The following is a 72,089-nucleotide window of genomic DNA, read 5'->3' on the forward strand; positions in this document are numbered from 1 at the left end:
AGAATTGTACTTCCCTTTTCCTTTCCATCTGCTGTCTTTGTTAAAAGACTGTCCTTTGCTCTTGAAAAATCTTGGCTTCTTTACTCTAATGTTAGAGAATTTTCTAGCCAAATAAGCCATTGACTGATCTAGCTCATCCAGTTCATCAAGAGTATAGAACTCATCTTCTTCCAATTCCAGAATGACTTGTTCCTGTGAATCATTTATTCTTTGCTCACTAGTTAAGGCCATTGGAGTTTGAGATCTTGGCTCATCATTAGATGTTTGGCTTTTATTGACAGTTAAAGCACTTGAGCCATCTACAACATGTCCTTGGCCAGATCTCAATGATTTTCTTTGAATCATCTCAAGTTCATATGTTTTAAGAATTCCATATAGAACTTCCAGTGTTATTCGGCTCAAATCTCTCCCTTCCCTGATTGCTAAGATTTTCTGTTCCAAATGATCAGGGAGAGTAAGCAAGAACTTCAAGTTTACTTCTTCAGCTTCATAATATTTATCATGAAGTTGCAAGTCATTTATCAGCTTGTTAAACCTTTCAAACACTTCAGTAATACTTTCCTTTGGCTTGGCCATGAAACCCTCATACTGTGAAATCAGTATCCTTCTTTGATTAGATCTAACTTCCTCGGTCCCTTCATAGAGTATCTCAATCTTTTCCCATATTTTCTTGGCAGTGTCACAGTTGATAATGTTGTTATACATCACATGGTCAAGTGACTCAATCAATATTAATTACAAGCCACTATCCAGGGAAACTTTCTCCTTTTCAGTCTCAGTATACTTGGAAGGATCTTTTGGAGCATAATGAGCTGGAATGACCATATCTCCATCTGTAGATTCCTCAACTCTAACCATAGGAGTGAAGGGTCCATTCTTGAGGATCTGAATGTAGAGTGGATTGGTCATCCTGATGCTCTGTAATTTTTTACGTTGAGATTTTACCTCGAGATCTCCAGTTTAGGTCTATAGAGTACTTGATATCTCGATAAGTATATTGGCTTATCGAGATCTCTAGCACTCTATATTTAATTTATCTTGTAGAGGTCTTCAGTTCTCTATAAGAGAATTTTGGCTTGTCGAGATCTCTAGTCTTCATATCTTTACTTTGACTTATCGATATCTCTTAGTTCTCTAGTGGCTTCTTGACTTGTCGATATCTCAGAGTTCTCTAGTCAAATTTAACTTGTAGATATCTCAGAGTATTGTGCATATGTTGTGTACTTGATGATTACATAAACAAAACACCTAAGTATATTTTACTTAGTGAAATAATGTAGCACTCGACGGATAAGAATTATAATCCCGACGGATAACTCGTTATAGTCCCGACGGATGATGACTTATTATCCATCGAGTGAGTAGCTTATGTAATAATGAGTCTGTAGCACATTTCTGCATACACCTTTGTATAAATTCTGTAGTAGCATATAAGTCCTGTTGACTTTAACTAGATATGCATAATAGGTTGATTAATTGTATATAGATGATGTCTTGTAATTCTGCATAAATGAATCGAAGTCAAGTGCCAAAATAGCTACCGACGGATGATTAACAAAGCCATCGACGGATGATCAAATAGCTATCAACGGATGTTCGATATAACAGTCGACGGATGATCAATGACGCCATCAATGGATGATCATTAAGTCGACGAATGATCATACACTCAACGGATAAAGAATTCAAATATCAGTTGACAGTGACAACTGGTCACATGCGTCGAAGTGTATGCAAATGGAATGAGGAAGCCTATTAACTGGTTAATAGAGAACAAAGTAGCAAAGCATTAGACCCGATAGTTTTAATGATGATCCTGTCTTTTGACTTTGTAATCTTGGTAATATATATAAACCAAAAAGTAGCAAATAAAAACATAGATCTGAGATACAAAAAGTGAGAAACATTTGTAAGCAGAATTATTAGCATTTCTTTGTATTCTCAGTAGTTCATATTTGTAAGCAGCTGTGAGCATTCTTGCACACAGAGTTCTCTCGATATAGTATATATCTCTGGTGGAATTGTTTAAATCCACCAGAAAGTTTTTAAAGACTCTTGTTTTTAATTACTTGTGTTTTGGTTCACTTAAGTTTTTATTCCGCATTGTGCTAATCAATACACTTATATTTATATTCGAGTTTGAACATTTTTATTTTTAGAAAAAGGTTCAAGAATTCCATTCAACCCCCCTTCTGTAATTCTTGCTATATTGTTAAGGGACTAACAATTGGTATCAGAGCAAGCTCTTAACTTATAAAGAGTTTAAAGATCAAAACAATTCAGCAAGATGAACAAGAAGGATGTTGGAGTCAAGATTCCTTTTCTGGATAAAGATAATTACCATCATTGGAAGGTAAAGATGCATCTTCATATGCTTTCTCAAGATGAGGCCTATGTGGACTGCATAGAAAAAGGTCCGCATGTTCCAATGAGAGCTGCAACAGGAAATGAGCCATCAGTCCCAAAGCCAAGGCATGAATGGTCTGATCCTGACATTAAACAAGTCAGGAAGGATAAAAAGGCCATAAATATCCTATTTAATGGAGTTGATGCAGACATGTTTGACAACATTATCAACTGCAAAACTGCCAAGGAAGTTTGGGATACAATACAGATCATCTGTGATGGCACTGAGCAAGTTGGAGAAAACAAGATGCAGCTCCTGATTCAGCAATATGAGCATTTTCATAATGAAGAAAGTGAGTCTTTCACTGACATTTTCAGTAGGTTCCAAAAACTACTAAATGCTCTTAAGTTGCATGGCAGGGTCTATCAGACTAAAGACTCTAATATGAAATTCCTTAGATCTCTTCCAAAGGAATGGAAACTAATGACAGTCTCATTAAGAAACTCACAAGATTATAAGGAGTTTACTTTGGAGAGACTGTATGGCATCCTGAAAACCTATGAGCTTGAAATAGAGCAGGATGAAGGGATGGAGAGAGGAAAGAAGAAAGGAGGATCCATTGCACTAGTTGCTGAGTTGGAAAAGGAGAAGGAAGTGAAGATAGAAGCTGTTGAATCAACTTCAAAGGTCTGTGAGAACAAGGGCAAGGGGCTTGCAGTAGAAAGTGAAGATTCATTGAGCCAAGATGACATGGAGGACATTGATGAGCACCTAGCATTTCTTTCCAAGAGATTTGCCAAGCTCAAGTTCAAGAAGAACTTTGGTGCAGCCAAGCCAAATAGAAACATGGTGGATAAGTCAAAATTCAAATGTTTCAAATGTGGCTTGGCAGGGCATTTTGCCAGTGAGTGTAGGAAGTCAGATTCCAGTAAGAAAAAGTTTGAGTCTGTGGATTATAAGCAAAAATATTTTGATCTACTCAAGCAAAAGGAAAGGGCTTTTATTACACAAGAAAATGACTGGGCAGCAGATGGTCTGGATGAAGATGAAGATGTCAGCTATGTCAATCTAGCCCTAATGGCCAAGTCTGATGAGACAGAGACAAGTTCCTCAAGCAATCAGGTAATTACTACAAGCCTTGCACATTTATCTAAAGCTGAGTGTAATGATGCCATAAATGACATGTCTACAGAATTATATCATTTGCGTGTTACACTTAAGTCTCTTACTAAAGAAAATGCTAAAATCAAAGAAAACAATTTGTTTTTAAGTGAGAGGAATAATGTGCTTGAGTCTCAGTTTATTGATTTTGAGAAATTAAGAATTGAGTGTAAGATTTCCAAGGAGGAATTAACTGAGTCCTTGAAAAAGGAAGAAATTTTAAAGAAGCAGCTCGAGCATGAACAAGAGGTGATTAAAGCATGGAAAACATCCAGCGATGTCCATGCTCAAATCACCAAAGTTCAAGGAATTGAGTCTTTCTGTGATGAAGCCTGGAAAAAGAACAAAGAGAAACTAGAACCTAATTTGGTAGATGGACTGCTAACAGATGTAGACTCGACGGATGATGAGGATTATCCGTCGGATAACAAAAAGTGTTATCCGTCGAATGATGAAAATCCTCATCCGCCGGATGTGAGCAAGCCCATTAGTAAAGCCAAACTAGTTAAGCTGAATGAGAAGTATGGGTCTATTTCCAAGAACTTTGTTTTAGGAGAGTCAAGTCAAGTTAAGAAAGGGAAAAAGGCTAATATTGGTCACATGACTGTCAAACAGTTAAGTGACAGACTTGAGAAAATTGAGGTAAAAACATAGACTAAAAGGAAAAACAATAGGAATGGTAAAGTAGGAATTAACAAACACAATAACTACACACCTGATAAATATGCTCCTAGAAAAATCTGTGTCAAGTGTGGTAGTGTAAATCATTTATCTGTTAATTGTAAATCTGCCATGCCTACTCCCATGTCTGTTCAGCCTCAATTTCCTAACATGAATGCCATGTCTCCCATGCTTGTTAATGCAATGCCTACACAGAACATGAATGCACAGTTTTCTAATATGCCATTTGCACCTAATCCTTATTATGCTGCATATAGTATGCCACAAATGCCATTTAGCATACCTTACTGGAATAACATGTTTACACCAAGCATGCCATTTGCTGTTAGTCATAATATACATGATAATTATGTTGCAATGAATGGTCTCAAAGGTCCAACTCAAATGACTAAGGATGAATCTGAAATTCCTAAGTCAAATGAAACAAGACCTAAGAAACAGAAAAAGAAAGCTAACAAGGCAGGACCCAAGGAAACTTGGGTACCAAAATCAACTTGATTTGATTTTGATGTGTGCAGGGAAACAGAAAGAATCTTTGGTACTTGGATAGTGGTTGTTCAAGACACATGACTGGTGATTCTACCCTGCTCACAGAGTTTAAGGAGAGAGCTGGCCCAAGTATTACTTTTGGAGATGACAACAAGGGTTATACTGTGGGATATGGCTTTATTTCAAAGGACAATGTCATCATTGAGGAGGTTGCCTTGGTGGATGGTCTCAAACACAATCTGTTGAGTATCAGCCAGCTTTGTGACAAAGGCAATTCAGTAACCTTCAATTCAGAAGCCTGTGTTGTGACTAATAAAAGAATCAACAAAGTGGTTCTCACTGGTGTGAGAAAAGGAAATATGTACCTAGCTGATTTTAACTCATCCAATGCAGAGTCTGTAACTTGTCTTCTCAGTAAAGCAAGTCAGGATGAAAGTTGGCTATGGCACAAGAAGCTATCCCATTTAAACTTCAAGACCATGAATGAGCTGGTAAAGAAAGAACTGGTCAGAGGCATTCCTCTAGTGGAGTTTTCAAAGGATGGACTGTGTGATGCCTGCCAAAAGGGGAAGCAGATTAAAGCATCATTCAGGAAGAAACTTGATTCAACAATTGAAGAGCCTTTACAACTGCTTCACATGGATTTGTTTGGACCAGTCAATGTATTGTCCATCTCAAGGAAAATATTTTGCCTAGTAATTGTAGATGATTTCTCAAAGTTCTCTTGGACATATTTCCTAAAGTCTAAAGATGAGGCTAGTGAAATCATCATCAATCACATAAAGCAAGTCAATAATCATCCTGATTAAGGTTAGAAGAATCATGAGTGACAATGGAACTGAGTTCAAGAATTCTGTCATGAGAGCATTTTGTGAGGAAAATGGGATTCTGCATGAGTTTTCAGCAGCAAGGACTCCACAACAGAATGGAGTAGTGGAAAGGAAGAACATATCACTCATTGAAGCTGCAAGGATAATGCTTGAAGAATCAAAATTGCCAACATATTTCTGGGCTGAAGCCGTAAATACTGCATGTTACACTCAGAATATTTCTCTGGTTAATCAAGCAAGATGCATGACTCCCTATCAATTGTTCAAGAACAAGAAGCCAACTCTAAACTTTCTTCATGTCTTTGGCTGTAAATGCTATATTCTGAGAAATCAAACTGATCAAAATGGGAAGTTTGATGCTAAAGCAGATGAAGGAATTTTTGTTGGATATGCTGTTGGTAAAGCATATAGAGTCTACAATCTAAGAACCAACATTGTTGTGGAATCAATATATGTTGTGTTTGATGATAAAAAGATTGAAGGACTGAAAGATGGAGATTACCATGAGAGCCTCAAATTCGACAATGTGGAGATGGTTAGTGATGACAGTGATGATGAAAGTGATCAAGAAACAGTGTCTAAGGATAATGCAGATAAATCTACTACCAATGAAGCACAAAACTCAACATCTGTCGAGTTGCATAATGCTTCATCCGTCGGAAGGCTATCTGCGTTATCCGTCGGGAGACAACCAGCTTCATCCGTCGGTACTCAAAATTCACTATCCGTCGGGTTATCAAAAGGAGCAGGAAGTCACGATAGATCACCTAGAGAAAGTTCCCCTTTCTCAAATCAAAGATCCACAAACTCAGGGGGAGTTTCTAACAATCAAAACTAAATTACACATCAAGACAACAATGAGGTTTCTTCATCTAGAGCTAATCTACCTCAACAAAGGAAATGGACAAAAGATCACCCCTTTGAGCTTATCATTGGTGATGTTACTTCTAGAGTTCAAACAAGAAGAGCAACTCAGGAAGAATGTCTATACATCAGCTTTCTTTCCAAGGAAGAACCAAAGAAGGTAGAAGAAGCTTTGTTGGATCCTGATTGGATTTTAGCTATGCAGGAGGAGCTAAACCAATTTGAAAGGAACAATGTATGGAAGCTGGTACCCAAGCCTAAAGGAAAGAACCCAATAGACACTAAGTGGGTATTCAGAAACAAGATGAATGAAAATGGCATAGTGGTCAGGAACAAAGCTAGATTAGTTGCTAAGGGCTATTGTCAGCAAGAAGGAATAGATTTTGATGAAACATTTGCTCCTGTTGCAAGATTTGAAGCCATCAGAATCTTCATAGCCCATGCCAATTTCAAGGTCTATCAAATGGATGTCAAAAGTGCATTTTTGAATGGAGATTTGGAGGAAGAAGTTTATGTCAGTCAACCTCCTGGTTTTGAAGATCCAAATTTTCCAGAACATGTCTATTATCTTTTGAAAGTACTTTACAGACTGAAGTAAGCACCTAGAGCCTGGTATGACACTTTATCAAAGTTCCTTTTGGAAAATCACTTCACAAGAGGTACTGTAGATAAAACTTTATTTTTCAGAAATGTTAATGGCTCTAGTATACTTGTTCAAATTTATGTAGATGATATTATTTTTGGCTCTACAGATGAGAAACTTTGTAAAAAGTTTGCCAAATTGATGCAAAGTAAGTATGAAATGAGTATGATGGGAGAACTAACTTACTTTCTTGGTTTACAAGTTAAGCAAGTTAGTGATGGAATATTCATTAGTCAAACTAAATATATTTTTGAACTTTTAAAGAAGTTTGATCTAATGGATTGCACATCTGCAAAAACTCCCATGGCCACAACAACTAAGCTTGAATTACACACTACTGAAAAGTCTGTGGATATTTCAAGTTATAGAGGCATGGTTGGCTCACTTCTGTACTTAACAGCTAGTAGGCTAGATTTAATGTTTGCTACATGTTTATGTGCTAGATTTCAAGCTGATCCTAGAGAATCTCACTTAATAGCTATTAAGAGAATTTTCAGATATCTTAAGGGAACACCAAACCTTGGCATTTGGTACCCTAGAGATTATAGTTTTGATCTAACTGGTTATTCAGATGCAGATTATGCGGGTTGTAGAATTGATAGAAAGAGTACAACAAGAACCTGTCAATTTCTAGGAAACAAGCTTGTGTCCTGGTTCAGTAAAAAGCAAAATTCAGTTTCTACTTCTACAGCTGAAGCTGAATATAATACTGCTGGTAGTTGCTGTGCACATATTTTATGGATGAGAATCAATTGCTGGACTATGGTTTGCAAGTTGAGAGGATTCCTATTTTCTGTGATAACACAAGTGCAATTGCCATCACTGAAAATCCAGTGCAACATTCAAGGACAAAGCACATAGATATCAAGTACCATTTCATAAGGGAACATGTAATGAATGGTACTTTGGAGCTACATTTTGTTCCAAGTGAGAAGCAACTTATAGATATCTTTACCAAGCCACTGGATGAATCCACCTTTTCAAGGTTGGTAAGTGAGTTAGTTATGCTTAATTACTTTTAAATCTATTTGAGTTATTTTGCAAGTTGATATGCAGCCAGAAATTTAATTGATTTTTCAGTCTTGGATGAAATTTTGGCTAAGTCAAAATTTACAACTTGACGGATGACCCTTATCCATCGAGTTTGGTCATCCATCGATATACAATTTGCTAATAAAAATCAATTACTTTTCTGGAATATTTTATGTTTCAACGGATAACAGTTTATCCTCATCCGTCGAATTGTCTTAATCTAAGCCGTTAATTCCCTGAACATTATCCATCGAGTATACTTACAGTCTGCAAGCATTACACGACGGATAATGGGTGGAATTTTTTTACAGTTTATTTTTTAAACGGCTATTTTAGGCAATTTCTATTGGTTACTTTATTTTACTTTATTATTTTTATCAGTTATTTTCGAGATAGTATAAAAGCTTATTTCATTGCAATTGCTTTTCTTTTATCATTCTCAAATTCAACTGCTCTAATTTCATTCTCTCTCAAGCACCTACTCTCCTTTTCTTCAAGTTCTTATTTTCTAATAATGGCACCTGTAGTAAAGATCATGTCTCAAACTGGGTTCATTTATGAGAAGAACAATTTCACTGCATTAGTTAACAAGGGTATTCAGCAATCGGATGACTATCACAAGATGATGGACTTTGTGAAGAATTGCAAGCTCAATTATGCCATGCTGGAATCACCCACAATCTTCTGTGAAGTTGTTGAAGAGATGTGGACCACTGCTACCTACAATTCTACAGATAAGACCATCACTCTAACCATCAAAGGAAAGAATTATGTATCAATAGTGATGTGATAAAAGCATGTTTTAAAATTCCTGATAACAATGTGACTTCACCACACAATGACACTGATATTATCAATATGCTTAATTCCATGTACTATGCACTTCCTACTTCTAAACTGAGTGATATTAGGAGAATGGGTCTTAGGAAGGAGTGGAGTTTCTTCTGTGATGTAATTATAAAGGTTTTCTCAGGAAAAATCAGTAATTTTGATTCAGTGAATATTTCCATGCTTAACATGCTATACATGTTAGTTACAGATAAATTTTATAATTTCAGTGACCTTGTCTTGTTTGAGTTAGGTTTTAAATTAGGTGAGTTAGCTAAAAGAGGTAAGAATGTGTATTGTGCTAGATTTCTTATGTTATTGGCTAACCACCTCTGTGAAGAGATTGTGCTTGAGAACCCTAACAACAAACTGGATTGTTGGGTTCAAGAGAGAAGGCTCATTGAAGATCTGAACAGGGCCAATCATCACAAGGATGTGCCAATGTTCTACTTTCATGTAATGCAAGCACCTCAGGTAAGTGAGGTAAGTTCATCCATCCCTACAACTATTCCAACCTCCATAATTTCTTTGAGTTCAGGAGTAGCTATGGAAAATATGCCAATGACCAAACTGTTGCCTACCAAAGCTGCCAGACCTACTACTATTTCCAAATCCAAATCAAAGAAAATCCCCTCTGGTATCTCTCAAAAGATGCCAGTTGAAAAATCCACAAAAGCCAAAGAGGGGAGTGTGAAGGAGGGTAAGTCAGGTGAGGGAAGGGGTGAACATAAAAGAAACCCCAAGAATAAGGTTGGAGAGTTGAGTGAATCCCAGCCTAACCACACTGCAGTTTCCCAACAAACTACAGTGCTTAAAAAGGACAAAAGCTCATTTCTAGCTGCATCCTCCCAAAAGGATGTAGCTATTAAACAAAGCTCTCAACCAAGAGTGCAGGCCAAGAAGGTTAGGGACACAAGCTCACCCCAAACTTATGTCAGAAAGAAGAAATCAAAAACATTTGGGGATGCATAGGGTTCACACACAGTGCAAACTGGTGCAACAGACACAATCACTGCACCTTCTCAAATTCAGTTTGATGTGGCTCCAATAAATGTGGAGTCACAGCCAAAATCTCTAGTTATAGAAGCACCTCAAACATCATACTCACCAACAAACTCTCTGGATGTGGATATGATAAACACATCAATCCCTGATTCCCTTTCTTTAACTTTGTTGGGGAAGCCAAAATCTAGTGCAAGTGAGCATCATCTTTTAGATGATTTGTTGGCTCACTTGCCAATTCTTTCAGGAATTGTTGTGTCATCTGTGCCTAAAATATCTTCAATCAGCACAGAGTCAACAATAGTTTCTATTCCCACCTCATTCATTTCTACTCTCTCGACGGATATTGCTCATCCGTCGAGTAGTGATTGTATCCCGACGGATAAGCCTAACAGCAGTTATCTGTCGGATAGCAAAACCACTCACTCGATGGATATCACTCATCCGTCGAGTATCTCTGCACAATTTCAAACTTCAATTATTTCAACTGCAGAAGATTTAGTGGTTGTACAGTCACTCTTCGGATTGAGAGAGCAGAGTGTTTTGAGTGAGAGGCTGGGTTGCTCCCAGAAAAAAGGAGAGGAAATGAGTGAAAATATGCAATCCATTTCTTCAGGATTGGCAAAAGGGAGTGAGAGGAGTCCCAACTTAGTAGGTGAAGGTGAGGGTGTGAGGGTGGGGAGCCAGGGTAAGTCCCTGATGCAACAAAAGAGAGAACATGAGAGAAAAGCAAGTACATAGGGTATAAGGGTGGATCCAGCCATTGCTCATGAGTCAATGATTGTGGATGATGCTGAAAAGGAAAGACAATTTCAGCAACATTACAAAGCTATAATTGATAAAATTTCCTTGGACGCTGACACTTTTACTCATCCTGTGTCAGCCTATCAACTGTTGGCTACTCAGGGCAATGAGGAGGCAGAGAAGACTTTAAATCTAGTACATACTTCAGAATCTCTACAAAGGGATAAAGCTGCTATCAATTTGATGCCTCCTATAGCTGGTGAGCCATCTGAAGAATTTGGAGTAAATTCTAATGATGATGACTCTGTTTCATTTGATGGAAGCATGAACTTAGGGGGAGATGAAGGCCCAAGTTCTATTCTAGATCTACCTGAATGGGCATTAACAAAGGAGTCTACACCAGGACAATTCAATGTATTCTTAGTCAAACAAATCATGTCTATCCAAAAGGCCATTCAGAACACCTCAAATACTGGTACCAAGGCTATTCTTCAAGCCCACCTAGATTCTCTACATCTCATGAAGCTACAACAATTAAGACAGAATCTGAGTGTGGATGAACTCAAAAAGGATATAGCTGACTTGAAGACCTACAATTCTGAGAAGCTGGATTCAATCATGCCCTATGGTACCATGCAGGATCTGCTACTGAGACTGAGAAGAGAATCAGATGCCTAAAAGAAGCTGGCCAAATTGGAGGACGGATTTCAAGTTATTGAAAACTCTGTGGTCACCATTCTTCAAAATCAACAGTCTCAGACCAGTCTTCTAATGCAACTGGCTAGAGCACAAGGCTTGACTCCTTAACTTGATGATAACAAAAAGGGGGAAAAAGGACCAAGTGAGGGGGAGAAGCTTCAGATAAAAATCAGGAAAGTAATTGTGCCTTCAATTACTGTCTTAAAGCACCAGTTGCAGATGGTATAGATCTGATTCAAGCAGCAACAACTAACTTGAAAGTTGCTGAGAAGGAAAAGTTGAGTTTGGTCAACTGGGAGAATATTGATGAGGAGATACAGAAGAAGTTCAAACTTGTCAAGGAGCCGGCTAAGTCCGCCATCCATCACTCTTAAGTCAAGAAAATCAGCGTGAATGAGATGAGCATGAACTATCTGGAAAGAGGACAATCTTCCTGCATCAAGTCTCCAAAGGTTGAAATGATTCTCAAACCAAGGGAAAACTACTCAAAATCATCCTTGAAAAACCCCTTGGACACTGTGTATGAGACACCCAAGCCTGATGAGAAGAAGCTTCTGTCAAGATCAATTATTTTCTATAAAGATCCAACTGATTTAGCTTCTAAAAGGAGGATTTCTAAGATATTCAGAAATGGCAAGGAAATTTGTGTGGTAGCTGGACATCCTCAATTTGCTCAAGCAAAAAGAGAAGAAAAAGCCAGATTGAAGCAGGAAAAGAAGCAAGCTGCTCTAGATGCAAAGAAGACTAGCAAAAGAAAGAGCAGATTGCTATCTTGGCCAAGCTACAGGCTGTGAATTCATCTCAACAAATTCCCTCTCAACCATCTGAAGCTACTGAATCAAGGAAACAAGTTGAAGAACAGAAGAAATCTCCAAGAAAGAAAGAATTGGCTAAAAGAACTAAAAGGAAACTGGATATTGTTGACAAGGAATTGGAAGATCAATTTCCTAAGGAATCCACACCAGCTACAACTCAAGCATCAAAGCCCTCTGTGGTATTTGAAGATATAAGGGTGGTGGATCCCTACAGGAATATTCATGGTGAACCTATTGTGCCCTAGGATGAGCCAATAGAATGGGATAACATGCCAATTCCTGAATTCAGTCTACCAATCCTTAGCAAGCCAAAAAGGACAAAGTCAAGAGTAGTCAAGAAAGTGAAGTTGTCTCCTCTCAAATCCAAATCTATAGTCAAAGCTCAGCCCAAAGTCAATAGGGGAGACTATCTGTACTTGTGTGACATCAAAGAATTTTCTGATCTAAACCTCTATCTGGATGAACTAGATGAAGTGAGGGGAATTGACGCATACAGAAACCTACCTGAAAGGTTAGTGTTCAAGTACAAAGGAGGAAGGGAGATTCAGTGGCCACTTCACAGGATTCTTCAAGAGAGCCAAGCTGTACTGATTAAAGTTTATTCATCCTTCAAGAAGAACTTTGGGTTCAATGTCACTGCAAGAAGACTAGTATTGAAGAAGATTGAAGAACTAAGGAGTGTTAGAGCTAAAGATGCACTCCCAAAGACTCTAATCATCTCATACACAGGGAGAAGAATGCATCTAAGGCCCTACTGGCTAATGGAGTTCATGGATGACAAAGGTATGAGAAGATTCTTCAGATTAGAAGACCAATTGAGCATCTCTAGCAATGAGACTCTCTTGGAAATGCAAGGAAAGCTAAATCTTTCAGAATCTGATGAACTGGAATTCCACAGGCAGCTCCAAAATCAGATTGATGAAAATAACAGAAAGCTTGGAAGAAGATCCAGACCTTCAAGGAACTAGATAAATCTGCTCAGGCCAGAGGAGCATCTTGGAAAATGACTGTGAGCCAAATTTTGTACATTTTGATTAATTAAAGCACTTTTCGGTATTATCTACTTTTCTTTAAAGCTGTATGTTTAGGGTATTTTGTTATCATCAAGTATCTCTTAATTTATGGCTATAATTCCAGTAGACATAAATTGGGGGAGATTGTTGTGCATATGTTGTGTACTTGATGATTACATAAACAAAATACCTAAGTAGATTTTACGTAGTAAAATAATGTAGCACTCGATGGATAAGAATTATAGTCCCGATGGATAACTCATTATAGTCCCGACGGATGATGACTTATTATCCGTCGAGTGAGTAGCTTATGTAATAATGAGTCTGTAGCACATTTCTGCATACACCTTTGTATAAATTCTGTAGTAGCATATAAGTCATGTTGACTTTAATTAGATATGCAGAATAGGTTGATTAATTGTACATAGATGATGTCTTGTAATTCTGCATAAATGAATCGAAGTCAAGTGCCAAAATAGCTACCGACGGATGATTAACAAAGCCATCGACGGATGATCAAATAGATATCAACGGATGTTCAATATAGCAGTCGACGGGTGATCAATGAAGTCATCAACGGATGATCATAAAGTTGACGGATGATCATGTACTCAACGGATAAAGAATTCAAATATCAGTTGACAGTGACAACTGGTCACATGCGTCGGAGTGTATGCAAATGGAATGAGGAAGCCTATTAACTGGGTAATAGAGAACAAAGTAGCAAAGCATTAGACCCGATAGTTTTAATGATGATCCTGTCTTTTGACTTTGTAATCTTGGTAATCTATACTATATTATAATAGCCGGAATAGAGATAATTTGGTTCAATGGTTTGGTTCAACGATAATTCCCTAATTTTTATTATTACAAAAATAGATAAATAGTGTTATATATCTAATAAACTACTAAATTATTAAACTACTACTAAATATAGTATACTTATCCTACTAAACTATGAATACAACTTATCCTATTATTAAAAGATATAAATAATAGTGTTACATATATGCTAAACTACTAGAAATAGTCTATTTATTCTACTAAATTACGACCACATGTTATTCTATTATTTTTATTATAAATTTATAATCATTATATATTTATATAAATATTTTAAAAATATAATATAACTTGATAAATAAAAATTTAAAATATTAATGGAAACCCGTGCATCGCACGGGATTTATGCTAGTATATATAAACCAAGAAGTAGCAAATAAAAACATAGATATGAGATACAAAAAGTGAGAAACATTTGTAAGCAGGATTATTAGCATTTCTCTGTATTCTCGGTAGTTCATAATTTTAAGCAGCTGTGAGCATTCTTGCACACAGAGTTCTCTCGATATAATATATATCTCTGGTGGAATTGTTTAAATCCACCAGAAAATTTTTAAAGACTCTTGTTTTTAATTACTTGTGTTTTGGTTCACTTAAGTTTTTATTCCGCATTGTGCTAATCAATACACTTAAATTTATATTCGAGTTTGAACATTTTTATTTTAAGAAAAAGGTTCAAGAATTCCATTTAACTCCCCTTCTGTAATTATTGCTATATTGTTAAGGGACTAACACAGAGTTCTCTAGGGAATTTTAGCTTTTCGATATCTCTGAGTTTTCTAGTGAATTTTGACATATCGATAACTCAGAGTTCTCTAATGAATGTTGACTTGTCGATAACTCTGAGTTCTCCAGTGAAGAAATGACTTGTCGATATCTCCAACCTTCATGACTTCTTGACTTGTCGATATCTCTCTGAGTTCTCTATAAGTTTTCTGAGTTCTCTACAAGCCATTCTGGAGATCTCGAATGACTTCTCTATAACATTAAATATGTGACTTGTAGAGATCTTGACTTAGAGTATTTTTAACCAAACAAATTTATTCAACTCCAAACTTCTTCAAAATTCTTCTGAGGCATGATCACCTTGATCTTCTTCCAGATAGAATTCTTAGGCTTGATACTGTTTCAGGAAAAAGACTCCACTCTGCTCCTTTGCATTTTTACAGACTTTAAGTGTTACAAGTACAAAATACAAATTTAGATAACAATACAACTTACTTAGGGTTGACAAATTGTCTTAGTCTTGTTAAGGTACATACATGTCTTATACAACAGAATCCATATCCAAACCCGAAAATTTATCCATACCCGACCCGCAAAATACCCGAAAATAAATACACAAACCCGATCCATCGGATTTCGGATCGGATTCGGGTATACCCGAAACCCGAAATTTTTTTGAATTGGGTATTCATATTCGAACTCGAACCCGAAATCTGAAAATTTGTATAATTATTGATATTACAAGTGCTTGGGATCGAACATGCGACTTGTAGAGAAAGAGTTTTAACGTGTCATCTTCAACCACTCCACCACATCATTAATTGTGTTATTATATGTATAACTAATATTTAAAAAATCAACTCAATTTTTAGATTTATTTCTAAAAGCTATTTTGTTAACCATATAAAACTTATCACTCGTTTAAATGATTGAATAATTATATTTCATTAAATTTTATAATTAGTTAATTTTTAACATAAATATAAAAATATATGTTCTAAAAATTATATAATAATATGTATAATGTATATTATAATATATATATATATATATTTATAATATTGTAATGTCTAATATATATAAAATTCTAATATTATATATATAATTAAAATATATATAATAATTCAGGTTTTTTTTTCGGATTTCGGGTTTGGATCGGGTTCAGATAGAGTTTCGGATTTCGGATCGGGTTTCGGATCGATATACCTAATATCCAAATCCAAAAATTTTCGAATTTAAAAATTAAACCCAAATCCAAATCCAAAAAATCGGGTTCGGTAAATCCAAAATTTCGGGTTTATTATTTTGCCATCCCTACTTTGTGCAGTCATTTTTAGTCATATTTTAACGGTCATTTATAACCTTTGTTTCTTACGGTGTTTTATAGAATAGGATATTGGTGACTCGAAAATATTCGTTATTGATGTATTTGCAATCAACATTTTGTTACCACATTAAATAAAATAATAAAAAAACAGAGTTGAAGATTTTAAGCCAAAAGAATATTAATGAATTTCAGCAGAAGATTACCAAATAAATATTCTTTGATGGAGATAATTTTGGAAAATTTCATCTAGCACTGATTTTGCTGAGATGTTTTCTTCACAACGAACCACGTTGCTGTAGACTTGTGATGAGCAAACTGTTCTTGGATGGAGAGGGCATCGAAATGTGCTTTATGACAGTTTACATTACAGATCTGCAAGCCAATTTTTCCAAGAAATATATATATAGGCCCCCCAAATCCTGCATGTTGTTTTAGCAGAAATCAAAGTCAAACATATTGTTTTAATTTTTTTGAGCAATACCAGTACTCCTTTGATTATAGCCCCCAGAAAAAGTAATCCGGTACCGGACCAAAATTGGGCAGACCAAAGTTATTTTGCTACAATCACACACACATACTATATGGGATAGTACACATATTGATAACCAGATAATTAAAGTTTACCATTATTGATAATGGGTAGTTGGCACATCCAATCAAAAACTCGTGCTTGGATATCAAAATGAATAATTCCATAAAGACAGGTCATCAGTAGCATCTTCCATGTCATCAACCGCATCACATTGCGGGGGTGGAAGCATCATGCCCTCCGCCATACTGTGAATCAATTCCGGCATCCCAAATATCGCGTCTTCATCTATATAAGACCCCTCATCATCGTCTTCCGATACATGTGTTGTTTGCTGACTTGTCCCCGCTGCATTATCAATTTTTGGTGGCCTAAAGGCCTCAGCAGCCTTGGCTGCAGCTATTTGAATGTCCTTGACACTTGATGAAGCAGGAACAGATAACCTCCATAAAGAGTCCTCGAAATTAAGGCAGGCATTACGACCTCTAAGTGCAATTGCTGCAACATCACTAGCCCGAGCAGCCATTTCGGCTGTAGGATGAGTTCCCAGCCAGATTCGAGAGTTATTGATAGGTTCTCTAACCTCACAAACCCACTTGCCTGAATTTCTACGCCTCACTCCTCTATAAACCGGGTGGCGCGTTTCCTGAAACTTTTTCCTTCCGGAGGGTTTCTTAGGAGTAGTTGAAGCTAACACCACTTCATATGAATTATCATCATTTTCATTGTCGGTGTTGTTGCCCCTGGCTTTGCTATCTATGCTGGATGAGGATTCGTCAAATTGAAGCAAGCTGGGATACGGATTCTGAGAGAAACCTTGGTCCATATTATATTATGTATACAAGTTAGTAATTACTTAGTGAGGGAGCAGCTGCTTGCTGGGAGTGTGTATGAAATTATTTATTAGATTCTTTTCTTATCTGTGTATGTGAGTGTGTGTGAATCACTACTATATATGTAGCGGCAAAATTTATTCAGAATGTGCATTAATATGTTCCTTACGCGTGTCTAGGGCGTGTGTGACGTACGAAAACGAAACCTACCACAAGATCCCCCCTGTTTATTGTCCACATAGTATAAACCCGCGTGGGCTTTCATTTTGCCTAACTTGGCTATTTCCGTATGAATGTGGTTTTGTCCCGTATATGGTAATCAAACTAATCATATCATATATTCATATCTGACAAAGAGAAATTAACTGATCATAACATAAGGCAGGTTTTGAAACGGTCTTCAATTCAATATATTATCCTCGTCCGTCCAGGTGTTAATTTTTCTATTTCATCATACGGAAATTGTAGTTTACATATTTCAAAAATCGAGATTTCATTCAATATCATATTTATTTTTTATACGTTTCAAATATTATTAAAAATCACTTCTTAAAATTTTAGTAACTATTCAGACAATCATATTCAAATCTTTAGGTACAAATTTTTTTCACTATCTTTTTAGCAGTGTCTATTATAACTCTAATATGATTGCCTGTCCCAAAAAATAAAACTGCATTGTGATTATATATGCATGTGAATATTCATATATTAAAATATATCTTCCGACAATAATATTAAATTCACTTTTTCACCTTCTTAGAAAAATAAAGAATAATGTCTTATATATGAAAAAGTAGCTTCAAATATTTTTCTTTTCAAATGGTCACGTTGTGATAAAAATCAAATTTGAAAAGTTATAAATTGAACTATCATGTTAATCGCACATTAAAATGCCTTTGAAATTATAGTATTATTAGAACATGATATTTAATAGGATTAGAAATTAATAGTACGTCAAAAAAAATTATTAGGCTCTAAAAGTATGTAACAAGCATAAATTAAGTACGTAGAAACTTACCCTCGGTGAGTAAAAATATTTTTTAAGATAAATATAAAAAAATATACCTATAATTACACGATTTAATTAAAAGTTATTAAATTTATCGTTAAAATAAACCACTTGCCCATGTAACTCTTCTAAATATGCATTTTTCACAAATTAAAATAAAGATTATGAACATGTTTAAATCTGTGTAGTGCAATTTGAGTCATTTGACAACGAGAAGATATTCAATAGATCTTTTGTTAGATTTCACTAATTAACGCTGTACTTGGACAAATTTGGACCCCGCGTTCTGGGGGCACGGTCCTACTCGAGCCTAGTGTTGTCCCGACAGTAACCCACATACCTTTCTTGAGGGGACCATTTTAACTCGGCCATTATTCACATATAGCTTTCTTTTCTTTTTTATCCACGACTCTTGCCTAGTATGTTGCCTAGTATGATGACAGTATGGCATACGTTTTATCGAATTATCCACTGTTCTAAATATCCAGTATTTGGTTTCTCCGTACCGTAGCTCGAAACTTCGTAGTATTCATGACATTTTTGGGAGAAATGGTATAAAATGTTTTAATTTTGTTTCAAATCGAATATTGTTCAATTACTGACAAATTTTAACGCATAAATTTATTATCTGAAGGCATCTCTCTGATCCTCTAAAAAGAAATCAAGACGATAAATTGTTTAACAAAGTTTTACGTGCGCGACATCTTATCTATTTCACTTTCTTGTTTTAAATATGACTGCCTACTAGTTCTTACATGTTAATTCATGTTTATAGATATTTATCTTATAAATACAACTGCCTGCTTTCTGATTACATGTGTACATATATTTGTGTTCAACAGCAAATCAATCAATTGGCGTCCTCAATGTGCTAACCCTAATTTGACTTGTTAGATCTAAATAAATAATTACGATCATATTATACGATATCATTAAGGTTACATAATAATTTGTAATACAAAAACGTACCTGATTCCATGACGGTGAATATGAATACGGATTGTGGTACTTAATCTTCCACATACTTGATTCAGCCTCTAGCTAGTTGTATCTCACTCAAACTGATGGGAATAAAGCAGTAGATGTTGCGAATAGTATCGGGGACCAAGATCCTCTTATGTTCTTTATATAATAGCCCAATTAGACCCCGTTAATCTTAATCAGACTCCTATTCGATACTACACATTACAAATCTCATAAGATGTTATTGGTCCTTTTATTTTAGACTAGTTAATTAGTCCAAATATATAATAAATATTAAATATAATTGTATTTAATCTGTATGCCCATATATTATGAATATTATACAATATTCTAACAATCTCCCACTTGGGCTACAAATTATTCCAAAATAACAATTTCATTCAACAACCTTATTTGTACACAAAATTGTTTATTCTTTAAAAACATCTTCCTTGGTCAATCTGGTACATCTCATGTATAAACATGAAACCAAAGCGGCCTTCGTCACATTGTCGTAACTTGATACTCAATGATCACCACATAAATATATTCAATGACATAAATCAAGTATGGATGTGTAACTGAAACACTACACCATATAATGATATAGCAACAACAAAAATTTATTGCCTAAAGCGCTTTTTATGTTGCAGTAGAAAATATGGCAACAAATATGGAAAATTTTGGTGTTGCATCCGGTGGTGATGCAATAGAGGTCCTATAGCAACGTTTTAAGGCATGTATAACAACAACACAATCTCATTACAGTAGACAATATTTAGCAACAAAATTTATTTTACAACAATACAGTTAAATCATTGTAATAGCTGTTTTCGTCAGCAAAATAACCATCTTAAGGTAACATTATTTGGTCCAATTGCAATGAAGTTTAAGGTAAAATTTGACAAATGTTGCGACATTTTTGAACAAATTGCAATATTTTATAGCTAATGTAATTGTTAATAGCAACATATTTGGATACAATTGCAACAATATTTTTTTTTAAAAACGGTTGGATTTTATTGTAAATAAGCAAGCCAGGCATTTTTTATGCCACAAAACCAAGCAATTTCATTCAAAGGTACTATGACCAATTCAAAAGCAGCTCCCACTCTGTCCCAACATCATCAACAAACATCATAATTTAAGTCTAATAGAAAATGAATTCAATAAAGGAACGCTAATACAAAAGTGCAAATAGCTACACCAAATTAAGTAATAAACAAAACTAATAGTAATCTTCATTTAGCTTCTTCGCTTCCAAATATCTTTTATCTACTAAGTTATTCTATTTTCTTGCCAAATTCATCCGGAGATATCATATATAGGAGGGTAGGCAAGCTCCTCTGTCTCCTCGTTCAAGTTAGTAGCAGCAATCTTATGGCGGGGAACATGTCCTACAAACACGAACTCAAATATGTAAGCTTAATGTCTGATAAGGAATGTGTCCCGTGCACAGGTTTGTAAACCATTTACAAATTGTTGAACCTTGTACTAACTAACAACATATGTTGATACATACCTTTGTTTTGTGCTATCACTTAATTTATTAATACCATTTCCAAGAACCATTAAGCTCTTTTATGTATTTTCCTTCCTTCAACCAGACTCCTCCAGCTCCAGTCTTAGCAATCCTCTCAAACCCGTCCAAGTCTACCAAATACTAATTCAGATTGGAAAAAATGAGATCATGGATTAAATTTGTTCTATGATACACTATGCACCTATCATATCACTATTCCCAAAGAATAGGTCAATTATCAATGTTTGTAAAAGAAATACTCTTTCATGCACTTTGCAATTCTACAGCCATTGGAGCATACAGAGTTCATGTCCTATAACAATGTCAATCTGAACATCAGTATAAAGAGGGGGGGACAAAATGAGCATATATTATGTGATAAACACAAGCAACAAGACTTGACTCATGGATAATTCATGGACCAAAGGGTCACCAGTCAAGCAGTCATTTACTAAAACAATTTTTTTCTCTTCTTTTCATTGCGTCTTAGCTGGATCCCTATATTTTCAAAAAATCAAGAAGTCAGTCAACAATTTATGTACAAAGTTCACAACATGATTCATGATCATACATGCAATTTCCCTTGCTTTCAATAACCTGGTATATAATTTAAATAAAAATAAAGGCATTTAAATTTGTTAGCTAGGAAGTATTGGCACATAGGCATAAGTAAATTAAAAAAAACATATACATAAAACCCAAACGCAGCTTATTGCAGATACGTAAAACAAAACTAACATCAACTTATGTATAAAGTAATACATAACTGTAAAGGTTGTTCAACTCAAAACAAATAAACATCGTACATCAATCTTATAAGTCTAATAAACTGACATGAATACAAAATTCATAACCAATCCATGAAGATAAACTATAGAACTCTAGACAATAGCATTAGCACCACTGACAATCCTAGGCTACAAGTCAACACACTCATTCCCACTCGGACCAGTAATAGCAGACTCTGAAACAAGTAATAACCAAATTAGATACAACCTATTAGATAAACTTCATTTTTATAGAACATAACAAAATTCACATATAACATATTAATAGCAAGATCAGACTTCTAAACAACATAGTATTAGGATAAATGACCAAATCTAGACACGATAATAGCAGGATAAATGCCCTCCCCTTCACCTTCATAAAAATTAAATTCATTGTCTACATCATCATCATCCTCTTCTTCTTCCCCTTCAACTTTTGCACACCCTGCAGAAATTGATTTTTATTAATAACCCCCCTTTAATTGTTCTTAAATAGAGATAAGCAAACTGCATATTTAGAAACTGAATTATCTACATGCCAAGTTTAAAGTTTCCATATTTAGTTTTTATAAGATGATGTAGAAAATGGTGTAAACTGTAATATCATCAAGGGTCATTGTCTACACCTCAAAGCCTGGAATTATTCCATAAATTTCATTAAATATTATAATCTCACAACATGAACACCATTTAAACCTCAGAATTGTACTAGAAAAACACGACCCTGTCACCCTTGCTATTTTAATTTTTATACATAATATAGTTTTACCCTTGAGACGTTTGAATCCAGTTTTGCACTGAGGACAAAGTTGGTTGCCTTCACGACGCTCATACTCATAGCAAGTCCGGCAAATTGGAAAGGCATATTCATTACAAGCCACAAACAACCCTCTAGCAGCCATCAAGCCCACACCATCACCACAAATTTGACAGATCTTTAGCCTGCCAACTTTTTTCTGGGAAGTCTTTCTCTGCAATTCAAAGAAAGTGAGACACAATCAATAATGAAACAATAATAACTAGAACTGTGTCTAATAGTAATTACAGTTAAAAACTTGCAGTAGCTTCAGTGTCATCATGGCAGATGATAACAAGCTTATTGCGGTTGTGAGAGCCAGCTACTAAACCTGCACTTGCTTCCATTTCCGACAATAACTATTCTGAACACATAAACATTAATTTCAAAAAAATAATCTTCTAAGATCATGAAAGAAAAATAAAGAGAGAAAATAACAAACACAACCCAACAGGCAATAATTGTAACTTGGCAGCTGTTATGTTACAAGAGAGTGTGTGTTTGTATGTGTTCAACACTTCAATAAGAGTGAAGAGATGTTGTATGTCTTTACCAGCATATCTACATACGAAAAAGAAAATAAAGTTGGATGAAGTCAATCAAATCAAATCACCAAAACCAATAATAATACTAGTAATATGTATTATAATTATAAAATCTCATTTATAAAATGAGATTTTATCAATACAAGCTTATGTGCACCAAGCCTAAACATTCAGATCTCATAGTTATAAACTATATTTAATAAAATCCCAAATTAATTGGAAACCCATAACAACAAAGTCAGTACTCATACACTAATCACAAACAAAATCCCTAATTAAAATTATACACAATCGATTAAATAAAATAACTAAAATAAAAAAAACATGCACAATCGATTAAATTGTATTTGAGAACAAGAAACAAGATTGAACATATAAAACATACTCGATTAAGATTTAAAAAGAAGAACAATCACAGAATATTTTGTAATCAAACTTATAATTGATTTGGGAAAAAATATTTGAAGCAAGGATCCGTGTTTTACCTTTTTGGAGCTTCAAACTTCTTCGAGCTTTGTTATCAACTTCAGATTTCTCATATTTTTCAGTGTTGTAGCTGTTGTGTATCTCTTCCCTTGCTTCTCTCGCGACGTGGGTATATTTTGTCTGAATATGTTATGTCAGATTGTAGTGTTTGTGTATCTTTTTTTTCCTTTTTTCTTTTTTTTTTTTGTTTTTGGAAGCCCAGTAAATTGTTTAGTAAAATCCCGCCTAGCATTAATTTAGAAGCCCGCCACTTATTTGGCCAAATATTTTAGATGTACCGCAACGCATAAAAATTCTTGTTACAATAGAGAACAAATTTTTAACTTTTTTCAATTTTTGCACTTCAATTGCAATGATTTTAAAAATCCTTGAAATATATATACAATGGTCTACCAATTGCAACATCATTTCTCAAATTTTTAAAAATGTGGTTGCTATAACAATTCTATGGTGTAGTGAAAATTACATGCAATGTGATCTCAATCATGCCTTTTTTCAATTGGTCCTTAATACTTTAGTGAGATCAATCTGTGTACTTTTAATTTTATGTCAAAACCACAATTGAGAGATAAAACTCATTTAGAGTATTAGAGAGAAAAAAAACTTAACTTCATTTTGTAGAAACTCAAAACATATAATGCATTACAATAGTGACAACATAGAATTGAGTACCGTATATAAGAATGAAACAAAAAACTCCCACTAAAACTGAAGATCCTCCAACGAGACAATACCCACATGAGTAGTATGCCCATGAAAGACCTTAGGTGTCAAAACTTTAATTAATGGGTCTGCTAGCATAAAATTTGTTCTTATATACTCAATAAACACTACCTTATTTTACAATCTCTCTATAATAACTGGATATTTAATGTCAACATATTTTGACATTAAAAGACATAACCATAAGTAGATTTGTTGTATCTACACAACAGAATCAAAAAACGGAATACATAATGATCTTCAAAATTTCCAATTTTTGATAAACGAGCAAGCAAAATTTTTATTTCTTGCAAGTACCTCATAAATCTGTAAATTACGATCCAATGATTAATTCTGGGTTTACTCGAATATCTACTTAACATACCCATAATAAATGCCAAATCTGGAAGGGTACTAATTTGAGCATACGTAAGACTCTTAATAGCTGAAATGTAGAAACGTTGTGCATCTTCTTTCCTTTAACATCATTCTTAGGGCACTGTTTAAGACTAAACTTGTCTTTCTTAGCAACTTGAGTATTTATTTGTGCAATCTTTCATGCCGAACTTAGCAAGCACCTTATAGATATAGCTCTTTTGTGATAATCCAAAGATACCTCGAGAACGATCTCGATGTATCTTAATTCCTAATACAAAAGAGGCTTTACCAAGATCCTTCATCTTAAATGATTTAATGAGAAATCTCTTGGTTTCATACAATAAGCCTATATCGTTACAAGCAAATAGTATATCATCGACATTAAGCACCAAGAATATAAATTTACTTCCACTGAACTTGTGATATATACAGTTTTCAACATCATTGGACTCAAAACCGTATAAGACAATAGTTAGATGAAATTTACGATTCCACATATGAAAAACTTGTAAATCCTCTCTTTATAGTTAATGCCTTCTTTACGAGTAAAACTCTTTGCGACTAGATGTGCTTTATATCTTTTAATATTACCCTTAAAATCTTTTTTGGTTTCAAATATCCATTTACAAACAGTAGGTTTCGCACTTTCACGCAACTTGATAAGATCCCAAACATCACTGTTCTTTATAGATTTTATCTCATCATTCATGAAATCAATCCACTTTTGATAATTAGCACTTCGTTTGACTTGTTGAAAGTTGACTAAGTCATCTTCCATTACCCTTATGTCAACCTCTTACCCTTGAAGAAATACAATAGAATCACCTAAAATTGTACTCCTTCTATCACTAGTGGATCGCCTAAGTGGCACTTTATCTTGAGGTTGTTGAGTTTGGTCTACTTGAAAATCATCCTGATTTTGAGTAGGAAAGTGTATAAGTATATTCACATTGTTGTCTCTAACGATATGAGGTAAAGAAACTGATTCTTCCTCAAAGAAAAATGCATAACTTTATCTTCCCCCTCAAACTCAACATCCTAAAGAAATCTATTATTTCTCATTTAGAAAAAAGGACTTTATCAAAGGATCATAAAACATGAAACCCTTTGTTTTCTCAGGATACCCAACAAAATATCAACTAATAGTTGTTGTGCTACTTAGTATGCAGGCCGCAGTCTTAAGTGCATCTCCCTAGAGTGATTTACAACCGAGAAATCGAAAAACCAAACCGTTACTAATAGTCCAGTTCCGGTTTTAGAGTTAAACCAAACCGAAAAAATTGAAACCAAATCGATTATTATAATATATTAATAAATAAAAAATATATTATGTAATATATATATATTATATTTACATATATCATTAACAAATAAATATAATTTAAAAATATAAACTGTTATAGGTAAAAAAACTAGGGTGAATTTAATGTTGTATTTAAGACTAGGGTTCGTGAGCTCAAGGCTCTATTCGACTGTTCTCGTGTTTCGTGACTCAATCTGCCGTCATAAGATGCCTATGTACCTTGCTGTATGCCAAGGATCAAGCCAAAAACGTAGTTCTGATTTGTGGGGTGAGGCCCCTTATATAGGCATATGATGCCCTGAATCGGATTAGGGTTAGGAGACTTAGTGGGCAAATCTCAGATTTAGAATAGACTTTGGAGTCCTAGAATTTAAGAATTTGCTTCCTTATAGGACTTTGTGGCTTGATGACTACTCTTTTGAGAGTTTGATTTTGATTTGAACATGTTTTCTCAATCACAACTTGGGTTGATATAAGGCCTACGAATTTAATAATAAATCACTGGTTTGCGGGTCCTTTGAGCCCAAATAATGACATATTAATTGTTGGGCCTTAATAACTGGGCTTTGTCTTTGGACCAAATCATGCATAATTAATGCGCTTATTTATTACGCAATTAGGATTATTTTTATTTCCCCCAACTTTTAGGAAAACATATAAGATTTGGTAGAAGTTAAGTTTTTGTTTTGCCCTTGCAGGGTATCAATTTTATCGTAATGTGTAGAGCGACCTACACATTTACAACGATTTGCCATTCTCGAGGCTTCAAACTATTTTCTGAAATTTTTTTATACGCATTTTCCTTACATACTTCATTTGTTAGAATATGCCTTGAATCGATTTATGCCTTGAATAGTAATTTTCAAGAATAACTTTTTTAACTCCATAATTTTCAAGATTTTTTTCAAATTTTCAGCTATTTTCGACCAGGATCCTGGTTGAAATTTTTTTGACTAGGATCCTAGTCGAAATTTCTGCCAAATCCTGTAGCCTAGTTGAAGAATTTCGTCAGCTGTTATATCCTAGTCAAAACATTTTGACCAGGAACGTTAACTTGGATTTCAACCTTAACCCTGGTCAAGCTTATGGTTCAATTCTTGTAGTCTAGGCGAAGTTTATCGACCAGGATCCACGACCTGGAATTCAACTAGGATGCAGGTCAAAGTTCCATTAACAACTTTTCATGGATTTTGACCTCAGTTTTGGTCGAATTAATGGTCTATTTTAGGGCCTCTAGTCGAAGTTTTTCTACTAGAACCCATGACCTGAAACACGACCTCAATCCTGGCCGAATACATGGTCCATTCAGGGGCCTCTAGTCGAAGTTTTTTTTACTAGAATCCATGACCTGAAACACGACCTCAATTCTGGTCGAGTACATGGTCCATTCTGGGCCTTTAGTCGAAGTTTTTCGACTAGAATTCATAACCTCAATCCTGGTCGAATACATGGTCCATTCTAGGGCCTTTAGTCGAAGTTTTTTGACTAGAATCTATGACCTGAAAAATGACCTCAATCCTGGTCATGTTTTCTTCCTTTCAAGCATAATTTGTTTAGACTTCTAATTTGTAAATTTTATTTGGGCCTGCGGGCTTATTTTTCCAAATTCAACTTGGATTGGGCCAATGGGCTTATTTTCCAAAGTCAACGTGGATTAGGCCCATAGTCCATTAGTTGTTTCCTTTGGAAACTTCGAGAACTTTCCAGAAGTTGGGCTTTAACTTTTGGGCCTTTAGCTTTATGGGCTTTTTAACTCATCATCTCCCTGAAACCTCCTATATATTAGAGTAAGTGGATCATTTCTTTCTCACTTCTCATTCCACAAAAGTGTCTCCAAAAACTCTCTGTATTTTCCAGCTTTCTTTAGTTTTCCCTCCGTAATTTCCAGCGCTCAGTCTGTTCTGTTTTCCGGAGAAATATTCAAGCCTTCATATCTTCTTCAGGTATGTTTATTGCATCCTTCATACTTTTCCAGTTTTTTTGCCTTTTTCTCGGTTTTTCGATGAATATCTTCATAGATACTTCATTTTTTCGATGAATATCTTCATCAATTCTGGGTTTTTTTTGCACTTTTCATGCATATATTCACCATTTTCTTTCTTGTATTTCTCAGATGGCAGACAAGAAATCACTTCGCATGGCCAAAATGAACGTGGCTAAAAAATCAAGTGAATTCCCCATTCGATCAAGGTACTCTTCTTTAATCGATATAATCAATACCCGGGGGGACGAGTATCTGAAAGGCATATGTCATAGCCTATTTGTTTATTCGAGGATTTAACTCAACTCAAATAAGGATGTAACAAGTAAATAGTGGTTCTATCGTCAGAGAGATCTCTCAAAGTAACATATGTCAAAGGATTAAGTAACATTGTTCGTCTACAGACTTGAGGACTTAATTCACTGGAAGAAGCTCAAGAAATTGATCAAGCCTCAGTGATATAAATCAAGATTGTGGATTAAATTAAGTGATAGAGATCTCGTCAGGGTATCAATTGATTACAGGGATTTAATCTGAAGAAAAACAAGACATGAAGAAACATCACAGAAGTTAGTCATTCATGAACCAGACAGTACATCGAGTGTCAACATTGAAGTGGTGAAATGGATTCAGTGATTTTCAGAAGATTGTCAGAAGAGTGGTTGTTGTTCAAGATTAATATTAATTCTCTAATTAATTAATTAAGTCATATAATTTAATTAAGAAAATAAATTATATCTGCAAAGATTAATTTATTGATTAATTGAATTAATTGGTTAATTAATTCTGAATTAATATTATGCATTTTTCAGAAGTGATTTTGAATTAATATTCAAAATTAATTCAGCAAGACAAATATTTGAATTGGTATGACAATTGGATTGTCATACCGAAAGTCTTACAAGTTCATTTAGATTGTCCTACCGAAAGTCTTACAAGTTCAGTTAGATTGTTCTACCGAAAGTTCTACCAGCTAAAAGGATTGTCTTGCTGAGCTAAAAGGATTGTCTTGCCAATTAAAAACACAGGATTGAATATAAAGAGCAGCAGCTGTTTGTTTTTCAACAGAGCATTGAATATCAAATTAACAGAAGAACACAGAACCAAGAAAACAGCAGATAACTTATTGCAATTTCTCAGATCATTTATTTCTAGTATTCATTGTTAAATCTAATCCACTAGAAATCCTTTTCTTGTTCTTGTGTAACTATCTAGCGTATCAAAATCCCTAGAAATTAATCTCAAATTGCTTTAGCATTTGATCTTTTTTATTTCAAAAATAGAAAAAGTTCATGTCGAATTTATTCTAGATTTGGAATAATTTATTATTAATCCCTTGTAAAAGATACCGTTGTTGTAAAACCTTTCAAGTTTAATAATAGTTTTATTTAACTTGAATTTTGTTTCACTTTTTTATTCCGCATTTTAATTCGATTAAACGGTATTGTTTGTATTCAACCCCCCTTCTACAAATATATTGAGACCTAACAATTGGTATCAGAGCCTTCTGATTAACGAACAAATCAAGATCCTAGATTTTTGTGATTCTTTCACTCCTTGAATTTTTATTTACTCAAAAATTCATAATGACTACACAAAAAGTTGGAACTGTTAAAATCCCACTATTCGATAAAGAAAATTATGTTATGTGGAAGAAGAAGATGCTATTGTTTTTACAAGTTGCAAATCCCAAATATCTGGAAGTGTTAAAGAAGGGTCCAAAAATTCTGATGGTTATTGAACCAGAGGTAATAGAAAATGATGTGGTGATTACCAAAGCTAGAACTTATGTAAAGAATCATGAGGATTTTTCTCCTGCTGAAAAAGAAGAAGCCTCCCTGGATGCTAGCCTTCAATTAATTTTAGTAGATTCCCTTGATCCCATGATGAATAGACATGTGATGAACTGTAAAGATTCCAAACACATCTGGGAAACTATTGAGGTGATTAATGAAGGCACAGAGGAAGTTAGGGAGAACAAGTTAGAAATCCTAACCTCTGAGTATGAATACTTTAAATCCAATCCAGGAGAAGGAATCACTGAAGTGTTTGAGAGGGAAACAATGCATTGATCAACAACCTGAACATTAATGGTAAATACTATTTAATCAGGGAGGTCAATAAAAAGTTCCTTTTAACACTGCCAACTCATCTCAAACATAGAATCACTGCCATAAGAGAAGCAAGAGATCTGAGTGAGATTTCTTTGGAAAGGCTCTATGGTGTTGTTAGGGCGAAAACACACGCTAATATTCACGCAAGTATACGCGTTCGCAAGTAATATAGAATATTTTCTAGTTCGTTCCCTCAGAGACTCAGACTAAATTATTGTCTAATTAAACTCACTCACCAATGTATGATTACTTCTCAATGTTAAGACACTAACAGTTAAAATTGTTGATTAAATATTAACTATAATTAACTACTTAATTAATCACTTAACTAACACTTCAATTTATCAATAAATAAACACTCATGAGATCACAACTTCATTATTACTTCCTTCTATAGCCATTGTTATTACCTTTAGCATGTGACATTGATGATATTAATCGAATAACACGAAACTGATAAAAGCCAACTTTCATTGTACTAATACCATTCTACCAATCATCCACAATTAAGATAGAAGTTGAATAGTCATCAATTATGTTGAGTTCCCATATGTCTACAGAAATTGACAACCCAACGATTTAAGCACAAGTTATTCCTTTTGATTACATAGGGCAAATAAAACTGTTAGAGTTACCCACTAATCATGCACAACGTACATGAACCTATGCTAGCATGGCAAGTTCTAAATCTCAAGATCCACCGTCGCTTCACAAGAGATTAACACCCTATCTTATATGTTCGCGACGCACATAAGACGAATACACACAACCAATACTAGATATCATGCAATCATCACACACTAAAGTATTAAACGATTAACTAAAGAATTCCATAATAAATCCGTTGCAACCCCATGATCACGATTAGCCCATAATAGTACTTATCGTCATCATGGGTTCATATGAAATCATGATAAACAAACACAAGAAAATAATAACTAAACTAATTATATTAAAACAGAGTACGTCACAAGAGTAAATAAGTTCAAAGCAAGAAAACTAGCATCCAACGTTACAACGAAACAAGAATCACAAGAAGATATGCTTCCTCTTCGTTGCGGTGTGCTAAATCGGTCTTCTTCCTTATCTCCTTCGCTTCTTGCGTAAAAACACAATCTTCTTCAATCCACACTTGTGAAAACGCTCAAATCTACTTATATAATAGTCCCATAAAACTCAGATTTCATAGAAGTAGAAACCAAACAGAAGTAGAAGTCCTAAAATAATTAGTCTTTTTTCCCGACCCTGCGCGGCCGCTCAGCAATGCTGAGCGGGCGCTCAGACCTCTACTGGAAAATATCTGATTTTTCTCCGTTTCTTCGCCGTAATCTGCCCGTTTCTTTCCTCTCGCAATGGTGAACACATGCCAAGGCTTATTCTTGATGATTCCTTCCCCGAAATGCAACTAAAACCCTGAAATACATAAACACTAGAAAAACGCATCAAATACACAAAATACTTGATTTCAAGACACCAATTTAAGCCATTTTAAGACGTTCTAAGTGGTATAAAATGCCACTTATCACACCCCCAAACTTAAATCGATGCTTGCCCTCAAGCGTCACAGACTCAAAAACAAATAAAAACATGCATGAATGCAATCTATATGAAAATACAGCGATCCCCCTTACTACAATTAACCAACCAAATTGCCACATCTCAACGAATGCAGTTAGACAACTAAAGATCAATAAATTCATGCAAACGGACATACAGCCAGAAACGTGGTGTGTGCAAATGCTTAACATATATGCTTCGGAACTAGACCAATTACTATGACTAGACTATCCTCAAGGCAATCCTACGATTATACAAAGAATAAAAAATTCTAGGCACAAAGTGATATACAACACTACAAGAACTCTGGAGCTTATTACGGAATCGTGTTTTTTATTTACAACTCAAATGCTTATTTGACCGTACAATGAATGAGGTCCACAAAAGACTTATACAATGGTATCCATGTAACGAGCGTTAGGTTAGCGGATCCCAGACTCTAAAAGCCTTAGGTCACTAGGCACAAAGTCCCCTAAGAACTTAATAACTCGAATACCAAAGAGCCCACTCTTGATCAATTATGCATAAATATATATATATATATTTTTTTTTTCTCTGAGCAAGTGCGTTTCTCTCCATCTCGCTCAACCCTAGACTACTCGCACCATATGCGAGCCGGCTACTAGCCATTTGATGCCTAGCCACAACTAGCAACAACTTCCATATTTTTTTTCTCCAAATTTTTTTCTTTTTTCATGCCTTTATCACTAAGAACCTATAATCGAATTCTAAGCATAATAAGTAGATTGACCTTGAAAACAACCAAATTATAACAACAATCTAGCCCTTACGCATTCTCTAAGACTTAGTGGACTTACAATTGTTTCTAGCATGCATATCAACCTACACAACTTAATATCACTTTAATGCTATCACTACACTCGCTTCAATATCACAATTCAGTCGATAAATCATTGTAAAAGGGATCATGGTAAATGCATGAGCTACATGACATTCATAACAAAAAAAAACTATATGGCATAAATTATGCAACTATATGAACTAAACTATCATGAATATGCAACTAAATGACACACACACAATATTCCTTAACTACCACCCCCAAACTAAAAATCTTCACTGTCCTCAGTGAAAGTAGTAGAAAGGAACACAGGGTATACCTACTCGGAGTCATCATCATCATCACCCTCAGTGGGTGGAGTATCAGGCGGCGGGTATGCAGAGTCCTCACCGAAAACTGGCCACTGGATATCAGCTCCAAGGCCTCGAAAAGCAGTCCCTAACGCAAGGGTGAGCTCCTGAGAAAACCTGCTCTGCGTCTCATACATGGCATCCATCCGCCGTGAAAGCCTCCTATACTGGGCATCAACCATCCCAGCACCCTCCTGAGCTCTCGAAGAACCAGCCTCATCACGCCCTGGCCTAGCCATAGTAGCACCTCGTGCTGGACGCCCTCCTGGAAGACGATAACCCAGCCCATGCTCCTCAGGCTCACCACCGGTCCACTCCTGCATCCCATTCAGAGTGCCAGAATCAATCGGAGCTGCTGGCAACTGCAACTGCTCATGAGCCGGCCAGTTCACTCCCACTGCTCAGCATAGCTTCATAACCGTAGATGCATAAGGGATGTTCATATGCTTCGCTCCCCTCAAAAACTTCAGAATTCCTTGGTAGATAAACTCACCAAGGTCCACATAGTATTACTCATTCAGAATTCCCCACAACAACTGTGCTCTCTCAACTGTGACCTCGTGTGCATGCGAAGAAGGCAAAATATTAGCACAAATAAATGCATTCCATGCACGGGCATACCTGTTCATGGCGATCGCCGGAAAGTGACGATACTCATTAGTGCCGGTCCTGCAGGTCCAAACTGTGCCCGGTCGACAGAGAGTCGCACAAATCAAATCCAAGTCAAAATCCTCAGCAGTCTTTCATTCCAGTTCTCTTCCTCGGGCTTCCTCTCTCGCTGTCCAATCACACGGCGAATCGCCGCAGGATGATAATCAACCGTCAGCCCACGGACCACAGAAAACCCATTCTTTTCGGCCTTCACGTTCGCGTAGAACTCGCGAACAACGCTCATCGGTACTGCTTCGGGTGACTCACAAAAAGCTATCCACCCCTTCTCTGCAATCATGGGCAGCAACTCACCATCCCTCCCCGATGGTAAAAACCCCCTCTCCTTCAGAATCGGCTTCCCCAACAGCCTAGTGTACTCCTCCTCCGCAGCTCTGTCAGTTAACCGAGGCCTTGCAGCAGTACCCCTCGATGAATCAGCAGTAGGAACTGTGCTGCTGCTGTCAATAGTGCGTGCTCTCTTGGGTGCCATTGATTCGTGAATAAAAGTGTGTAAGAACTGATTTTTTGATGTTTGTGAGAGGGTTTAAGTGTAGGAAGTTTTGTGGGAGATATGTAGGATAGGTGTATGTATATATAGGGTGTGGATTAAATTAGGGTTTGGGAATTAAGGAGTAAAATGATGGGGTAGTGGGAACAAATCGTGGGTTTATGGGCTAAAACTGTTTTTGTGTTGTTTTTTTTTCTGAACTGTAAAAAAATTCTGGTACTCGACCCCTGAGCGGTCGCTCAGTAAAACTGAGCGGGCGCTCAGCTTGCTGCGCGGTCGCTCAGCAAAGCTGAGCGGGCGCTCAGGGGGTCACTGGAATTTTTTTTTCAGCCCCTGTTTTCTGATTTTTTTGTGTTTTTGGATAGGTTATTAACTTCTAAGGGTTGCTGCAACAACAATTCATGGGTTGCCTCCCACGCAGCGCTTCTTTTTCGTCATTAGCTTGACGTTTCATACCCTTCTCAAGTAGTCAACAAAATGGCACTAACCACTTCTCGGTTTGCCATGTCCCCATAGTAGTGCTTCAACCGCTGACCGTTAACCTTGAATGCTTGGTCCAGATCATTCTCAAAAATTTCCACCGCTCCATGTGGAAACACAGTTTTGACAATAAAAGGTCCAGACCACCTTGATTTCAACTTCCCAGGAAAAAGTCGGAGCCGAGAGTTGAATAAAAGAACTTGTTGCCCTGACACAAATAACTTAGGATGTAGCTTCCTATCGTGCCACCTCTTCACCTTTTCCTTATACATTTTGTTATTCTCGTACGCTTGAAGTCGAAATTCATCAAGTTCATTAAGCTGAAGCATTCTTTTCTTACCAGCTGCATCTAAATCTAGGTTCAACTTCTTCAATGCCCAGTAGGCCTTATGCTCAAGCTCCGCAGGTAGATGACATCCCTTACCGTACATCAACTGAAACGGTGACATCCTAAGTGGAGTTTTGTATGCTGTTCTGTAAGCCCAAACAGCTTCATCGAGCTTTAAAGACCAATCCTTCCTTGACGGACAAACAACCTTCTCTAGAATGCGCTTTATCTCTCTGTTAGACACTTCCGCTTGACCATTTGTTTGCGGATGATAGGCAGTAGCTACTCGATGATTCACATTATAACGTTGCATCATAGAAGTGAACTTACGGTTGCAAAAATGCGATCCTTCATCACTTATGATTACCCGAGGTGTTCCAAACCTTGTAAAAATTTGCTTATGAAGAAAATTTAGCACTGCCTTTGCATCATTTGTCGGTAAAGCTTTAACTTCGACCCATTTTGAGGCATAATCGACTGCCAGCAAGATGTACTGATTATTGCAAGACGAGATAAAAGGCCCCATGAAATCGATTCCCCACACATCAAAGACCTCGACTTCAAGCATCACATTTAATGGCATCTCATCCTTCCTTGACAAATTTCCCACTCTTTGGCAACGGTCACACCTTAAAACAAACTGATGAGCATCCTTGAACAAAGTAGGCCAGAAAAAACCTGCTTGCAGAATACGAGCTGCCGTCTTCTCACCACCATAGTGTCCACCATAAACCGTGGAATGGCAGTCTCATAATATCCCCTCCGTCTCACAGAACGGGATGCATCTCCTGATGATCTGGTCAGCTCCCTGTCTAAACAAATATGGTTCATCCCACATATACCACTTCACCTCATGCAAAAACTTCTTCTTTTGAGCGGATGTCAAATTAGGAGGCATTACATTGCTGACGAGATAGTTTACAATATCTGCAAACCATGGTTCTTCCTCCTGAATTGCAAACAACTGCTCATCCGGAAAAGATTCATTGATTAAAGTCCTATCCTGTGAAGTAGAATCGGGATTCTCCAATCTAGAGAGATGGTCAACTACTTGATTCTCAGTACCTTTTCTATCTTTGATCTCTAACTCAAATTCCTGAAGTAAAAGCACCCAACGAATGAGTCTCGGCTTCGAATCCTTCTTGGAAACTAGATAGCGAATAGCTGCATGATCAGTGAATACCGTTACTTTCGTACCAAGTAGATACGATCAAAATTTCTCAAACCCAAAGACTATAGCCAAAAGCTCCTTCTCAGTAGTGGTGTAGTTCAATTGGGCACCATTTAAGGTCTTACTCCCATAGTAGACCACATGGAAGAGGTTTTTCTTGCGCTGTCCCAGAACTGCACCTACCGCATAATCACTCGCATCACACATCATCTCAAACGGTTCTGTCCAATCTGGTGCTGTAATAACTGGTGCAGTGATCAAACTCTTCTTGAGAGTCTCGAATGTTGCCAAACATTCATCATCAAATTTGAAAGGCACATCTTTCTCAAGCAAATTGCACAATAGCTTAGATATCTTTGAAAAGTCCTTGATGAATCGCCGATAAAAACCCGCATGACCAAGAAAACTACGGATTCCTTTCACAGAATTAGGTGGGGGAAGATTTTCAATGACTCCCACCTTGGCCTTGTCCACCTCCAGACCCTTGCTAGAGACCTTATGCCCAAGGATAATGCCTTCACGCACCATAAAATGACATTTCTCCCAATTGATCACCAAATTAGTTTCCACGCATCTTTTGAGTACGACGCGCAGATTATTCAAACATTCATCATATGAGTGTCCAAAGACGGAGAAGTCATCCATGAACACTTCAAAGTTATTTCCAATCATGTCAGAGAATATAGCCATCATACATTTCTGAAAAGTGACCGGGGCGCCACATAACCCAAGCGAAACTCTGCGAAAAGCAAACGTGCCAAATGGACAAGTGAAGGTAGTCTTTTCCTGATCCTCTGGTGTAATACAAATCTGATTATACCCGGAATAACCATCTAGAAGACAAAAATACTCATGACCCGCCAATCTGTCAAGCATCTGATCAATAAATGGAAGAGGGAAGTGATCCTTCCTTGTGGCTTTGTTCAATTTTCTATAATCCATGCATACTCTCCATCCTGTAACTGTTCGAGTAGGGATGAGCTCATTCTTTTCATTTGCGACCACAGTGATACCTCCTTTCTTAGGTACACATTGTACGGGGCTCACCCACGAGCTGTCAGAAATAGGATAATTGATGCCTGCATCCAGCCATTTCAGAATTTCTTTCTTCACCACTTCCTTCATGATGGGATTCAGTCTTCGCTGCTGTTCCACAGTTGGCTTACTACCTTCCTCTAGCAGAATTTTATGCATACAATATGAAGGACTTATCCCCTTGATGTCTGCTATGGTCCATCCTATAGTCGATTTGAATTCTCTCAGAATCCTTAAGAGCTTGTCTTCCTCACTACCTGAAAGGTCAGATGAAATAATAACAAGTAACGTAGATGAATCACCTAAAAAGCATACCTCAAGTGTTCAGGTAATGGCTTGAGCTCCAAGGTAGGTGCTTCCTCTATTGATGGTTTGAGCTTCCCTTCAGCATTCTAAAGGTCAGAAGTACCCAGAGATTCAAATGGTATGTCCAGCTTTCGCTTCCAGGGAGAAGCATTCAGATATTGTAATTGCTCGTTGCCATCTTCATCATCGCTGTCAAAATCCCCCACTAAGGTCTTTTCCAATGCATTAGACATTAGCATGTGATCGAGTTCCGAAGTAACCGCAGAATCAATCACATCCAATTTTAAGCACTCCTCATCTTCTGTAGGGAATTTCATTGCCTTGAATACATTGAAGGTCACATCCTGATCTTGGACCCGCATAGTAAGTTCACCTTTTTGCACATCTATCAAGGTACGGCCAGTAGCCAAGAAAGGCCTTCCCAAGATTATGGGAATCTTCTTATCTTCCTCAAAATCCAGAATAACAAAATCTGCAGGAAAGAAGAGCTTATCCACCTTGACGAGCACATCCTCAACTATGCCCCTTGGGTAAGTAATGGAACGGTCAGCCAATTGTAGCGACATGTATGTGGGTTTTGGATCAGGCAGATCCAGCTTTTTGAAGATCGACAACGGTATCAGATTAATGCTTGCTCCCAAATCACAAAGGCACTTGTCAAAAGTCAGAGTGCCAATGGTGCAAGGAATGGTGAAGCTTCCTGGATCTTTCAGTTTTGGTGGTAACTTTTGCTGCAGAACAGCGCTGCATTCTTCCGTGAGAGCAACGGTTTCAAGGTCATCCAGTTTCACCTTCCTTGAAAGAATAGTCTTCATAAACTTCGCATAACTAGGCATTTGTTCAAGAGCCTCAGCGAAAGGTATATTGATGTGAAGTTTCTTGAACACCTCCAGAAACTTCCCGAACTGTCTATCCAGCTTTTGTTGCTACAATCTCTTAGGAAAAGGTGGTGGAGGATAGAGCTGTTTCTCCCATGTATTAGCCTCAGGCAGAGTGTGTTCAACAGTAGTCTTCCTTGGTTCCGCCGCTTTCTCCTTTTGCTTAGATTCTTCATCTCTAATTTCAGCTTCTACTTCTTTTGCCTTTTCAGAATCAGCTACTTTTCCAGACCTTAAGGTAATAGCCTTGACTTGCTCTTTAGTTTCCTTCCTGCCTGGTACTTCCGTGTCACTGGGAAGAGTGCCAGGTTGACGATTGAGCACTGCATTGGCTAATTGACCGATTTGATTTTCCAAGGTCTTGATAGAAACCGCCTGACTCTTGCACAACAACTTAAGTTCCTCAAAATCAGCACTAGTAGGTGCAGCTGTACTTCCCTGTTGAGGATATGATTGCCTTGTAGCATACTGCTGTGGTTGCTGGAATCCAGGTGGGTTAAACTGTTTACTCACTCCTTGCTGATATGGTGGCTGAATAGCATTCTGATTATTCCCCCAACTGAAATTTGGATGATTTCTGTTCTTAGGATGATAGGTCGCTGGCACAGGCTACTGTTATCGCTGATAATTATTCAAATACTGAACAGATTCGTTGACAAGAGAACACTGATCCGTAGCATGAGAACCTGCACAAAGCTCACAAACCATAGCTATTTGATTAACTCCATATGTAGCCAGAGAATCAACCTTCATTGATAGCGCTTGGAGCTGGGCTGCAATAGCGGTGGCTGCATCAACTTCCAGAATACCTGCTACCTTGCCTGACGTCATCCTCTGAGTTGGGTTTTGATGCTCATTTGTAGCCATCGTCTCTATAAGATTATACGCCTCAGTATAGCTTTTAGCCCATAAGGCACCTCCAGCTGCTGCATCGAGCATGGGCCGAGATTGGGCCCCCAAACCATTATAGAAACCAGTGATCACCATCCAATCCGGCATTCCATGATGTGGACATTTTCTCAACATTTCCTTGTAGTGTTCCCAAGCCTCGCACATAGATTCTGTAGGTTGCTGCGCAAACTGAGTAAGAGCACTCCTCATAGCAGCAGTCTTTGCCATCGGATAAAACTTCACCAGAAACTTTTGCGCAAGATCTTGCCACGTAGTGATGGACCCAGCTAGTTCAGAATGTAACCAGTCTTTAGCCTTGTCCCTCAGTGAGAATGGGAAAAGTCTCAACTTGATAGCCTCATCAGTCACGCCATTATACTTAAAAGTGCTGCAGATCTCGACAAAATTCCTTATGTGCATGTTGGGGTCTTCAGTTGCCGCTCCTCCAAAAGAAACAGAATTTTGCACCATCTGAATAGTGCCCGGCTTGATTTCAAAGGTGTTAGCTTGAATAGCCGGATGAAGGATGCTTGACTGAATGTCATCAATTTTAGGCCAAGAAAAATCCATAAGAGCTGGATCAGCTTGAACAATACGATCTCCCATGTTTACTGGTTCTTTCTGCTCAGTTCCTGAATCCGAATCCTCAAAATCTAACTTTTCCGGAATATCAAGAACTTCGTCTATCTCCTCAGCTGTATCTAAAGTCCTCTTGCGAGCACGAGAACGAGTTTGTATAAACGCTTGCTAAAGTACCTGAAACACAACCGGAAAAAAATAAGTAACTACTACGTCCTAATCACTGAGTCCTAATGACCAATGATGGTAAGTACATAAACTAAACAAATACGCCGAGTCCCCGGCAACGGCGCCAAAAACTTGTTAGGGCGAAAACACACGCTAATATTCACGCAAGTATATGCGTTCGCAAGTAATATAGAATATTTTCTAGTTCGTTCCCTCAGAGACTCAGACTAAATTATTGTCTAATTAAACTCACTCACCAATGTATGATTACTTCTCAATATTAAGACACTAACACTTAAAATTGTTGATTAAATATTAACTATAATTAACTACTTAATTAATCACTTAACTAACACTTCAATTTATCAATAAATAAACACTCATGAGATCACAACTTCATTATTACTTCCTTCTATAGCCATTGTTATTACCTTTAGCATGTGACATTGATGATATTAATCGAATAACACGACACTGATAAAAGCCAACTTTCATTGTACTAATACCATTCTACCAATCATCCACAATTAAGATAGAAGTTGAATAGTCATCAATTATGTTGAGTTCCCATATGTCTACAGAAATTGACAACACAACGATTTAAGCACAAGTTATTCCTTTTGATTACATAGGGCAAATAAAACTGTTAGAGTTACCCACTAATCATGCACAACGTACATGAACCTATGCTAGCATGGCAAGTTCTAAATCTCAAGATCCACCGTCGCTTCACAAGAGATTAACACCCTATCTTATATGTTCGCGATGCACATAAGAGGAATATGCATAACCAATACTAGATATCATGCAATCATCACACACTAAAGTATTAAACGATTAACTAAAGAATTCCATAATAAATCCGTTGCAACCCCATGATCACGATTAGCCCATAATAGTACTTATCGTCATCATGGGTTCATATGAAATCATGATAAACAAACACAAGAAAATAATAACTAAACTAATTATATTAAAACAGAGTACGTCACAAGAGTAAATAAGTTCAAAGCAAGAAAACTAGCATCCAACATTACAATGAAACAAGAATCACAAGAAGATATGCTTCCTCTTCGTTGCGGTATGCTAAATCGGTCTTCTTCCTTATCTCCTTCGCTTCTTGCGTAAAAACACAATCTTCTTCAATCCACACTTGTGAAAACGTCTCAAATCTACTTATATAATAGTCCCATAAAACTCAGATTTCATAGAAGTGGAAACCAAACAGAAGTAGAAGTCCTAAAATAATTTGTCTTTTTTCCCGACCCTGCGCGGCCGCTCAGCATAGCTGAGCGGGCGAGCGGGCGCTCAGCTTGCTGCGCGGCCGCTCAGCAATGCTGAGCGGGCGCTCAGCGGGCGCTCAGACCTCTACTGGAAAAAATCTGATTTTTCTCCGTTTCTTCGCCGTAATCTGCCCGTTTCTTTCCTCTCGCAATGGTGAACACATGCCAAGGCTTATTCTTGATGATTCCTTCCCCGAAATGCAACTAAAACCCTGAAATGCATAAACACTAGAAAAACGCATCAAATACACAAAATACTTGATTTCAAGACACCAATTTAAGCCATTTTAAGACGTTCTAAGTGGTATAAAATACCACTTATCAGGTGTGTTAAAAACCTATGAGTTGGAGCAGATTCAGCAGAAGGAAGTCTACGGGAAAAGAAGAGTGGTCAGCACGTCTACTGCTCTAGTAGCTGAACAACAACAACAACAACAATAATCTCAACATTTAGAAAGAATGGTACAGTCTTCCAAGGCTGAAGAAAATGTGATAGTAGCAGAATTTGATACTCCTACTACAAATCAATCAGAAGATGATTTTTATTCCTTGAAAGAACTGGAGCAATTGGAAGATGAGTCAATGGCCCTGATTGTTAAGAGATTCTCCAATGTCAGATTCAAGAGGAATCCCAAGTTCAAGTATAAGTCCAACTACAACAGATTCCAGAAAGGTGGATCTTCATCCTCTAACACCAGCAGTGGTGGGTACAAAATAGGGATGGTTGATCGAAGCACCATTCGATGCTTCAACTGCAATGAGTTGGGACACTTTGCCACAGAATGCAGGAAGCCAAAACAAGTTAGGAAGAACTCTTATGATTCTAATCAGAAGAGTAAATCTGAAAGGGCTTACCTGGCAAAGGGAAGAAGCTAGGATGATACTTACAGTGAAGATGAAGAAGTTGGGAATCTTGCTCTCATGGCTAGTGATGCAAACACCTCATCGTCAAGAAAAGAGGTAAAATTTACTGATGCTGAATTAGTTTATCATCTAGGAGGTTCCGTAGATTGTGCTCGTCGTGATAATAAAATGTTAAATCAACAAATCAAAGACCTTGAGAAAGAGGTCAATGAATTAAGACTTGTGCACATTAATCAAGATAAATTAAAAGAACAAGTATCTTTTCTAGAGAATAGAGTTGACTGTTATAGACAACTCGAAACTATTCTCAAAGACAAGATCACCGGTCTTGAGACTAAGGTCAAAGCTTACTTTAATTCTTGCTCTAAGGCTAAAGAGTTCTACAATAAGCAAGCTATTAATCAAACATCTGGAGTAGGTTATGATTATAATGTTGCTATTGGAGAATTAGACATAAACTCCCCTCCTCATGTATGTGCTAAAGGTAGGGAAGTACCACATGTGCTTAAGGGTGTTGATGAACCCCTCTATAAAAAATCAATTGCTGAACCATTTGATGAGACCTCATTTATTATTCAAGAAGAAATCCGTGCTGAAGATCTTGCTAATGAGAAAGTTATTTCCAAGTCAAGTATGTCAAAGGTTCCAGTCAAAGTTGTGAAAGCAACTGAGACTAACTCGGACACACATGAGTTGGATAACAAAAATGCCATGTCTACCATGCATAAGTTGCCTGTTGTTAATCCCTCTCATAAAGCATGTGGTGTTCCTGATTATATGTCTTGTGCTTTTAATTTGATGTATGCTTACTTTAATGATAAGCATGTTTCTAATGATAAGACTACTCCTCGTCAGCATGTGAATAATAGGAAGCATGATAGGTCTAAGACTGCTAGTCCTCCTAAAGCTAGAAAGGAGACATTTGTACCTAAGCCTAAACAGAAATTTGTCAAGGCTATTTACAAGGTCAAATGTCCAGTCATTGAGAAAGTTGAGAACATTAAAGCTAAGAATGTTGTTTTGCCTGATAAAGGCCAATTTTACAAGTATGTCGGACCCAACCAAGCTTGGGTTCCGAAGAAGGTCTAATCCATTTGTATTGCAGGGCATTAAACAGGTACAACCGGTAGTGTGGATTCTTGACAGCGGATCGTCAAGACATATGACCGGAGATAGAGCCCTGCTATCAAATGTGGTTGAGAAAGCTGGCCCAGTGGTTACCTTTGGAGATAACAGCAAAGGTCTAACTGAGAGATATGGCTGTTTGCTAGCTGGTATGTTATCATTGAAAATGTGTATGTTGTGCAAGGACTTGAACACAACCTGCTTAGTATTAGTCAGTTCTGTGACAACGGCTAAAATGTTTTATTCGACAAGCTGAAGTGTCAGATTCTGCACAAGAAAAATGAAAAACCCTCCTTGATGGGAATCCAGAAAGAAATCTATTCGTGGCTGACATGAACTCTGGAAGCAATCCTGAAGTCAATTGTTTCTATTCAAAGGCATCGTTAGATGAGAGCTGGCTATGGCACAAGAGACTTTCCCATCTCAATTTCAAAACAATGAATTCTCTTGTCAAAAGAGAATTGGTCAGAGGTCTGCCTCAGCTGGAATTCTCCCCAGAAGGATTGTGTGAGGCTTGCCAGAAAGGAAAGTCAAAGAAAGCAAGTCACAAAGGCACTGACACATCCTCCATAACTGGTGTTCTGCAATTATTGCACATGGATTTATTTGGACCAGTTAATTTTCTTTCGATGTCAAAGAAGTGTTACTGTCTTGTGATAGTTGATGATTATTCCAAGTATACGTGGGTTTTATTCCTTCACTCTAAGGATGAAACACCACAAGTTGTGATTGATCATATCAAGTTGATCGAGTTAGATTCTAATATCCCTGTTAGAGCAATAAGGTCAGATAATGGAACAGAATTCAAGAATTCACTTCTCAATGGATTCTGTACAGACAAAGAGATTACCAGACAATTTTCAGCTCCTAGAACCCCTCAGCAAAATGGAGTGGTAGAAAGGAAGAATCGTACATTGATTGAAGCTGCAAGAACGATGTTAAGTGAATCAGTTCTTCCAATATACTTTTGGGTTGAAGTTGTCAATACTGCATGTTATACTCAGAATCGAACTCTAATCAACAAAGACTTCATGAAAACTCCTTGTGAGATTATGAATGAACAGAAACCTTCTATCAAATACTTTCATGTATTTGGTTCCAGATGCTTCATGCTCAAGGATGGAGATGATCGTCGTGGTAAATTCGAGGCAAAGGCATATGAGGGTATTTTTGTTGGATATGGAAGAAGATCATACAGGGTGTATATCATTGATCAACACAAAGTAACTGAAAGTATAAATATTACATTTGATGACACTAAACTCCCTAGTATCCAAACTGAAGATCCTTCTGAGAAACTGAAGTTTGATAATATGTCAGATTCAGAATCAGAACATGATCAAGAACCTGAGGTTGTTGCTGGTGAAGAACCTGTTAATCATGATGATACTCAAGGTAATGATGATGGAAACATTGGCAACAATGGAGATACCACTGCTACTGACGAAGAATCATCAAGTCAACCTGACAACAACTCAGGGGGAGATGCTGAAGGATCAACTAGTAGGACACAACATCCCAATGTGTTTCGAGGTGAATCATCAAGATCAAATCTTCCAAGACAGACTGTCTGGAATAAAGCTCATCGTTTTGAGTTGATTATTGGTGATCCAGATGTTGGAGTCAGAACTAGACGTGCTACTCAAAATGAATGTCTATTCTCAGGATTTCTTTCTGAGATGGAACCTAAGAAGATTGAAGAAGCACTGACTGATCCAGATTGGGTGATTGCTATGCAAGATGAACTCAATCAGTTTGAACATCAACAAGTCTGGAAACTGGTACCTAAACCTACACACAAGAAAGCTGTTGGTACTCGGTGGGTATTCAGGAATAAACTAGATGAAGATGGTGTGGTTACAAGAAACAAAGCAAGATTGGTAGCTAAAGGGTATTCTCAAGCTGAAGGCATTGATTATGATGAAACCTATGCTCCAGTGGCTAGACTAGAGGCCATCAGGATATTTCTGGCATTCGCAGCATTCTCTAACTTTAAAGTTTATCAAATGGATGTCAAGAGTGCCTTTCTGAATGGAAAGCTGGATGAAGAGGTGTATGTAGAGCAACCTCCTGGTTTTGAAGATCCAGATCATTTGGATTTTGTCTACTTTCTTTTCAAGGCTATTTATGGACTCAAACAGTCTCCGAGAAAATGGTATGACACTCTCTCTGAATTTCTTATTGAAAATAGCTTTATTAGAGGTGTCATAGACAAAACTCTCTTTTCTAAAAAGCATAAGAATGATACTATATTAGTCCAAGTCTATGTGGATGATATAATATTTGGGTCTACTAATGATAATCTCTGTAAGAGATTTGCTAAGTTAATGCACAACAAATTTGAAATGAGCATGATGGGAGAGCTGAAGTTCTTTCTTGGATTACAAGTAAATCAAAGGTTAAATGGAACTTTTATTTGTCAATCCAAGTATCTCAAGAAACTCCTCAAAAAGTACAATCTAGAAGATTCTGCATCAGCAAGGACTCCGTCAACTATAGCTGTCAAGCTTGGACCATGTGAAAACTCCATTAAGGTAGATGTCACAAGCTACAGAGGTATGATTGGCTCATTACTCTATCTTACTGCAAGTAGACCAGATATTATGTATGCTACATGCTTATGTGTAAGGTTCCAAGCGGATCCTAGAGATATTCATCTCGTTGCTGTTAAACGAATCATGAGATATCTTAAGGGAACACCAAATCTAGGTATTTGGTACCCTAAAGAATCTGGTTTTAACCTTGTTGGATATACAGATTCAGATTACGTAGGAAGTGTTGTTGATAGGATAAGCACCTCAGGGAGTTCTCAATTCCTAGGTAGCAGACTAGTCTCATGGTACAGCAAGAAACAACAAACAGTTTCCAATTCAACGGCCGAGGCTGAATATATTGCTGCTGGAAGCTGTTGTGCTCAGATCTTGTGGATTAGGAATCAGCTACGGGACTATGGCTCTGTATTGAACAAAATACCTATTCTATGTGACAATTAAAGTGCAATAGCCATCACCAACAACCCTGTGCAACATACAAGAACCAAGCACATTGACATCAGGTATCATTTTATTAGAGAGCACGTCATGAATGGTACTGTTGAACTATTTTTTGTTCCAACAGAAGAACAAATAGCAGATATTTTCACTAAACCTCTTGGCGAATCCACATTTACCAGATTAGTTGGTAAATTGGGTATGTTGAATAGCTTTAGTGATTAAACTTGTTAATATCTAAAATCTATTCTTGAATGAATTTACAAATGAATTTTTCATAAATAAAAAATTCATTTGCAAATTCATTTTATCATATTTTCCAAAATTCTTGCTTATTTCTATGTAAGTTTTATTATCTTATCTTATTTATTTATTCTACTTGTTAATTTTAATATCTCAAAATATTTTATTTTCTCTAAAAAAATATTTTTCTATGAATTTTATTTGCTAAAATTCAACAGAAATCTATTTTTAGAATAAAATATAATTATTTTTGAAATATTGTTTTTTGTGTATATATATTCTGTAACTGTAAGTGTATAATTGTTTTATTACTAAAATGACAATCGGCAAGACAATTGAAATTGTCTTGCTGAAAGTCATTTCAGTATATTTATGTGTTTAATTTTATGTTCAGATTAATTTTATATTGGAAAGACAATCGGTATGACTATTGATAGTCTTGCCAGTATTAAAATTTATATCAGATATATTTGTTTTTATTTTGTACTGGTATGACAATCGGTATGACTATCAGATTGTCATACCAGTTATATTTTCAGTATTTTTTTTATTTCCATTTGCCTGGTATGACAATCGGGAAGACAATCAGTATGACTTTCCTCGATTGTCATACCAGTTGTCCTACTTATTGTCTTTCTTTGTTTTGTTTTGTAATTATAATCAGTTCTTTTGTTTTTCAAAATTCCAACAGTTTTCTCTCTTGTTTCTCTCTCTCTCTATTCGATCAAACACAAACCTCCATTGATACTTCCTTGCTCGAGTTTTTACTCAGCATAACATTTTCACTCCTGTTATATATACATACACGTATATACATACAGAAGTGCTGCCAATTTTTTTTTATAAAAAAAAAATTCAATATCAAATCTTTCATTTCATTGGCCGTTGTGTTGTGTGTTTGAGTTATCTGTTTGCATATCTGATTTTGGTGGTCAAGATACATTTGTTTCTAAATTTTTTGGATATAATTGAATTATTTCTAATTATTAATTAATTTTTAATTCGAATTTTCTTAATTTAATTCTTAAAATTCTGACAGTGTGTGTCTTTTTATATTTGTTTTTAAAATAGCTCTCAATTTCCAAATTGTCTCGCATAATCTTGTTGGTTATTTTAATCCATAAAAATGTGATGTGGAAAAATTTAAGCCGTGGATTAGATTTTTAAATGACCATTCGATTGTTAGCTCTGCTATTAAATCAAATGTGCTTTTAATGTCGATCTGCTCAGACTGATTTCCACAACCTCTACTGTGGCCGATGATTTTAAATCTTTTTCATTCACCGTGGCAAACACACAGTATGTAGTTGATGAAACAGTCGTCAATCGAGCCTTAAATTTTCCAATGGACAATTTCTGTAATTTTCCCTCTGAAAATGATATTTCAAACTTTTTCCATGCTATTCACTATCAGGGGGTGATTAACTTAACCAAGTTGTCTAAATCCAATTTGGTTTCTGAATGGGATATTTTCTTCGATACACTTTCCAAAGTGTTTGCCAACTGCACTAAATCCAACTTTCACAACATCACTTCCACTCTGCAATATATTGGTCTTGCGGTTGTTTTCAATCAAAGGATCAATTTTGGCAAACTACTTTTACCCATTCTTCTGAGACGTCTCACTACTGCTTTACGTGATCATTCTACAAATCGTAGGGTTTCATGCTACTACGCTCATTTTCTTATGCTTATAGCTGAACATCTTCTCACACCTGAGCATACGGCTCTTTTTGCTAACTCTTCAGTAACTGAACCCCCTCCAGTAAGCAAAAAGATTTACACTCGCCAAGACACAACCTTCAAATTCATGCAAGTTCCAGTACTTGTATCTGCTTTCATGGCCACTTACATTCCTTTACCAATTTTCAATCTTCCCGGTCATGAACATCAAGCTCAACCTCCAGTTGTTCAAGCCACCCAGGCTCAAACATCAGATGCTCTTCCACTGCAGGTAATAATTTCTCTCTCACAAACTATTCCTACTTCTGTAGAAGGACCCTCAGTGGTTGATAGGGCTGACCATGAAGTTGTAGAACCGCAGCTTCAATCCCAGGTCATAGAGCCAAACACAGAGTCACAACCTATCTCAACCTCTCCCCCACTGTCTAAAATGTTACCTAGAAGGTTAGTAGGAAGTAGTATATTGTTGAATGTGAATGAACCCTCAGCTCTGCCTCCTCCCAAGAAAAGAAGAACATTTACTGAGGCATCTGAAAGCCCATCCTTGTCCTCCCAACAGGACATGGACTTTGATATGGCCAGTGAACAGTTACTAGAGACATTCTATCAACATGATGAATCTATTGAAATTCGTCATAGGGCCATGGCATCTTGTACTGAGTCAAGCACACTTCCATTACTCACAATGGAAGCATACAGACCAATAGATGATACTCAGGACACAGAGCGAGGAGTGCACATTGAGTCGGTTACAGTGCCTGCCATAGTTACGGCAGAAGAGCAGTCACATGCTTCTGAGAGAAAATCTGACTCTCAGCCACCTTTAATAGAGTCATTTTCTCCCCTCCCAGATCCAACACCTCTGGCTCCCTCACGGGATTCTCCACTCACAGATTTATCTGGAGAAAGTGGAGGGCAACTCGGTCAATCTATCCCTGAAGCAATTCAGACATCTATTTCACATGAAAAGATAGGTTTGAGTGAGGATCGGGACTCGCGAATTCCCATTGCACCACCACTGACCTCTCTTAAAGAGGCTAGGGTGATTTCAATTGCAGGTACAGAAGATCAGCATCAGGAAGACTCCTCACGAGAAATAATATTGAGAGATACAGAAGCACGTGAGTTGAGTGAATCAAACAGGAGAGATATTCAGGTGAGCGCACACACAGACACAAACACTGAAAATCTGTTAGCCCAAATTGCTGATCTGAAAGAACAACTTGCAAAAAGTCAGGATGAGGCTCAATCATTCAAAGCACAAGTGGTTGAACGGTCTTCTTCTTCCACCTCTATCAATAATCAGCTGGCTCTCATCAGGACTGAGATATCAGATTTGAAGACCTCTGTTGTACCAAGCTTAACTCAATCCAGGCATCTCCAACTTTATCAGCTGAAGACATTTCAAACTTCTGCTCTCTCCATTCAAGAATGACTTCTCTTAAAGACTTGGTTGAAATGAATCATTCACTGGACTCCTCCAGATTTCTGAAAATAGAGACGGGCATGGAACATCTCAATGAAGGGATGAAGCACTTGTACTTCATGATCAAAAATTCTCACTGCCCTAATAAAGAACAAATGACTTTCTTTGAAGGCCCGTCTGGTGGAGGCTCAGGCTCTGGAGGTGATGGAGGTCATGGAGGGTCTAAGGGAAAGTCGGTAGAGGATTCCTCAACTAAGGGGGAGAAGAAAGGGAGAAGTGGAAAGGGAAAAGATAAAGATTCATCTGCTGGAGGCACAGGGAAGGCTGATGATGTCTACTATAGTGGAGAACAGGATGACTTTGATATTTTTGACATTCCCACTGAACCAGTCTTGGAAGATAAAGAAGGTTTCTTTGAAGCTGAGGAAGAAAGTGATTTTGGAGAATGGGAAGAGGAAGCTCAAGTGGATCCTGTTTTTGAGAAAGAGTTTCAGCAGCAGCAGTCAGAGTTGAAAAGAAAAGAAGCTGAACTCAAAAAGGTATCCCAGATCATTGATATGAGGAAAAATATTGAATGAACAAAATCTCTTGAAAAATAACGTCTTCATGACATTAAAGCTAAAGAAAGGAGAAGAGATGTCAAACTGAAGATTGGTGAAAAATGGGATGAAGCTAGGAGAGTACTTGATATGCCTCAGCTGAGCACAAACAATGATAGGCAGTTTCTACATCTTCTTGACAAGCTGGAGATCTCTAATCCAAATAATGACGTGTACATGAATGCTATAAAGACTGAAGTCTTAAGGATCACAGCTGCCTTTGACAGATCTCTAAATGAAATGAGCATATTTGTATATTGTCAGAGCGAAGGATCTTTCAAGGTATCACTTCATCTGTTTGAGAATCGTTCTTTATCAGAGATTTGAGTTCTTCTCAACAAAGTCAAAAGAAGCTTAGAATTGAATGAAGTTCTTCGAGAAAGGCTCAAAGAGTTTGCCAGCAGGGCTAGTCCTCAAGTGGTCAACAATCCTCATCAGGTAAGATTCTTCAAGTCTGACTGTCTTTAAATCTGCCAGCTCATTTTACAATCTCTTAAAGACTACTCTGCTAAGCATCTTGTCTGGATGGAACATCACTTAAGAACTGCTGGATATTCATCCATGTTGAAAACTCAAGCAGCTGATCTGATTCAAGCTTATTGTGAAAAGAATATTAAAAGGTACAATTAGTTCAAGAATAAGCTAAAGTCAGTTGGAGTTCAACCAGTCAGACCAGCCGGCTTCACTTCTGAAAAGGATCGTGTCTTTAACAAGAAGTTGCTTCAAGATTTGGAAGAAGGTGAATTCGGAAGGGAAGACAACTGAATTCAATTATCTCAAAAATTAATGTAATATGATTAGAGCTTTATGAATCAAGATAGACTAATGTAGTTATATGTTTAGTCTAGAGGAACATCTATCTTGTATTCACTTGTAAATTTCTTTTGGAATCTGGAAAATATTAAATATAATCCAGAACTTTTCTGCTATTTACTTTGCATTACTGTTTATATCTTTTTCTTATTTGTTAGTTGAGTTATCCTCTAGGCATTTGTTGTTATTGTCTAACAAACAAATAGGGGGAGATTGAAAGGCATATGTCATAGCCTATTTGTTTATTCGAGGATTTAACTCAACTCAAATAAGGATGTAACAAGTAAATAGTGGTTCTATCGTCAGAGAGATCTCTCAAAGTAACATATGTCAAAGGATTAAGTAACATTGTTCGTCTACAGACTTGAGGACTTAATTCACTGGAAGAAGCTCAAGAAATTGATCAAGCCTCAGTGATATAAATCAAGATTGTGGATTTAATCAAGTGACAGAGATCTCATCAGGGTATAAATTGATTACAGGGATTTAATCTGAAGAAAATCAAGACATGAAGAAACATCACAGAAGTTAGTCATTCATGAACCAGACAGTACATCGAGTGTCAACATTGAAGTGGTGAAATGGATTCAGTGATTTTCAGAAGATTGTCAGAAGAGTGGTTGCTGTTCAAGATTAGTATTAATTCTCTAATTAATTAATTAAGTCATATAATTTAATTAAGAAAATAAATTATATCTGCAAAGATTAATTTATTGATTAATTGAATTAATTGGTTAATTAATTCTGAATTAATATTATGCATTTTTCAGAAGTGATTTTGAATTAATATTCAAAATTAATTCAGCAAGATAAATATTTGAACTGGTATGACAATTGGATTGTCATACCGAAAGTCTTACAAGTTCATTTAGATTGTCCTACCGAAAGTCTTACAAGTTCAGTTAGGTTGTCCTACCGAAAGTTCTACCAGCTAAAAGGATTGTCTTGCTGAGCTAAAAGGATTGTCTTGCCAATTAAAAACACAGGATTGAATATAAAGAGCAGCAGCTGTTTGTTTTTCAACAGAGCATTGAATATCAAATTAATAGAAGAACACAGAACCAAGAAAATAGTAGAGAACTTATTGCAATTTCTCAGATCATTTATTTCTAGTATTCATTGTTAAATCTAATCCACTAGAAATCCTTTTCTTGTTCTTGTGTAACTATCTAGCGGATCAAAATCCCTAGAACTTAATCTCAAATTGCTTTTAGAATTTGATCTTTTTTATTTCAAAAATAGAAAAATTTCATGTCGAATTTATTTTAGATTTGGAATAATTTATTTGAGATTAATCCCTTGTAAACGATACCGTTGTTGTAACACCTTTCAAGTTTAATAATAGTTTTATTTAACTTGAATTTTGTTTCACTTTTTTATTCCGCATTTTAATTTGATTAAACGATATTGTTTGTATTCAACCCCCCTTCTACAAACATATTGAGACCTAACAGTATCCGTCCAACGCTCACTTGGATGCGTTCGATCACGTCAACATCAGGAGTTGGACAGAAAGGAAAGCTACCCGTAAACTGGGAAGGGTTGTACAAAGTTAATAGCGTTCAAGGACGAGGATCTTACAAGTTAAAAAAATGGAAGGAGAAGAAGTGCTAAGGACTTGGCATGCCTATAATTTGAAAGTTTACTACGTTTAGTGTTAGTCCCTTAACAATATAGCAAGAATTACAGAAGGGGGGTTGAATGAAATTCTTTATCTTTTTCTTGAAATAAAAATGTTCAACTCGATTATAGATATATCTGTTTTGATTAGCACAATGCGGAATATAAACTTTAATGAATCAAAACAAGAGTAATTAAAAACAAGAGTCTTTAAAAACTTTCTGGTGGATTTAAACAATTCCACCAGAGATATATATTAATATATCGAGAGAACTCTGTGTGCAGAAATGCTCACAGCTGCTTTTACAAGATAGAACAACTAAGAACACAGGAAATGCTAAAGATAGTGCTTACAAAGATTTCTCTGTGTTTGTTTCTAAGCTCACTTAGTTTTCTTAGTTATATTTATATTTGCTACTCTCTTGGTTTATATATATTACCAAGATTACAAAGTCAAAAGAACTGAATAAATATAAAATCTAACAGTCTTGATCTTTGCTGCTTTTCGTCCTCTATTACCCAGTTAATAGGCTTCCACAGTGTTTGTATCCAATCTCGACGGCTGTGTGTCAGCTTTCACTGTTCAACTGATGTTTGAATCTTGATATTATCATCCGTCGGCTTTCAGATCATCCGTCGATGACTTACTTGATCATCCGTCGACTGCTATTTTGAACATCCGTTGAAAGTCATTTGATCATCCGTCGAAGCTTTGTTAAGCATCCGTTGATAGCTATTTTGGCACTTGACTTCATTTCACTTATACAGAATTACAAGACATTGCTTATGTACAGTTAATCAACCTATTCTGCATATCTAGTCAAAGTAAACATGACTTATATGCTACTACAGAATTTATACAAAGGTGTATGCAGAAATATGCTACAGACTCATTATTACATAAGCTACTCACTCGACGGATAATAAGTCATCATCCGTCGGGACTATAATGAGTTATCCATCGGGACTATAATTCTTATCCGTCGAGTGCTACATTATTTCACTAAGTAAAATCTACTTAGATGTTTTGTTTAGGTAATCATCAAGTGCACAACATATTCACAACAATCTCCCCCAATTTATGTCTACTGGAATTTTAGCCATAAATTAAGAGACACTTGATGATAACAAAACATCCTAAACATATATCTTTAAAGATAAGTAGATAAAACTGAAAGTGCTTCAATTTAAACAAGGTATACAAGGTTTGGCTCACAGTCAATTCAAGATGCTCCTCTAGCCTGAGCAGATTTTTCTAGTTTCTTGAAGGTCTGGATCTTCTTCCAAGCTTTCTGTTGTTTTCTTCAATTTGATTCTGGAGCTGTCTGTGGAATTCTAATTCATCAGATTCTGAGAGATCTAACATTTCTTGCATTTCCAAAAGAGTCTCATTGCTAGAGATACTCAATTGGTCTTCTAGTCTGAAGAATCTTCTCACACCCTTGTCATCCATGAATTCCATCAGCCAGTAGGGCCTTAGATGCACTCTTCTCCCTCTGTATGGGATGATAAGAGTTTTGGGTAGTGCATCTTTGGCTCTAACACTCCTTAGCTCTTCAATCTTCTTCAATACTAATATTCTTGCAGTTACATTAAACCCAAAGTTTTTCTTGAAGGATGAATAGACTTTGATCAACACAGCTTGGCTTTCTTGAAGTATCCTGTGAAGAGGCCACTGAATCTCCCTTCCTCCTTTGTACTTGAATACCAACCTTTCAGGTAGGTTTCTGTATGCATCAATTGCCCTTACCTCATCCAGCTCCTCTAGATAAAGGTTTAGGTCTGAAAATTCCTTGATGTCACACAAGTACAAGTAGTCTTCCTTGTTGATCTTGGGTTGAGCTTTGACTACTGCCTTGGATTTGAGAGGTGACAGCTTCACTTTCTTGACTGCCCTTGATTTATCCCACTCTATTGGCTCATTCTTTGGCACAATAGGCTCTCCATGTATGTTCCTGTAGGGGTCTACCACCCTTATGTCTTCAAATACCACAGAGGGCTTTGATGCTTGAGTTTCAGCTTTAGTGGATTCCATTGGAAATTGATCTTCCAATTCCTTGTTAACAACATCCAACTTTCTTTTTGTTCTTTTAGCCAATTCTTTCTTTCTTGGATATTTCTTCTGTTCTTCAATCTTCTTCTTTGATCCAGTAGCTTGAGTTGGTTGAGAGGGAATTTGTTGAGAAGAGTTCACAGCCTGTAGCTTGGTCAAGATAGCAAACTGTTCTTTCTTTTGTTTAGACTTCTTTGCATCTAGAGCAGCTTGCCTCTTTTCCTGCTTCAATCTGGCTTTTTCTTCTTCCTTTGCTTGAGCAAATTGTGGATGTCCAGCTACCACACAAATTTCCTTCCCATTTCTGAATATCTTTGTAATTCTCTCTCTTGAGGCTGAATCAGCTGGATCTTTGTAGAGAAGAATAGATCTTGACAGAAGCTTCTTTTCATCAGGCTTGAGTGTCTCATACACAGTATCCATAGGGTTCTTCAAAGATGACTTTGGATAGTTTGCCCTTGGTTTAAGAATCATCTCAGCCTTTGTAGTCTTGATGCAGGAAGATTATCCTTTCTCCAGATAGTTCATGCTCATCTCATTCACATTGATTGGCTTGACATGAGAGTGATGGATTGTTGACTGATCTGGTTCCTTGACTAATTGAAACTTTCTCTGTATTTCCTCATCAATCTTTTTCCAGTTGATCAGAGTCAACTCTTCTTTATCAGCATCTTTCAAACTTGCTGCTGCTGCATTTATGAGATCTATACCATCTGCAACTGGTGGCTTGGAGATAGTAATTGAAGGTACAATTACTTTGCTGATTTGAACTACAATGTTCTCCCCCTTAGTTGGTCCTTTCTCCCCCTTACTTGATTCTCTCTCCCCCTTTTTGTTATCATCAAGTGAAGGAGTTAGGCCTTGTGCTTTAGCCAGTTGCATGAGAAGATTTGTCTGAGTCTGTTGATTTTGAAGAAGTAGGGCCACTGAATTCTCAATAACTTGAACTCTGGTCTCCAGCTTGGCTATCTTCTTTTCAGAATCTGATTCTCTTCTCAACCTTTGTAATAAATCATGCATGGTACCATAAGGCATTAGTGAATCCAGTTTCTCAGAGTTGTATGTCTTTAAGTCAGCTATCTCCTTTTTCAATTCATCCACACTGATATTCTGTCTGGAGTGTTGGATCTTCATTAAGTGCAAGGAGTCTAGATGAGCTTTAAGAACAGCCTTGGTACCAGCATCTGAAACTTCCTGAAGGGCTTGCTGAATAGCTGTTACTTGTCTTACCAAAGACACCTCAAATTGTCCTGGTGTAAAGTCGTTTGCCCATGCCCATTCAGGTAAACTTAAAGCAGAACTTTGGCCTTCAGCTCCCCCTAAGTTCATGCTTCCATTCAAAGAACTAGAGTCATCATCATCAGAATTTACTCCAAATTCTTCAGATGGCTCTCTAGCTTGAGGAGGCATCCTGTTGACAGCAGCTTTATCTCTTTGAAGAGATTCTGTGGTGTGCACTAAGTGTAAAGTATGCTCTGCCTCCACATTGCCCTGAGCAGCCAACAGTTGATAGGCTGAAATAGGGTGAGTAAAAGTGTCAGCATCCAAGGAAATGTTATCAATTACAGCTTTGTAATGTTGCTGAAATTGTCTTTCCTTTTCAGCATCATCCACAATCATTGACTCACTAGCAATGGCTGGCTCCATCCTTATTGCTCCAGTACCTGCTTTTCTCTCATGTTCTCTCTTTTGTTGCATCAGGGTCTCACCCTGGCTCCCCACCCTCACACCCTCACCTTCACCTACTAAGGTGGGACTCCTCTCACTCACTTTTGCCAATCCTGAATGAATGGATTGTTGAGATTCACTATTTTCCTCTCCTTTTTCCTGGGAGCAACCCAGCCTCTCACTCAATACACTCTCCTCTCTCAGTCCTAAGAGTGATTGTATTACCACCAAATTTTCTGCACTTGAAATTATTGAAGTTTGAAGTTGTGCAGAGACACTCGACGGATAAATGATATCCGTCGGGTTAGTGGTAAAGCTATCCGACGGATAACTGCTGTTAGGCTTATCCGTCGGGATACAATCACTACTCGACGGATGAGCAATATCCATCGAGAGAGTTGAAATGAATGAGGTGGAAAGAGAAACTATTGTTGACTCTGTGTTGATTGAAGTTATTTGAGGCACAGATGTCACAATAGAATCAGAAAGAATTGGCAAGTGAGCCAACAAATCATCTAAAAGATGATGCTCACTTGCACTAGATTTTGGCTTCCCCAACAGAGTTAAAGAAGGGGAATCAGGAATTGAAGTGTTTATCATGTCCACTTCCAGTGAGTTGGTTGGTGAGTATTGTGTTTCAGTGGCTTCTATCAAGAGAGATTTTGGCTGTGACTCCACATTTATTGGAGCCACATCAATCTGAATTTGAGAAGGTGCAGGGACTGTGTCTTTAGCACCAGTTTGCACTAAGTGTGTGTCCTGTGCATCCCCAGTTGTTTTGGATTTCTTCTTTCTAGTGTAAGTTTGGTGTAGGCTTGTGTCCCTAACCCTCTTGGCCTGTGCTCTTGGATGAGAGCTTTGTTCAATAGCCACATCCTTTTGGGAGGATGCAGCTAGAAGTGAGCTTCTGTCCTTTTTAAGCACTGCAGTTTGTTGGGAAACTGCAGTGTGGCTAGGCTGGGATTCACTTATCTTTCCAACCTTATCCTTGGGGTTTCTTTGATGTTCACCCTTTCCCTCACCTATCTTACACTCCTTCACACTCCCCTCTTTGTGTTTGGTAGAATTTTCAACTGGTACCTTTTGAGAGATACCAGAGGGGGTTTTCTTTGATTTGGATTTAAGAGTTGCAGTTGTTTTGGCAGCTTTGGTAGGCAACTGTTTGGTCATTGTCACAGTTGCCATAGCTATGCCTGAAGTCAAAGAAATAGAAGGGATTGGAATAGTTGAGAGTGTAGATGAACTTACCTCACTTACCTGAGGTGCCAGCATTACAGAAAAATAGAACATTGGCACATCCTTGTGATGGTTGGCTCTGTTCAAATCTGCAATGATTCTTCTCTCTTGAACCCAATATGCTAATTTGTTGGTTGGGTTCTCAAGTACAATCTCTTCACAAAGATGGTTAGCCAAAAGCATAAAAAATCTAGCATAGTAAATATTCTTTCCTCTTTTGGCTAAGTCACCTAATTTATAACGTAACTCATACACAACCAGATCACTTAAGTTGTAATATTTGTCTGTAACTAGCATGTATAGCATGTTAAGCATGGAAATGTTCACAGAATCAAAATTACTGATTTTTCCAAAAAAGACCTTAGTTACTACATCACACAAGTAACTCCATTCCTTCCTAAGACCTAGTCTTCTAATTTCACTTAGTTTTGAAGTAGGAAGTGCATAATGAATGGAATTTAGCATATTGACAATATCAGTGTCAGTGTGTGGTGCAGTAACATTGTCATTAGGAATCTTGAAACATGCTTTTATGACATCACTATTGATACAGAAAACATTACCTTTGATAGTCAGAGTGATGGTTTTGTCAGTAGAGTTGTAGATTGCTGTTGTCCACATCTCCACAACAACTTCATAATAAATTATGGGTGATTTCAGCATAGCAAAACTTAACTTGTAGTTCTTCACGAAGTCCATCATCTTATGATAGTCTTCAGATTGCTGAATCCCCTTATTGACCAAGGCAGTGAAGTTGTTCTTCTCATAGATGAACCCAGTCTGTGACATGATCTTTACTACGGGTGCCATTGTTAGGGAAGAAAAGCTTTGAAGAGAAAGAGGATTTTTGCTTGAGAGAGAATGAAATAAGACAGTTGAATTTGAGAATGATAAAAGAAAATGATTAGCATGAAATAGGCTTTTATACTTTGCTCAAACTCAACAGATAAAAATAATAAAGAGAAATAAATTACCCAATAGAAACTGCCTAAAATTACCGTTTTAAAATAAACTTTAAAAATTCCACCCATTATCCGTCGTGTAATGCTTATAAACTGTAAGTATACTCGATGGATAATGTTCAGGGAATTAACGGTTAAGATTTAGACACTTCGACGGATGAGGATAAAATGTTATCCGTCGAGCTTTAAAATATTCCAGAAAAGTAATTGATTTTTATTTACAATTTGTATATCGACGGATGACTCAACCCGATGGATAATGGTCATCCGTCGAGAGACAAATTTTGACTTAGCCAAAATTTCATCCAAGACTAAAAATCAACTAAATTTCTGGCTTCTTTTCAACTTGCAAGAATAATTCAGATAAATTCAAGAGTAATTAAGCATACCTAACTCACTTACCAACCTAGAAAAGGTGGATTCATCCAGTGGCTTGGTAAAAATATCTGCAAGTTGCTTCTCACTTGGAACAAAATGTAACTCTACAGTACCATTCATTACATGTTCCCTTATGAAATGGTACCTGATGTCTATATGCTTTGTCCTTGAATGTTGCACTGGATTTTCAGTGATGGCAATTGCACTTGTGTTGTCACAGAAAATAGGAATCCTTTCAACTTGCAAACCATAGTCTAGCAATTGATTTTTCATCCATAAAATCTGTGCACAGCAACTGCCAGCAGCAATATATTCAGCTTCAGCTGTAGAAGTAGAAACTGAATTTTGCTTTTCACTGAACCAGGACACAAGCTTGTCTCCTAGAAATTGACAGGTTCCTGTTGTGCTTTTTCTATCAATTCTGCAACCTGCATAATCTGCATCTGAATAACCAGTTAGATCAAAACCAGAATCTCTAGGATACCAAATGCCAAGGTTTGGTGTTCCTTTGAGATATCTGAAAATTCTTTTAATAGCTATCAAATGAGACTCTCTAGGATCAGCCTGAAATCTAGCACACAAACATGTAGCAAATATTATATCTGGCCTACTGGCTGTTAAGTACAGAAGTGAGCCAACCATGCCTCTATAACTTGAAATATCCACAGACTTTTCAGTAGTGTTTAGTTCAAGCTTAGTTGCAGTGGCCATGGGAGTTTTTGCAAATGTGCAATTCATTAGATCAAACTTCTTTAAAAGATCAAAAATATATTTAGTTTGACTAATGAATATTCCATCACTAACTTGCTTAACTTGTAAACCAAGAAAGTAAGTTAGTTCTCCCATCATACTCATTTCATACTTGCTTTTCATTAGTTTGGCAAACTTTTTACAAAGTTTCTCATCCGTAGAGCCAAAAATAATATCATCTACATAAATTTGAACAAGTATGCTAGAGCCATTCATATTTCTGAAAAATAAAGTTTTATCTACAGTACCTCTTGTGAAGTGATTTTCCAAAAGGAACTTTGATAAAGTGTCATACCAGGCTCTAGGTGCTTGCTTCAGTCCATAAAGTGCTTTCAATAGATAGTAGACATACTCTGGGAAATTTGGATCTTCAAAGCCAGGAGGTTGACTTACATACACTTCTTCCTCCAAATCTCCATTTAGAAAGGCACTTTTGACATCCATTTGATAGACCTTGAAATTGGCATGGGTTGCATAGGCTAAGAAGATTCTGATGGCTTCAAGTCTTGTAACAGGAGCAAATGTTTCATCAAAATCTATCCCTTCTTGCTGACAATAGCCTTTAGCAACCAATCTTGCTTTGTTCCTTACTACTATGCCATTTTCATCCATCTTGTTTCTGAATACCCATTTGGTGTCTATTGGATTCTTTCCTTTAGGCTTGGGTACCAGCTTCCATACTTTATTCCTTTCAAATTGGTTTAGCTCCTCCTGCATAGCTAAAATCCAATCAGGATCTAATAAGGCTTCTTCTACCTTCTTTGGTTCTTCCTTAGACAGGAAGCTGTTGTATAGACATTCTTCTTGAGTTGCTCTCCTGGTTTGAACTCTGGAAGAAACATCACCAATAATCAGTTCAAAGGGGTGATCTTTTGTCCATTTTCTTGGTTGAGGTAGATTAGCCCTAGATGAAGAGACCTCAATGTTGTCTTGATGTGTGATTGAGTTTTGATTGCTAGAAACTCCCCCTGAGTTTGTGGATCTTTGATTTGAAATTGGGGTTCTTTCCATGGGTGATCTGCCTTGACTTCCTGCTCCTTTTGATAACCCGACGGATGGTGAATTTTGAGTACCGACGGATGAGGCAGGTTGTCTTCCGACGGATAATACAGATTGCCTTCCGACGGATGAAGCATTATGTAACTCGACGGATGTTGAGTTTTGTTCTTCATTTGTAGTAAATTTGTCTGCATTATCCTTAGAGACTGTTTCTTGATCACTTTCATCATCACTTTCTTCACTGACCATCTCAACATTGTCGAATTTGAGGCTCTCATGGTAATCTCCATCTTTTAGTCCTTCAATCTTTTTATCATCAAACACAACATGTATAGATTCAACAACAATGTTGGTTCTTAGATTGTAGACTCTATATGCTTTACCAACAGCATATCCAACAAAAATTCCTTCATCTGCTTTAGCATCAAACTTCCCATTTTGATCAGTTTAATTTCTCAGAATATAGCATTTACAGCCAAAGACATGAAGAAAGTTCAGAGTTGGCTTCTTGTTCTTGAACAATTGATAAGGTGTCTTGCATTTTGCTTGATTAATCAGAGAGATGTTCTGAGTGTAGCATGCAGTGTTGACAGCTTTAGCCCAGAAATATGTTGGTAATTTTGATTCTTCAAGCATTGTCCTTGCAGCTTCAATAAGAGATCTATTCTTTCTTTCCACTACTCCATTCTGTTGTGGAGTCCTTGCTGCTAAAAACTCATGTAGGATCCCATTTTCCTCACAGAATGCTCTCATGACATAGTTCTTGAACTCAGTTCCATTGTCACTCCTGATTCTTCTAACTTTGAAATCAGGATGATTGTTAACTTGCCTTATGTGATTGATGATGATTTCACTAGCTTCATCTTTGGACTTTAGGAAATAGGTCCAAGAGAACTTTGAGAAATCATCTACAATTACTAGGCAAAATCTTTTCTTTGAGATTGACAAAACATTGACTGGTCCAAACAAATCCATGTGAAGCAGTTGCAGAGGTTCTTCAATTGCTGAATCAAGTTTCTTCCTGAATGATGCTTTAATTTGCTTCCCTTTTTGGCAGGCATCACACAGTCCATCCTTTGTAAACTCCACCAGAGGAATGCCTCTAACTAGCTCTTTCTTTACCAGCTCATTCATGGTCTTGAAGTTCAAATGGGATAGCTTCTTGTGCCATAGCCAACTTTCATCTTGACTTGCTTTACTGAGAAGACAAGTTACAGATTCTGCTTTATTTGAGTTGAAGTCAGCTAGATACACATTTCCTCTTCTCACACCAGTGAGAACCACTTTGTTGTTTTGATTATTAATCACAACACAGGTTTCTTTGTTGAATGTTACTGAGTTGCCTTTATCACAAAGCTGGCTGATACTCAACAGATTGTGTTTGAGACCATCCACTAAGGCAACCTCTTCAATGATGACATTGTCTTTTGAAATCAAGCCATATCCCACAGTATAACCTTTGATGTCATCTCCAAAAGTGATACTTGGGCCAGCTCTCTCTTCAAACTCTGTGAGCAGGGTAGAATCACCAGTCATGTGTCTTGAACAACCACTATCCAAGTACCAAAGATTCCTTCTGTCTCCCTGCACACATCAAAATCAAATCAAGTTGATTTTGGTACCCAAGTTTCCTTGGGTCCTACCTTGTTAGCTTTCTTCTTCTGTTTCTTAGGTTTTAACTCATTTGACTTAGGAATTTCAGATTCTTCCTTAGTCATTTGGGTTGGGCCTTTGAAACCACTAGATGCTACAGAATTATTATGCATGTTATGGCTAACAGGAAATGGCATGCTTGGTGCAAACATGTTATTCCAGTAAGGCATGCTAAATGGCATTTGAGGCATATTGTATGCAGCATAATATGGATTAGGTGCAAATGGCATATTAGCAAACTGTGCATTCATGTTCTGTGTAGGCATAGCATTAACAGGCATAGGAGGCATGGCATTCATGTTAGAGAATTGAGGCTGAACAGACATGGGAGTAGGCATGGCAGATTTGCAATTAACAGACAAATGATTTACACTACCACATTTGACACAGATTTTTCTAGGAGCATATTTGTCAGGTGTGTAGTTGTTATGTTTGTTAATCCCTACTTTACCATTTCTATTGTTTTTCCTTTTCGTTTCTGTTTTTACCTCTATCTTCTCAAGTCTGTTACTTAACTGTTTGACAGTCATGTGACCAACATTAGCCTTCTTCCCTTTCTTGGCTTGACTTGACTCCCCTGAAACAAAGTTCTTGGAAACAGACCCATACTTTTCATTTAGCTTGGTTAATTTGGCTTTACTAATGGGTTTATTCACAGCCGACGGATGAGGATTTTTATCATTCGACGGATAACACATTTTGTTATCCGACGGATAGTCCTCATCATCCGTCGAGTCTACATCTGTCAGCAATCCATCTACCAAAATAGGTTCTAGTTTCTCCTTATTCTTTTTCCAGGCTTCATCACAAAAGGACTCAATTTCTTGAACCTTGGTGATTTGAGCATGAACATCTCTGGATGTTTTCCATGCTTTAATCACCTCCTGTTCACGATCGAGCTGCTTCTTTAAAATTTCTTCCTTTTTCAAGGACTCAGTTAATTCCTCCTTAGCAATTCTACACTCAATTTTTAGTTTCTCAAACTCAACAAACTGAGACTCAAGCACATTATTCCTCTCACTCAAAAACAAGTTGTTTTCTTTGATTTTAGCATTTTCTTTAGTGAGGGACTTAAGCGTAACACGCAAATGATACAATTCTGTAGACATGTCATTTATTGCATCATTACACTCAGCTTTAGATAAATGTGCAAGGTTTGTAGTAATTACCTGATTGCTTGAGGAACTTGTCTCTGTTTCATCAGACTTGGCCATAAGGGCTAGATTGACATAGCTGATCTCCTCATCTTCATCCAAACCATCAGCTGCCCAGTCATTCTCTTGTGTAATAAAAGCCCTTTCCTTCTGTTTGAGTAGATCAAAGTATTTTTTCTTATAATCCACAGACTCAATTCTCTTCTTACTGGAATCTGACTTTCTACACTCATTTGCAAAATGCCCTGCCAAGCCACATTTGAAACACTTGAATTTTGACTTATCCACCATGTTTCTATTTGGCTTGGCAGCTCCAAAGTTCTTCTTGAACTTGAGCTTGGCAAATCTTCTTGAAAGGAATGCTAGGTGCTCATCAATGTCCTCCATGTCATCTTGACTCAAAGAATCTTAACTTTCTGCAGCTAGCCCTTTACCCTTGCTTTCACAGGCCTTTGAAGTTGATTCCACAGCTTCCATCTTCACTTCACTTCCTTCTCATTTTCCAGTTCAGCAACTAGTGCAATGGATCCTCCTTTCTTCTTTCCTCTCTCCATTCTTTTATCCTGCTCTATTTCAAGCTCATAGGTCTTCAGAATGCCATACAGTCTCTCCAAAGTAAACTCCTTATAATCTTGTGAGTTTCTCAATGAGACTGTCATTGGTTTCCATTCCTTTGGAAGAGATCTGAGAAATTTCAGATTGGAGTCTTTAGTCTGATAGACTCTTCCATGCAATTTAAGAGCATTTAGTAGCTTTTGGAATCTACTAAAAATGTCAGTGAGTGACTCACTTTCTTCATTGTGAAAATGCTCATATTGCTGAATCAGGAGCTGCATTTTGTTTTCTCTTACTTGCTCAGTACCATCACAGATTATCTGTATTGTGTCCCAAACTTCCTTGGCAGTCTTGCAGTTGATGATGTTATCAAACATATCTGCATCAACACCATTGAACATAATGTTCATGGCCTTTTTATCTTTCCTGACTTGTTCAAGATCAGGATCAGACCATTCATGCCTTGGCTTTGGAACTGATGGTTCATTTCCTGTTGCAGCTCTCATTGGAACATGAGGGCCTCTTTCTATGCAGTCCACATAGGCCTCATCTTGAGAAAGCATATGTAGATGCATCTTTACCTTCCAATGATGGTAATTATCTTTATCCAGAAAAGGAATCTTGACTCCAACATCTTTCTTGTTCATCTTGCTGAATTGTTTTGATCTTTAAACTCTTTGTAGATTAAGAGCTTGCTCTGATACCAATTGTTAGTCCCTTAACAATATAGAAAGAATTACAGAAGGGGGGTTGAATGGAATTCTTTATCTTTTTCTTGAAATAAAAATGTTCAACTCGATTATAGATATATCTGTTTTGATTAGCACAATGCGGAATATAAACTTTAATGAATCAAAATAAGAGTAATTAAAAACAAGAGTCTTTAAAAACTTTCTGGTGGATTTAAACAATTCCACCAGAGATATATATTAATATATCGAGAGAACTCTGTGTGCAGAAATGCTCACAGCTGCTTTTACAAGATAGAACAACTAAGAACACAGGAAATGCTAAAGATAGTGCTTACAAAGATTTCTCTGTGTTTGTTTCTAAGCTCACTTAGTTTTCTTAGTTATATTTATATTTGCTACTCTCTTGGTTTATATATATTACCAAGATTACAAAGTCAAAAGAACTGAATAAATATAAAATCTAACAGTCTTGATCTTTGCTGCTTTTCATCCTCTATTACCCAGTTAATAGGCTTCCACAGTGTTTGTATCCAATCTCGACGGCTGTGTGTCAGCTTTCACTGTTCAACTGATGTTTGAATCTTGATATTATCATCCGTCGACTTTCAGATCATCCGTCGATGACTTACTTGATCATCCGTCGACTGCTATTTTGAACATCCGTTGAAAGTCATTTGATCATCCGTCGAAGCTTTGTTAAGCATCCGTTGATAGCTATTTTGGCACTTGACTTCATTTCACTTATACAGAATTACAAGACATTGCTTATGTACAGTTAATCAACCTATTCTGCATATCTAGTCAAAGTCAACATGACTTATATGCTACTACAGATTCTATACAAAGGTGCATACAACACTGTGCTACAAACTTATCATTATATAAGCTACTCACTCGATGGATAATAAATTACTCATCCGTCGGTACTCAAACTGAGTTATCCGTCGGGACTATAATTCTTATCCGTCGAGTGCTACATTATTTCACTAAGTAAAATCTACTTAGATGTTTTGTTTAGGTAATCATCAAGTGCACAACATATTCAAAACATTTAGTTTCTATAATCAAGAAGGATATTGCGAGTAATAGGATCTATATCTCAATTTATTAAGTTATTCCAGTTTCTTTAGGATTTATATTTCAGTTTATGATTATCAGGGTTGGACCCATCTTATGTAAGGTTTTGAAATACCAAGTTATGTTCTATAGGTTATGATTTTTTCGGTTTTAAAAGACCAAGTTATGTTCTTTAAATTATGTTTTACTAAGCTCCGAAAGGCCAAAATTCATAAACTTAAACGAAAGAGCAAGTAACTGAAACAAAAATCAAGGAATACTTCATAAAACTTCAAAAGTACTTTATAAAGGAAAGAAATATAAAGGAAAAAAAACTAAGCATTTGACTTAGAAGGCTCAGACTCCTCGCCGGAGCCTCTCGGAGCCATCCTCCAAGCCACTCTTTTAAGTGTCCTCGAAAGTTTCCTAAGTTGGGCCCTCGGAGGTTTCCTCAGAAGTCTTCGTAGAGTTCTCCATCGAAGTCTCCTCAGAAGTATCTTCGGATGCCCTTTGAGGCACTTGCCTTGGAGGCTCTTCAACTCTGGCTTTCTTCGTGACATGCTCAACTTCTTCCTCAGAAGAGGGTTTTTCTTCTCTAAGGCTAGATTTAGCCTCCTTCCTCTTTTGGCCTTGACTCTCAACCGTCGCTTTAGACCCAGAGGCCCTTGGATCAGGACAAGGGATGGATTGATCTTCTTCATGAATAAGATCCACGACCCTTTCAGTGACACCCCCAAGTTTGGGAATTTTGAGGGGGAAAGGGACGGATTCTGCCTCGAGCATCTTCGGGTATTCGGCTTGAATAGCCTCAACCGCGGTGTCTCAGCCCTCCTTATAGCTCATGGAATAAGTGAGGGCATCGTGCTCCTCCATCAAATCTTTGAAATCCTGGGTATCCATCCAAGCATCGAACCTTTTTCTCTTTCTTCATTTAGAACGACGATCTTGGCCCGAGCGGTTTCCAGATCAGAAGTCAAGGAGGCAAGCTGGGCCTTAAGGCGTTCAATTGTCTCATTGGCCTCCTTGACCTTCTTGATGGTATCATCGTAACTAACTTTCCAAGCCTTAGCTTGGTGAATCGCCCCTTGTAAATGGGCTTTCTCCTGAAAATAAAGAAATGAACGAAAAGTGAATTTAGTTCAAGAACGGATGAGTAAATAAATAAGAAAGTTCTGCAAAAACAAGTTACCGTAGCTAAAGCTTGAGCACCAAACAACTCGTTAGCCTCCTAGTCCTGTTGAAGGAAAAAATCTTTATAGTCAACCGGGTAAATGGACTGAAGCGACCACTCCTTTGCATGCTTCGTATTTCCAATTATTGCGTCCTTCCCCCGGATGCCCCATAGAGGCTGAAAGAAGGCCTCGGGCCTTTGTTTGGTCCTTAAGGACTGACTAAGGCCTTCTTCATCCCATTCTCTAAACTGAGTCAAGCACTTAGGGAAGCGATCCCCTAGGCGCAGGTCTTTAAAAAGCTTTACATCCCGCTTCATCCTAGTGGTCTCCAAGTCTTTAGGCTTGGTCACATCTACTATCTTAGCAGCCGCTGCATGAAGGGTTAAGCAATAGTTAAAACCAGAAAAATAGGCTAAGAAAAGTATGAAAAAGAATGAAGACTAAAGTTAAAACTTACTTTTCATTGAGATAGGAGAGATCCCACGTTCTACGAGAACCGTCTCCTTAACAAGCTCACAGGAATGGGACGTGCCATTATCCTTAGTAAGGATATCGAAGGCCTTCGCCCCTTCCTCGGATAAGATAATGTCGTTGGGGCTCCCGCCGGCTTCCTGTACAAAAGATAAACAAAAGAGGGTGCCCCAATCTCCTCCTTCCCAGACCAGATAGATGAACTCCTTCTTCCACTTCAAGTTGTTATCCCGGATAGACTTCCTATTCACAATATGGTGGATTGTAGGGAGTTGGTTCAAAGAAACCCCAGATTCTTGTTTGGGCTATATTTTTAAACTGAATTTTTTTCCTATTTTTGAAAATAGCTACTGTGGGGGCCAAATTGTGCTTAGCATATTGTGATAAGAAACAAAGAATTAACCTCGAAGCATTTGGAGGAAGTTGGCAGGGATTAATTCCAACATCAACAAGAAGAATGGGAATAAAAGGGTGAAAGGGGATCCTAACACCTGCCTTGATGGTATTCCTGAAGATGCACAACGCATCCTTTTTCTAATGGCAAGCCCTTTATGCGGCACTAGCCAGAATTAGCTTGTAGGGCTTCTAAACCTTGTACATAAGATTCATCCTTTCCAGCTCATTCACGCTGTAGAAACTATTCCTTAGAACTAGGTCTCCTTGCTTAAAGAATATTTGTTTTACCCTTAAATTGTAATAAAAAAGAAGCTTTCTTTTTGATATTTCATGACCTTAGCATGAGCTTGATCCTGAACTTCATCTATTAAGTCCAAGTCTAGCCTCTGCCCTTCCTCATTTTCTTATGCGTTATAAGCTTAAATCCTCGGGGATGGATGTGATATCTTCACAGGAACAAAAGCTTCATCTCCATATGCCAACATAAATTCAGTTGCTCCATTTGTAACCCTACATGTGGTCCTGTAGGCCCAAAGTATAGGGAGCACTTCGTCTACCCAATTGCTTCTAAACTTTCGATCCTTTTCTTCAATCAGTATAAAATAATCCGATTTGTAACCTCTGCTTGGCCATTGGCTTGAGGATGAGCGACAGAAGTGAACCGTAGCTCGATTTCATTCTCTACACAATATTTTTTGAACTCTTCATTATTGAATTGTGTTCCGTTATCGGTGACCAAGATACGAGTAATTCCATATCTACACATTATATTTTCTCACAAGAATTGAGCAACTTGTTTGATTGTAATCTTGGCCAAGGGCTTGGCTTCGATCCACGTAGTAAAGTAATCAATTGCTACAACTAAAAACTTCCTTTGGGCTGTAGCCATTGGGAACAGGCCGAGAATATCCATCCCCACATAGCACATGTGATAGAGGTGTTTATGGAGGTCAGTATTTTTGTTGGCTGCCTTACTACCAGGGCATGTTTCTGACAGAAATCACATCTCCTCATATAATCTTTGTCATCATCCATCATCTTTGGCCAATAAAAGCCTAAACGAGTAATCTTGTGAGCCAAGGCCCTGCCCCCAAGTGTTGGCCACATATTCCTTCATGTACTTCTTCTAGAGCAAGTCGAGCCTCATTAGGCCTGAGACACCTTAAGTAAGGAATTATAAAGGATTTTTTATAAAGAATCCCATCAATTAAAGAATACCTCAGGGCTCGTACAAATAATTTCCGCGCCTCTGATGCATCACTAAGAAACCATCTGGTTTGTATATGAGCCCTAATGGGATCTATCTACGATTCTCCAAGCGCGATAGGGGAAACTAGCTTACCAGCATTGCTTATTTTTTTCAAATCACAGAAGTATACACTTCCATAAATATTCTCGATCTCAGAAGAGACAAATTTGGATAACACGTCTACCTTAAAATTCTCCTCCCTCGGGATGTATTCGATATGGCATTCGTCAAACTGAGACATCACAGCTCTTACAAGTCGTACATATATGGACATGGTTTCATCTCTGGCCTCGAATTATCCATTAACTTGGGATACCACCAACTTCAAATCTCCACAAACTTTCAAGTTTTCAACTCTCAGTATTCCAGCAAGGCCCAAACCAGCGATCAAGGCTTCATATTCTGCTTCGTTGTTTATAGTGGGGAAACCTAACTTTATGGTATACTCAATAAGGAATCCATCGGGACTTTTTAAAACTAAACCAGCTCCACTCGAATTTGTTTTTTGATGCCCCATCAAAATAGAGAATCCATAACTCCTTGTTCTCGATCTTCTTATCTCCTCCCTTGCCTTGGGTTGTATCTCCTTTATCTTCTTGCCCCCCGACTTCTTGGTTGTCAATAGTACATTCGACCACGAAGTCAGCCGGAGTCTAAGCTTTGATCACCATTCGAGGCTTATATCTAATATCAAATTCCCTGAGCTCAATGGCCCATTTAATTAGCCTTCTACTGGCCTTCGAACTATGAATGGTGTTTCTCAGAGGCTGATTCATCAATACCTCAATATTATGGGCTTGGAAATAGGGATGCAACTTCCTTTAAGCCATAACCAAAGCTAAAGCAAATTTTTCTATGATGGAATACTTCAGCTCAGCTTCATGAAGAATTTTGCTGATATAGTATATGGGTTTTTGGACTTTGAGGTCCTCCTTTACCAGCACAACGCTCAAGGCGTTTTCTGAAACAGCCAAATATAAGTACAAAATTTCATTTGGGACTGGTTTGGCCAACAGTGGGGCTTGAACCATGTATTTCTTGAACTCCTCAAATGCCTCTTGACTTTCATTAGTCCATGCAAAATATCTTACTTTCTTCAAAGCTTTGAAGAATGGTAAGCACTTGTCCCCAGACTTAGAGATGAAATGTCCCAAAGCCGCAACCCTTCCAGTAAGTTTCTGAACATCCTTTACAGAACATGGAGGTTCCATGTCTAAGATGGCCTTTATTTTTTCTGGATTGGCCTCAATTCCCCATTTGAAAACCATCAATCCTAAAAACTTTCAAGATCCAACTCCGAAAGCACACTCTGCAGGGTTTAACATCATTTTGTAGTATTTCAGGACCTCAAAAGCTTCCCTCAAATAGGATATATGATCAGTCTTTACAAGACTTTTAACTAATATTTCATCTACATATACTTCCATAGTTTTCCCAATAAGATCTTTAAAAATCTTATTTACCAACCTCTGATAGGTAGCTCCTGCATTATTGAGACCAAAAATCTTAACAAGATAACAAAAAATACCAAAGTCAGTGATGAATGATACCTTTAGGATGTCATCCGTATGCATTTTGATCTGATTGTAACCGCTAAACCCATCCATAAAGCTTAGTATCTCGTGACCCGCATTTACTTATATCAGAGAATCTATCCTTGATAGCGGGAAACAATCCTTTTGGCATGCATCATTTAGATTAGTAAAGTCAACCCACATCCTCCATTTTCTGTTAGTCTTCTTTACCCTCACAGGGTTTTCCAATTACTCGGGAAATTATATTTCCTCAATAAAACCAGCTTCTAAGAGCTCCTCAACTTCTTGTTTGATGGCTTCCTTCCTTTCAGGGGCAAAACTCCTATTCTTTTGCTTTACGGTATTCCTATTAGGATCCACATTCAACTTGTGGGTGATCAATTCAGGATCAGTCCCTGGCATATCTGCTGCCGACCATGCAAATACATCATTATTTTCTTGTAAGAAACTTATTAGCCTCCCTCTAAGTGGTTCTTCCAACGATACCCCAACGAAATTTACCTTCTCGGGGTCTTCGAAAATAAAGGGAATGGGAACCAAATCCTCAGATGGTTTTCCATATTTTTCATCATTCTCACGGATATCCATATCCTCAATGGGTAGAACCTGCCCCCGGCTCCATCTGCCCTTAATGAGGCTACATAACAACTCTTTTCCATCTTATGGTCTCCTTTTTCCTCTCATATCCCATTCCTAATTGGAAACTTTATCGCATAATGGTAAGATGAGGGAATTGCCTTGAAGGCATGTATTCCTGTTCCCCACATGATCGCATTATACGTTGACCCTGCCTTAACCACTACAAAGTTTAACATCTGTGTAGCTTGACTTGGCTTCTATCCCATGATTAAATGCAACTTAATTATCCCTTCCACGGGGCATTCGACTCCAGCGAAACCATATATTGGCATATCAGTCGAGGTTAATTGAGAGTCGTTGTATCCCATCCTTATAAAGGTGTTATAGAGCAAAATGTCCATTGATGCCCCCATTGTCTACAAGGACTCTCTTCAACGGGATGTTTCCTATGATAGGTGTTATGACTAAAGGATCGTCATGAGGAAATTTGACCCCCTCTAAATCGAAATCATCGAATGACATTGTTACTCCAGTCTTCGCCCTTTTCGGGGCTTCCCCAACTATGTGCATGACCTCACGAGCATAGGCCTTCCTTGAGTTCTTAAAAGTATCGGCCGCGGTTGGTCCTCCAAAGATCATATTTATCACTGGTCTTCGGGGCTGAGAATTTCGCCCCTGATCATCTTGATCTCTTCTACGATCATCAAATTTCCTTCTCCCATTATTGTTTCTTTCTCCATCTCTGGTATAGTTACTCAACTTCCCTTTTCAAATAAGAAACTCAATTTCATCTTTCAATTGTTGACATTCGTCGGTGTCATGGCCAGAATCCTTATGAAATCGAAAATAATTACTTTTATCCAACTTGGCATGATCTGCCTTTAGAGGGTTTGGCCAACGAACATCTTTGTCTCTCTCTATTTCCATCAAAATCTGACTTCTAGGAGCATTAAGTCTAGCATACTCAGTGAACTTCTGTCCACGTCCCCCTTTTTTTGGCGACGATTTAGCTTCTTTGTTAACCCTAGGATTTTCCTTGGCACTGTATTCTTGATCAGTCTTTCGCTTCTTTCTACCAGCAGGCTCGTTGTTCACTATCCTCTTCTTCATACTTTCCTCCACCTTGATATACTTCCTGGCTCTATCCTGGAGCTGTAACATGCTTTCAGGGGGTGCTTAGCTAGGGACATCTTAAAGAACTCGTCT

At 37.2% G+C, this 72,089-nt stretch overlaps 2 protein-coding genes, 1 long non-coding RNA gene and 1 other non-coding gene across 4 annotated transcripts in view; 1 reads left to right on the plus strand and 3 right to left on the minus strand.

Annotated features, from left to right (window-relative positions):
* Positions 1-16,155: 16,155 nt before the first annotated feature.
* LOC141720756 (dehydration-responsive element-binding protein 1A-like) lies at positions 16,156-17,503 on the minus strand. The gene is made up of 2 exons (XM_074523367.1): positions 16,669-17,503; positions 16,156-16,463 (listed from the first exon to the last, which is right to left on the minus strand). The coding sequence occupies exon 1, from the start codon at positions 17,397-17,399 to the stop codon at positions 16,722-16,724; it is 678 nt and encodes a 225-aa protein (XP_074379468.1). The 5' UTR covers positions 17,400-17,503; the 3' UTR covers positions 16,156-16,463; positions 16,669-16,721.
* A 4,386-nt stretch (positions 17,504-21,889) lies between these two features.
* LOC141717077 (uncharacterized) lies at positions 21,890-23,591 on the minus strand. Its single transcript, XR_012573515.1, has 3 exons — positions 23,497-23,591; positions 22,440-22,641; positions 21,890-22,115 (listed from the first exon to the last, which is right to left on the minus strand). It is a non-coding gene; the product is annotated as an uncharacterized LOC141717077 (long non-coding RNA).
* A 15,447-nt stretch (positions 23,592-39,038) lies between these two features.
* On the plus strand, positions 39,039-39,145 carry LOC141722619 (small nucleolar RNA R71). The gene has a single exon (XR_012575630.1). It is a non-coding gene; the product is annotated as a small nucleolar RNA R71 (small nucleolar RNA).
* A 32,119-nt stretch (positions 39,146-71,264) lies between these two features.
* LOC141719464 (uncharacterized) overlaps positions 71,265-72,089 on the minus strand; it is a 1,205-nt gene continuing 380 nt past the window's right edge. Inside the window, exons 2-3 of the mRNA XM_074521845.1 lie at positions 71,738-72,035; positions 71,265-71,647 (exon numbers count right to left, since the gene is read on the minus strand). Coding sequence (XP_074377946.1) covers positions 71,265-71,647; positions 71,738-72,035 — 681 coding nt within the window. The remainder of the gene's footprint in view (positions 71,648-71,737; positions 72,036-72,089) is intronic.

The sequence above is a fragment of the Apium graveolens genome, chromosome 4 (genome assembly GCF_009905375.1).
Source record: "Apium graveolens cultivar Ventura chromosome 4, ASM990537v1, whole genome shotgun sequence".
Taxonomy (NCBI): domain Eukaryota; kingdom Viridiplantae; phylum Streptophyta; class Magnoliopsida; order Apiales; family Apiaceae; genus Apium; species Apium graveolens.

Bases quoted from the DNA above. Each gene is read 5' to 3' on its own strand.
- LOC141720756 (XM_074523367.1), bottom strand. From the start codon at position 17,399: ATGGACCAAGGTTTCTCTCAGAATCCGTATCCCAGCTTGCTTCAATTT.